The following is a 56093-nucleotide window of genomic DNA, read 5'->3' as shown; positions in this document are numbered from 1 at the left end:
CAACTGTCCTTTTGTCCAATGGGGGTCCTTTTATTTGATTTATATCCGTTGGGGATACCTCCAACTGGATCATAGCCGTTGTAGTACCTGTTGCTTGATTCCCTTTCCTGATGACAGGTACTGAAGCTATTCCTTTGTCTCTATTGGCCTTTATTCTTCCTGACGTGGCATTGTACCATCTCTCCTGTCTTGCTTGCATACTGTACCCTCTACCCCCATAGGTCGGAGATGCCGGTGTCTCCTCCAACTTTAGCTTTTGCAGCTCGCCTACTATAGTAACTATCTGTTTCCCTGTGTAAGCTATGCCATTGAAGAACTTGTTTGCTTTCAACTGACTTGTGAAGAAAGGTTTAATGACTGTTGGAGAACCTCCATATTTTGAGATATTATATATATACTGTGCTCTAATCCGGCAGTTATACTGATCATGCCCAATGATGCCACAGAAATAACAAAAGATATGAAGCTTTTCATATTTGAATCTAACTTCAAAAATATCTCCTGTTTCCAGCTTCACCTTCTGATCCTTGGATAGTCTTTCTTTGATATCCATCTCTATTCTCACTCTAGCTACTGGTTGGTTAAAGTCTGGCGGGCATGATAGATCAACTTCACAAACCGTCCCAAGATCAGCTCCAATCTTCCACACATTGGCTTTATTGATGCGTGCCTTCGGAAGGTCCCATATCTGAACCCAAAACTTAACAAAATCAAAATTATATTCGTCCATCTTGTTATCCCTAATCCATTCTTTGATGGAGAGTATGTTCCCATATACACTCCATGGCCCATTATCCAGGACATGTGTTCGTTCACTCTCCTCTTCAAATGTGATTCGGACATGCTCTCTGTCCACCATTTCCAAACAAACTTCTTTCTTTGTTTGCCATAATCTATGCATTTCCCCACTTAGCTCTTCTAATTGGATGGTATGTCCTCCATATAGTTTGCCCATAAGAGTGAGAGACCCATTGATTTGATCTTGAATGTTAAGACAATCTAGTTCGACCACCCTTTGTTGTTGTTTTTTGAAGAACAGATTAAACATATTTTGTTGTAGCTCCTCTATTTTCCTGTTTCTTTCTGGTATCATATCCATATCTTGTTGCTCCTCCATAAAGAAAAACGGCTGTGATCTAGCAGAGGTTGACACTACTGACCCGATACCTCGACCGGTATCTAAACACTGTTGGACCAAGAGACAAGCTCCCAAGAAAAGAACGGATGAGAAGAGATGACAAAGATAAAAAGAAAACTTCTCTCTAGGAGAAGAAGTCAAGAACTAGGATGCAAAGAGAGATCTCGATTTAGAATAGGGAAACTCTGTTTTCGCCCACAGTAAAAGCCTCCATTCGAGAGGTTGGCCTCGGCTCTTAATCTCTAAAACATTAGTTTATCCAGTTTTACAATGGACTCACCGTCACCCATCCAGATTCCAGACTTGGAGCATTTCCAACATACCCGGCCCACTCTGTAATTCTTTCCCATAGTCTTGGTAAACTATAGTAGGAAAATTAGGTGGAGCCAGACATAGATTCTCAAATCTCACCTGACTGACGTACCGTAGTTGTTGTAAGACATCCTCAAAATTTGACTGATATATATAAAAAAAAAAAAAAGAGTGAAGAGTGAAGAGTGAAGAGCGAGCGAGAGATATTTATGGAAACGTAAAATGAAAATCTTCTAACACCACCAACAACTCTTACTTATTACAAGATAACACCACCACTCCCTTATTTATTTATTTTTTTCTCTCATACATTTTCTCCAACCAACTCAAAGGTACTTCTTATTCTTTCATTTAATTGTTCATATATTCTTGATTCTGCTAAATTTTGAGATTACATGTCGTAAAGGTGATATCTTTGATTACTGTTTTCGTAAACTGATGATTTGGCTGTAAATAGAGAGTATAATATAGGCTATAGAGAGTTGTACATGAAGCAGGGGTAATCTTATTTTCTTTCAAGTTCAATCACATGCATCTGAGGTTTCAGAACTTTTAAGCATTTTTTTTTTATTGCTCTAATTAAAAGCTACTGCTGATTTTTTTTTTTTTTATCAGAAAAAATGTGTGGGCAAGCCTGTTTTTAAAGATATCAGTAACTCAATTGTGTGTAGCGGGGTTCGAACCCCAGACCTCTGGTATCATCACCCAAAGGTTTTACCAACTAAGCTAGAAGGCACTTACCTACTGCTGATTTCAGTAGCTGGGACATTGTTTCGTGTCATAGAAAGCACTAAATATGTTAGCAGTGTTATAGAAAATCAACTCTGGAGATTTTATATCAGCTCACATCTAATCTGATGATATGAGCCTTAAGGAAGTTGAGCTGCAGACTACAGATGATGGACTTACTACTAATGATGGTTTTCCCTCAACCATCAAGACTGAAAGTGTAGTAGCTTATCAGGCAGCACGTGACAGTACGGATAAGGACGGTGGTTTACCAATTTGTCGCGTGTGTCAGTGTTCAGAGTCTGACAGTAAAGGAGAGGCTGCATTAGGATATCTGGATATATTCCCTCCACTGCAGGAACTACCAAAAACTGATGTAGATAGGAGATCTAATTCCAAGGATACCCCGAAGTTTGGCAAAAGGGACACAATTCATGCAAGGACTTCTTTGCAGAAAGCTGGGGTACTTGAGTTTGTGAACACTGAAGGGGAGGTATTCATATGTACTACTGATATAGAGGCGGGCTCTTATACCCATCAAGATACTGTTATTGATCTGGGGTGCTCGTGCAAAAATGATCTTGCTCTTGCACATTATGCTTGCGCATTGAAGTGGTTTATTAACCATGGATCAACTGTTTGTGAAATTTGTGAAAGTGTAGCTAAAAATATAAGGCTATCTGACTTCAAAAAGGTTGTGACTTCTCTTAAGGAGTATGAATCGCTAAGGGAAAGGACTCTCAGTGGGGAGCGTACTCTTGCAAATGTGGAGATTAACTCAGGTGTAGACCCTGTTGCTGTTGCTTCCGTTCGAAGACAAAGACTTCGTGAGGTTTCACTCTGGTTTACTCCACATATTTTCAATAACCACACCTCCTCGACAACCATCTCACAAGGAGGTTTGGGTCATAGCAATAACACCCTCTTTGATTCGGCTCTCCCGTCTGAAAATTGTGCTACAAAATGGGCTGTTGAAGGTACCGGGATCCTAGTCGCTACTGGGCTCCTTACTGTTACTATAGCGTGGCTCCTTGCTCCTCATGTTGGAAAGGCATGTTTCCAATTCCTTGATTTTGATGTAAAAATGTTATCTGGATGACATGTTTTTCATTTCGCTGTCTGTTCTATTTTAAGATGTTAGCTCAAGTGATCCATCTTTTTGTTTTATCCATAGCTCAAGTGATCCATCAAAAATGGTTTCTTATCTTTATTAACTTATTGTAGCTGATATGCTAACACTACAAGTGCTGTCACACCTTCTTTAACTTTTACAGTGTTCTTATTTGTCTTATTAATATACATGTCATTCACATCTGCAGAAAATCACAAAAAATGGTCTACACATTCTTCTTGGAGGCGTATGTGCTTTGACAATTGTTCTTTTCCTTCGCTTCGTAAGTAGAGTGGTTCTTTTATTTATTTATTTATTTATTTTTATGTATAATGATATTGAGTACCTAATGTAGGTTAAGTTTATCGCTTCACTACAATAATTTATATACTAGGTGGACGGATCCATGTGGATATCATATGAAAATGGTTGCTACTTCTGCAAGCAGTGACACCATGTAATGATTGTTATGCACTTGTATAAAGAGATGTATGTGATACTGTGATAGGATCTTCTATCTAATCTTTCTTTACAAATCATATCTTTTCTCATAATCATGTTAATAGTCTAATCTTGGTTAACTGCATCTTAAGGTCACGATGTTCCTGTTTTCTAATATTTAGAAATCAATAAATGTTCTGAGCATGATGCCACTGTTGCGATTCTGTGTAAGTCCATATCACGAACATTCTGGAAATTGGGAAGAAAAAGTTCTAGAGATACTCTGGAGACTTATTTTGAGTTTAGTTTAAAAGCAAGAGGAAAAAAGTGCATTTTGAACATTATGTTAACCTCTAGAGAGAGAGAGAGATATTCACTCTTTGTTTATTGCTGCAAACGACAATATCTTGTATTTAGATATTGTGTTGGTACTTCTTCAATCTTATTTGCTGATAGCATCTCTGGTACAATCTGATATTTGGGCTTGCAGTATTGAGTAGCAAGTGAACTGAGTAAGCATGTATGCTTTTGGAACTTGCAGATTGTTCTTTCAAGAATCAAGTATGGACCTGCACGTTATTGGGCAATCTTGTTTGTCTTCTGGTTTCTTGTTTTCGGAATATGGGCTTCACGTACACATGGTTCACATGCGAGGTGATTGTGTTCTCCTTTCACATTTGGAAATTGATTTGGCTAGGACCCCTCAATGGAGTTCACGCACCTTTTCTATGTTGGTGAATCATTTGCCAGTTGGTACTCTCAGAATGAAAATTGCATCCGACTCAGCAAGTACTTAATACCCTCTCATCCCAATTGCTCTAATCTCTGTCGTTTGATTCTGTACTGCCCATTCATATCTTTCTAAACCATATTATTAATTTTTTCTTGAATTATTGGTTCTGGCATCAATGTCGGAGCGTGTGACCACCTGCCATGGCTCAAGCTACAGGTTTCTAGGATATACAGGATAGATCCATACTCTTGTGCAGGACATGAAGAAATCTCGCACACCTATCTATTTAAATTAGATTTTATCATGTTACTGTGACATATTGTTGCTCAAGCTACTCATTACAGTTCAGGAAAATTTAAGACTCGGATCCTTTCACAAGTCTTTGTTAACTATTTGTGCCCGGATTGCAATTGTTGTATGCAAGTCTTGTGTAGCACCTCTAACATTTTATCTGATAAATAATATAATATTTAAATCTCCCTCCCTCTTTTATTTCGTTAGAGGGGTCACGCCATTCCCTAGGGCTCTTATCTGCATGTCCGGCTTGTCTATAGCTCACCTGCCCTTTGAGTAGTTAGTTGTGTGCATAGTACAAAATATCATGATATATCGCGATATTTGAGGATATCTATCCAGATTTTAGAGAAAGATATATAAATATTACGATATGTTCAGAGATATATACGACCATAGTACAAAATATCAGAATATGGGTATTTATCGATATTTAATTTCTGGATATGTATCGTGGATATATTTCCTTTTTTGGAGATATTTGACATTATTTCACATGCAAATATCGTGGATATATCTAAAATATCGATAAATATCATAGATATTGTGGATATTTATTGATATATCATGATACATTAATTATATTTATTTGAAATATAATGGTAAATATTAAATAAAATTGTTATATATACAAAATATCTCTAAATATTGTAAATATCGTTGAAATATCACCGATATTTGCAGTCGTATATATTTTTGAACATATCGTGATATTTATATATTTTTCTCTAGATATCTCCAAATATCACGATATATCCGGATATTTTGTACTATGTATATGACTGCAAATATCGGTGATATTTCAACGATATTTGTGATATTTGAAGATATTTTGCGATATTTGGATATATTTTGTGTATATAATAATTTTATTTAATATTTACTATTATATTTCAAATAAATATAAATAATGTATCATGATATATCAATAAATATCTACAATATTTATGATATTTTAGATATATCAACGATATTTGCATGTGAAAAAATATCAAATATCTCCAAAGAGAGGGATATATCTACGATACATATCCAGAAATTGAATATCGAGAAATATCCATATCCTGATATTTTGTACTATGGTTGTGTGTATCTCATGGGATGTGGGCGAAGGACGGACTCTATCGCGTGGTGGCCTGCTTACTTCAAACGCTCAATATACTGCTCCATCCCGTCAAGGTTAAGATTATTGGCGTCTACTTTGATCTATGCTAACTAAAATGTATAATTACTGGCTAAATTATACACTGGAAACTGCTCAAGAAAGAAATGAAGATTACGTCATGTATATGGCTTAATAAAGGGAGGGTTTAGGGATATATGTTACAAAACACGTAAACAAACTCATGATTGTTACGACATTTTAAAGTTTTAGATTAGGCTAATTTTTTGTATATATGATCATCCAACTATTTTAAACATTGTCGCAAAAAATTATTAAATTTGAAACTTGTAACCCTATCGAATATAGTCAACAAATTAAAAAATTTGGCTAATTGTGGACTGTTTATTTTCACGATTTTTGCCAAATTTAGAAAATTTTAATTATTTTGATTATTTGTGAGAATGTTTAGAATACCTAGAAGATTATACCTACCCAATATTAGCCCGATCTAAAACTTAAAGCCCTAACTATTTTGAATTTGTTTACGTGTTTTTATAACAAATGTCCTTAAAACCCCTCCCTTATAAAAATAGGTTAAATCTATGGTGCGCGAGATGTATAGTGCGCCATTACATCTCGGCCACTCATACCAAAGAGTGCGTGTGTATTTAATGGCAAAGTACTGATCCAAAGGCCCAATATTACCTACGCACTGAAGACATGCTCATAAAAATATACATTGTTGGAAACTTGCCCTGATTCTTCCAAACTATGAGGTAATTTGTATTGCAAATGTAAGAATCTGGGACATGTGTTCTAGTGTGTGGAGGCCCAACCTTACAAAACTGGACGTACTTCAACATACACTGAACTCAGTAGGCTCGGCCCCTTTTAACGAAATCAAGTATTTTGAAGGAGGCTCAAATAACAAATTATGACTCAACTCACATTCAACACCCAGAATTGAGACCATTCTGGCGTCGCGTTTCTGTCAATCTCAAACTGTACTGGCATATTGCTTCACAGTATGATACTATGATGTTCCGCCTTTAGACCAAGCATTAGACAGCCAGAAATTGTCATTCAAAAGAAGTTTTGCTTGCGAAGGGACTGTCATACAGGAATGTTATCATGGCTGATGGCTCACATTGTTCGTTGGATTATATGCATATCACGGTTCATATGTCGAAATGTCAATTCGAAGAGCTAAAAACCAATATGTTACCAAATTTCAAAATAGTGTACTCGAATACTAGTGTTGAACTTTGAAAAAACCTAATTTTTTTGCACAATGTTCCTAAATGTCAAGGTTAACGCCGACATGCATATTCACATCAGCCATCAAATGAATTATATATTTAGTTTTGCATCTGGATTCAATTCAAAGGTAAAAGTTGAGTGCATCAAGAGGTGCTTATTTGGGAGATTTAAATGGTTTGCAGCGCTTGGGAATGAAAATAGGAGGAGAAAGAACCCAAAAATAACTTTGGTCACAGATCTAACTTTTCTATATGTTGGAAATGACAAAAGTTTATTGATGCCAAAGGTCAATCTTGAATTTGACTTTCTGAGTCTAACTAAGTTAAAACTTTGCAGCCACTTTGGCCCAAAATATTTGGATAACATATCCGTACCTATTCCTAAAAAAAGTGTTTTCACCCAAGTGAATTCACAATTTTCTTGTGCATTTCACTTGCACTGAATATGCTTAAGAATCCAAACACTTAGAACCTAGTGACACCTCTATATCTTCGCATTTCATTTCATATCACTTCCCAGTGCCTTAGACATTTTGGCTCTTGTGTTGTCTCCATTCCATTGTGAAAGTATCTTTACATAAAGAAACTTATTTACAATCAATTTGTTGTTTCATTCTTTCCTTTGGCACTTTGCATGTTTTTCCATCCCATTTGTACCTAACAGGCATTCTGTTTGTCTTCAATAAAGTAATCCATGTGCCTTCAGCATGTCACTCATTAATCATTTACTCACTCTTTGGTTATAATGTTATCTACATCATTAAGCATAGTTTTTTTTTGACAAAAAATAGAACACCATGTCATTTCCAGTAGAAATTTAGTAAATTTTGAGCTCAAACAAAAACTCAAACTAAACTTTCAAATATTTCATATACTTTTCCAGCCCTCTCCAAACAGTGATGGAATCAAAATTTAATGCATTATACAAAAACCAATATCAATAGCTTCACCACCAATCCACGAAACAGTCACACTTGTTTCTTTTCATTTCACAGCAGTTGTTTTTCTTCCTTCTGATTTCTGAACCTACCAACATCTCACATTCATCATCATTAACACATAATTGCCTAAACACCCAACAGTGGTCCCTACACACAGCACCAGTCAGAACCCCACACGTAAACCTAACTAAGTCAGTAACTCCACGTGGACATGTCTCCTTTCAACACTGGGTCCCACACTTTTCACCTCGGAAAGAACCCTTTCATCAAAACCAAGTGGGACCCAGTAGTACCCCCACCACATCATAGCATTAAATTCAAGCACGTGGCAGTGACTGTAAAATCAGTACGATAAATTTCAAATCCCAACCGTTGATCATAAGCATGTTTGAGAAAAACGAGGCAATTTAAGTTGACTCAGTTTTTAGGGTCAGTCTCAGTCAAACAGGTCTGACAAATCGCAGTGAAGAGAGGGTGTGATAAGTCCACGTCTGATTCTCCCGAGTCAAATCGTCCCCTCGTTACTCGGGCTCTCAAATCAAACTCAGTTCCCCCGATCCGGCGGTTGCGCTGACATTGATACTACTGGTCTGGCCTGGTGGGGTCAGCATTAATTTTGACTGTTCAATTATTCGAAATCAATGGCTGAGATTAAAAGTTGGGTCTTAAGTTTTGCCGTTTTATGCTGGGAGAACGTGTTTTACGGAAGACACACACACAACTGTAACAGGAGTGACAGAAAGAAATGAGGCTAGAGCTAAAATGAGTAAAACAGTTGTAAGCAGTCATAAACTACGAAAATTCCACCATTAACAACTCAATTATTGACTGCTATATGTGCAGCTATGCCACTCCCTATGTCCTATGCCTCCTCATAATTCATTTTTTTTTAAGTAGTAAGTAAGCTTTGGTTTATGTGACCACTATATTTGGTTCCCTTTTAAAGTACCATTATAAAGGCTACATTTTTTTTTTTTGTTTGACACTTTCAGCATTTGAACTAGGCTATTGAATAATCCCAATTAAAGTATGATGATAGGAAGGCTTGAGCTATGGAAACTAGGTAATAGTTTATGATAAATTTTACAAAATTTCCACAGCTGCGGGAATGTCTTACTTATGTAATGGCTTATTCATACATTTTTTTCCCTAACCTCGCTAAGTGTTCCCCAATCAATTTAAAGTCTCAGAAAGTAATTGGAATTACTTCAAGTATAACAAGATTGAATAGGAAATTGAGATGATAATAACTATATATGTCTGTGGCGTCAATTGGAAATGTGTATTTAGTACGTTAATTGAGCATGTTCTACTTATTTGATAATTTTCCATGACACTCGAGGAAAAAAAAATGAAAACAAAGAAAATAGCAAGTACAGTGGCGTAATTGGCTTGGTGCCTTGACGTACTCCCCATCCAGTGGGGCATTACATTACATTAATTGGCAATATTAGGAGAGCACCATTCCATGGTTCTTTCTCAGGTATGTAAATTAGACTAGACCTCGTCATATGAACACAATCACACATTGGCAAAAAAAAAAAAGTGCGGGATAATTGGTAGTCAGATTGTACAAGAAGAATTAAAAGTATGGAAAGAGAAAAGTTGGGTCTAAAAATAATAAGGTAATGATGGTGAAGAATCTCATTAAAAGAAAGTGGTGGAAAAAGGCTTCTTAATTTTTTACAGTGTTTTTGTCTTGTTGTTTGTGAGTGTGCGTGAATTTTGTTGTGTTCCAATGTACAGTATGTGGTAAGATAACAGGTTGCAATAGGTAACAGACTAACAGGTGAGATAGTTGACTGGTAGCAACAGGTTTTGACCTTGGAAATGGAAGAATTCAAAGAATGACAAAGAAACATTCTGGGCCAGTTGTTAGTAGTGATGAATTGATGATCAAGTCTTTTAGGACTGTTAACTTAGGTTAGGGTGGATACGGAGCTTCGACTCTTAGTGCCCTTTGGTTCGTTTTCAACCACACCTAAATTGGGAATATCATTTAAAAATGCATCATTAGAGAACTTTTATGCTGTGGAATAGGGACGCGGGGTTGAAGTTTTCATTGGTGATTTTGACCAAATTATCTACTACGCCCAGGAGTCAGGTTGTAGACGTCAATGCCAAAATAGACGCACTTTACTATTTATGCGTGACTTAACCAAATAGCACATGGCATTGAAATTACTCAATGAGTACTCGTACAACCCGACTCCCTAAGGCGTAGTATATATATATGATCTTGAAATCTTATCCTCATCCGTTGACTCGATTTTTCTTCAAATTTGTTCTTGTCGCCCGTCTTGTAAATTGTAATTTTGGATCTACATATAAAATTATGATTAAGACGTATGATGCAAAATAATTTAATCCAACGACTAAATGTCAATGATCAAAATTAAATAGGACCCATGGGGCAAAATAGCGTGAAATGACAATAGGTGACATTTAGGATGTAAGATAAGAATGTGTTTATGTGGTGGAGCAAAGTTCTCCCTCCACAGATGGTAAGATAGGCATTGCATTAAAAATGAGGTCAGAACCCTTCACTCTCTTACAGTCTTTCATTTATTTCACTCTCTATAAAGCTATGTTTTTGTTAGGGTTTCAGAGAGAAACCACAAACAAGTAAAATGAGTGGGTGCCTGCTGGGCGTTTGGTGGTGATTGTTGTTGAGGGGGATGTTGGCTGGCTCGAGGCTTCATGCTGCCTTTGTATCTGTTCTAATAATAAGAGAACAAGACTTGCTCTCTAGCTAAGTGGCTTTCATGAAGGTTTCGGACCAGGCTTCATTCCTCTCAACATAAAGCCTCTCTACATCTCTATCTCTCTTTTTATGAGGTGTGCTTGATCTTTGTTGTTAAGGTTAGGTTGAGGGGGATGTTGTCTGTTTCGAGGTCATGTAGGTTTGATTGAAACTCTAAATGACCTCGGACCAGGCTTCATTCCTCCCAACCAAAACATTAATTTGCTTCTCTCTTTGGATTCTCAAGGTGAGAAACCAGATGAATTGTCTTAGTTTACTTATATATCTTTATGTTCTTGTTTTTGCTTGTCATGGTGATTACTAACGTAAGGACCTCTATTTGACTTTGCAGTTGTACAACTTCAAAAGTAGATCTGATTATGGTTTTGTTGTTTCCTGTATTTTAGCTGCATGCTCTTCTTTCTAACTGTCACTCTCTTCTTTCTCTATATACTTCTTCATATGAAAGTACCCACTTGTGTTTGTTTCTCCATCAGAATTGAGTTTATGATGGTATCAAACTAATTGCAGAATGGTTTACTTAGCTTCTATCATGAGCATGGTGCATGTAATTCATGTCTGTGTGTGTTTGTGTTTTAAATCTAACTAAGGGATCCTTTTCTTCTAGTTTCTCTAACCAGAGAAGCCACGTTTATAGATGGATCTGATTGTGTCTGATATTCATCTCTTTGACATTGGTTCTAGACTGAATGCACATTGATCTCTCTATTGTTCTTCAAACGAAACAATTCATGTTTTTGTCATCGGTCTATCACATGGAAAACTTGATGTTCTGAACTTAATTGCAATAAATTATGCTTCATATATAGTAAATGTAGGTTGAAAATAATGGATATGGTGCATTTGAGTGTCTCAAAATGTTTGTTCAACCAAGGAGTAGTACACGCCTTTGTTCTTCAATTAGATTGGACATTATAGATAAGCTTTTGCTATAAGCAAAAGATTTTCATGGGATGTTTAATTTTCTAAAATGCACATACACATCTTGTCTATTGAAATGACATTTTTGATATTGTGAAAGACTTAACATAAAAGACTTCATCTACAACACATTTTTGAACCATTTCATAGTGATTTTTAAGTAGTGTCTAGTATATTAGATTGTTGAATGGTAGAACTGTAGATCATGTTAGACAGTCTTTCCTTTTAGAGGTATCAGATTTTCAAGTTCACTCTCTCATAATTGCCATGTATTTAAGGAATCAGGAACTCTTTTATCTTCCTTTATGTCATCTACTCATCTTGCATTCATCAATAACCTGTAGACTGTAGTAGTACTACAAACACTATTAGAAAAGCAGATAGTGTTAAAGGCAAATAATAAAAATATTTCACCTAATTCAACTTAATTTTTTTAAATTCTAGTTAACAATTGTCATGTTTTTTTGTGTTTGTTTCCATTCCAAAAGTTTTATCTTTTCAATGTGGTGTTGACATTGTAAATGTAACTGATGAATTAATTTAGTTTTGTTTTCTTGTAGCACGTGTCATTGGTCATTTATTAACTCAATGTAGCTTTGCGTACATGTGCCATAGATAGATGTAAAACAAGCTACATAAGCAAGTTTCTTGGTTACTATATTTTGTCCTTTAGGTGAGCTTTCATTGATGCAAATCTCATGTCATGATTCCTAGGAAAAGTAATGGAGGTTGAGACTTGAGAAACAAAGTTAAAAGAACATACATATGCAGAAAAGGGTGCATTTAAAAGACTTTCAAGATGTTGGAAAGCATAGTTCTATACTTAGAAAAGCTCCTGAACCATATAGCTTTCTTTCACAGTACAGATGTGGCTTTTTGAAAGAAACAACTATACTTCATTCACCACATCAATGAGTTTTAGACTTTTAGTGACTGATGAGGGAGAAATGCATGGGGCTTTGGTTTAAGAATTCAAACATTTTTATTTTATTTTCTTTTTTTCTAAATAAAGAGAAATTAGTGACGAGTATCTGACTTTTCTTGGAAATTGAGTCCGAACTCAGAGACTTTCCACACTTCAGGAGACCATCTACAACCTTTCTCTTGGACTACTAGTACATGCATTTATTATTCCTTTTGGCGAGTGATGTGGGTGAATTTCAGCTCATCTCCTCTAAAATGATAAGGTGAAAAGTAGCTTGGACTTTTAGCATTGCTTTTCTGCTTTGTCTACACTCTACATAGCCTACAAACTTATCATGTAGTATAGACTTCTGATGGAAATGTCCACTTATGCTTATATGGTTACGCACTGTTCATAGAATGACATTCTTTTATCCTAAGAGTAAGCTGCATTTCATACAAAAATGAAGAAATCAATCTCTATAAATTCAATGGGATCTTTCGAATTTTGAGTTCAACTCATAAGAGTAGGTTCAATTCGCAATCCTATGGCTGTATGGGATTAAGGTAAGGATGAAGGACGAGCATGGTGAGGAGGCAAACATATAATTTTAAGAATAGCACCTTCTGCTGAGTTACATGGCTAAAACTTAAAAACAAATAATTATAAGACTATTTACCTTCAGTTGAGTTTTTTCAGCTGATAAAAGTAATTTTTCAATTATAGGTCAATTTGTGCAGTAGTGAATTGAGTTTCATCAAGCGCAGAATCTACGGATAGTGAAATTTTCATTGCATTTTCTGGTTGATCTGCTTACCATAGGCATAGCTAGTAATTTTCCGTTTAATTTATGAATTATTCACGTATTATAAGGATTTCGTACAAGACGACGAATATTTGAAAGACGCGGTTTAATACGCGAATTTCTTGGGCTGGGCTTATTATTGCCGAATTATTGAAATTAAGGGTTTTTATTGTAAAAGTTGGAAACTGGAAATGAAAACTATCGTACTTTAATATTTGGAAAAATTCAACCGACTAAAAAAGTAAAGATTAAAGAACCCCTACATGTTTAGACTAAAAAATAAGAAAAACATGTGTTTAGTTATTGAAGGCATTAAGCCATAGCTAAAAAATAGATTCTACTATTTTTTTTAATTCTTGAAGCCATAGTCTTGAAGATCAAAACTCAAAAGCAATCTTGTTTACCAGTAATGGATGTGTTGGTTGTACGTTTTTAATTTTGTTTGTGTTAATAATAGTAAGTAGAACAAAAAACTTGACATCTGTATTATTTTTTCATGAATAAAATTGTAAAAATAAAAATAAAAACATTATATATTTATATATCAAAGCTTTAAATGTAAAATATATAGTCGAATTTTAAAAGAATGTATTTGTATTATACCCGTTTAAAACAAATATATCGTATTTTTGCCGGTAGCGTTTTATTAGACCGAATATTTAAAAGTATTATTGTTAAACATTTCGAATCTTAGGCGAATAATTTCCGTATCGAACTTTTGCCGTCCACGAATTTACTAGTTATGCCCATAGGGTGTGGGAATAGGCCATTAGTAAGTATATTTGGAGGAAACCATCACCAAATTCTCCAATCTCAACACTACAATCATATGGAAAGTTGGGAACAAGTTTGATGAACATTTCTTGGCTACCTTAGGGTAGGGATTTATTAACCCCAAAGGCCCAGAATGGCTGAAAGATATGCCTTAGGGCATCTCCAGTGGGGGGTGTACGTAAACCGTATAGAGTGGAAATTTTACACTTCAAATATAAAAAAACTCTCTCCAATGGGGGTGCTATACCGTAGGTAATAGTGTATTAGCTAATAGAGAGGGTGGAGAATTCCCCCTCTCGCTATTAGTTAATAAAAAACCCGGGCGACACTCGAACTGACGTCTGAGTGAAATAATTTTCGAACGTCACTTGGAGTAACATCCCTTTCTAATTCTAAAGTAATTTTTCGGCATCCCAGTTTAAATTAAAGAGGGACGTCACTCCAAGTGACGTCCGAGTTTAAAATCTATTTTTTTTTTTTACACTATTCCATTGGAGAGTATAGAGTGTGGATATTTATAAGTTATACAATACTATACAATTAGAGGTGTAAAATCCTAATGGCACCTACGTGGAGCCTAGGTGGAGGTGTAATTTTACACCCCCCATTGGAGATGCCCTTATAAAGATCTTCCACTCCGATACCTCTTGTATGATTGTATCCCTTTTGAGGGGCTCATGCACTCGTTTAGCGATTCGATCCTGAAGGGTTGCTCGCTTAATTGGTTGGTAACACCAATTGGATTGAAAAACATTTGCCTCTTACTTTTTGTCCGCAATAGTTCTTTTTTGTTGTGTGATTTCTTAGTCATTGGACAATTCAGCGAAGTTCATAGTTCGGTTTGGATCGATTTATCGCAAGCTACGCTACTTGAAAGACTGGAAAGCAAATAAACATGAAAAATGAACATGGCAAGCATTGACTCAAAGAAAGTAAAAAGGATTTCATGAGCGCTCAGTATCCAGGATTTCGTTTTTTCTTCGCAAAAGAGAGATATTATCAGAGGCTCAGAGCACATGTATGGCATCGGAGGCTAACGCTAATTCTGTATCACTGACTGAACCTTTTCATTCGTGTATACAAAAAAGGAACCATGTAAACATTTGAATACACAGTATGCGTTTGTGTTACTTTTGCCTCTAGTATAATGATGTTACACCATCGAGCTCTATAAGAAATGAGTACTTAAACACGTAAAACATTATGAAAAAAGAATGTAGGAAAATACCAACTCCTTTCTTCGTCAGAAACAACACTATACCATTTCTTGCAGCTTCTTGTATAAGATTAAGCGTATTCAAGTATTGCGCCTGTGTGATTGAATCCGCAAGACACTTCCAACGCTTTTACATTCTTGCCGAATTCTACCATCATTGGTTCGTAATAGTCGATATCATCTCCATGTCCCTGTATAAAGAAACATATAGATAGAAATTATTGCTTTGTACTTTTGTAGTTTAGAAAGCAAAAAATAATGGAAAACGAGACGTGCTGTCTTCATCATGACAGGATAATCAAACAAAGGAGTTATTTGAACAAAAAAACAAAAATAAATTCGTTCATCTTTTAAACTTTATCACATCACATTAAGTCCAAGCAGCAGTCGAACATCATAAAAACATAAAATCCATCATACAAATCTCCACTGATTTTTTATTTATTTTTATTTTTTTCTGTTTTTATAAGTTGCAATCACTTCCAAGATAGACTGTGAGAGTAGTTTCATTGTATGCGCTTCATTCAGGTTTTTTCGTATTGAACGATGGTTCAGTACCCAGTAAAGCTCATTTAGCCAAGGATGTGGAACTTAGAAAACTAGTATGCCATGAGGCAGTGGCGGAGCCAGGAAATTCATCCAGGTAGGGCACCACAGAATATGACTACTGACGATAAATTCCTAATACATTTATAAGTACATATAGTTTTTTTAATATGAAAACGAACAAAATATATAATAAATACATCATTAGCAAAAAAAACACACACACACACACACAAACAATCGGTCATAAAAAGGGAAACATAACTACTCCAATAACATAATAACTTTCACAATTGCCCTCGTTATTTGTCTCTCCCTTAAAATGCTAGTATCTCTCGATGCAAGCAACTCTATGCCGGCAACTCAAGGCTATTTGCGGCCAAAAGAAAAATAAAAAATTGGCGGTATAATAACAAAAAATAAATAAAATAGTACAGAACTAATCGTTGTTCTCAATTGTAGGGTGTGAAAACAATAATGAAAGAGGCAAAATTGATGGAAGAACTACCTGATGAAATCGTGATCAAGATATTAGAAACCGGAATTAATAATTCCATTCTAACTCGCAAAGATGTCTGCTCATTTTCAACGTGTTGCAAAAATTTCAACAAATTAGGCAATGAAGAGACTTTTTGGTGTTGTCTATTAATCCGAGATTTTCCCTCAAGTGAAAATGATGGTTCACTTCATAAAAATTATAGTAAGAAAGAAATTTACAAGTTCAAAATGGTAAGAGATGTTAGAATGAAACATGCTTTTATTAAGGCCTTTTTACTTTTTCTTTTTAGTACACTACTATTTTTTTTAATCTAGGATTGAGGGGGGGGGCCTAGGCCCTACTCCAACAATAGATCCGCCCCTGCCATGAGGGGAGCACTTCATTCTGATACATAGAACAGTTTATCTAGTGTAATTTCAAAAATTTGCCTAACAATCAGTGTAATCATGGTTTTTTAGTTACGAAGAGCCAATTATACATGGTTCAAAATAGTAAAAACATACCAACTGACCACCAGGGGAATGTCCATCTACAGAAAATGTTCCATGTGATCCTCCCCAACCCCATGTGAAAACCTTACCACCTGGATGTCAATATTTAAAAGCAAGTTATTGCTATAAAAAACAAGTTATTACGATATTATGATTGTAGTTAAAATAGCAGGGAACTAAAAATGTTTTAAATGTTCAATTTAGACGTTCTCCAAAATCCACATGATACTAAGTAACATTGACTAGGTATGTGTGCCAATGCCTAATACGCGAAATGACGGCCTATAACATGTTGTAAAGACTAAAGAGTTGAAATTAATGAAATATAGGGAATATGAGACACAAGTCGAGAAAAGATAAAAATCTAATTGGGGATGATGGAATATTTGTTTACCAGAAACTGCAGCCGTATGCTTCCAACCACAAGATACCTGCACCACACAATTTTTGAACATGTAAGAATTACAGCAATGGAGATTCTGAGTAGATGAAGAATTAGAGACAATGCTGAAACCAAGTGCACTATGTACCTTAAACACAGAAAATTTCAAGAATGGACCTTCAACTCGTTCTGGTTCATAGATGGCCTCCGTGCAACTGAGATCATATTTCTAAACTAGTGAGGATACAATTGTAATTCAAAGATTTAACATTTGACCATACTGGGAAAACATAACAAATCTCCAAGCCTAAGTTCTTGCAATAAATTTATGCAGGTTGTAAATACCCGACTCCAAGGCATCCATTCTCATTTGATCCCCATGTATATAGTTCTCCTCCACCTGTATGCATAAAAAACATAAAAACACAATGAACTGAAGTTCCAACCTCAAATTAATCATCAAACGAGTTATTTTTTTCTCAGATCATCACATGAATTTTACACAAGGAATGCAAAATTGAACTGAATACATCCATGACATCATACTGTTAGGTAACGTAAAGCCACAAATGAAATAGATCCTGTCTAATAGGCTTAAGTGCTCTTGAATGCCCAAGAACTGGTCAGGACTCATCAGTAGGTAAGAAGAATGGCAATCTGATGTAATATATATGCAGTAGTAACTAAACTATGGTAGTACGTTTTATCTTACTGATACAATTCCACTATTGCTTATTAGAGAAAATATGAATAAAAGAAAGGCAAAGAAAGAGGACAGCAGAATTAGATAATTACTTGTCACAACACACGTGTGATAGCCACCGCATACAACTTCTTGACAATTTGGTAGTTTGCTGAGCATAGACGGTGATGTTGCATCATTTGATTTTCGAAAAACCTGTTTTACATTATATGTTATGAGATACTCTGAAGATACAAGAATTGATCAAACAGAAGCATTAAGTTCATGCTTAGGAGTAGAAGTTCTTTGCACTTACCGGCTTATCTATAGTTCTTTCACCAAATATATAAACAGATCCGTTTTCTGCAAGTTCATGAAAGTAAAACATAATAAAATGAAATCACAGAAATTCCATAAACTACTCGGCAAAAAGTGAGGAGAAAATGTCAGCTACAGAAGAGGGTTATTGGATTACCATCGATGCATGCCGAATGCAAGAATCCAGTAGACACATGTTCAACCTGAGGTTGCATAGGAAGTGAATAAAGCGGGACAAATCAGACAAATTTATCCTCTTCTAGAATGATTAAAGTATGAGAATGATACGTCCATTGCTGGTACTAATGCAAAACAGAACAACCGTGTGATGTTTTCTAAGAATATGTACCTTGTGCCCCTCTAGACTTTTGATAAGCCTTGGTGTAAATTCACTGCAAAAACATATCAACTTAGTATGGACCAAGTAAAGATTAACTTTTGACTCAGGAATGAAACAACACAAATGCCAGATTAAACTCAGAAAAGGTTATTAAGTGATATTGGCAGAATTATTGTGTATGTCATTTTATCTAAAACTAAATATGTTCACAACTTGCAGAAAATCGCAGGACCTTTTCCAACCTTGAACTTCGTAGAAATCCCAAAATGCTCGACTGGTGACCATGACCAAGTCTCCCAGAACCTCCTGCTCCCCAGCTCAATGCCTCACCTTCATCTATGTAAGCCAAGAAGAAACAATTTTTCATATACTATTTTTGTTTTTTTTTAAAAGCAAATAAGTATACATAAAGTTATTACTTAAAAGTTAAAACTGTCATTTTATTCTTTTGACAGAATAGTAAAATGCTATTTGTGGAGTGTTAATTCGTCATACCTGTGATAGCAATCGAGTGCTCAGAACCCAAAGCAATCATTTTGATTTGGACACCGTTCAAGCAATCAACTATACTTGGTGAGGGAACTATCTTTGCAGCGCCTGAAAATATTACAGAACTCATCAAGTAGAAACAAATCAAAATAAATGGAAGGGAAAATACAATTTAAATATTGTTTAAATTAATAGAGGATAGGAAGTTAATTACTACTTTTTCCAAGACCAAGCTGCCCGCTTGAGTTATTACCCCACACGTAGAGTTCTCCGTCCACTATCAAAAAATACACTATCACTTGTCAACAATAATCAATTATCATAATGATTAAAAATAAACGAACAAGAGGCAAAATGACCAACATTTTGTACGGGTTTTTCAAAAAATAAAATAGATAAATAAATAAAATTAAAGGAGAGCGGCAACATTTAGCACTTTTTTATTCATAATTGTAAAACACACAAATGCATGATTTTTTTTTTTAAAATTATGTATTTGATGGTTTTATAAATCGCAGCAGCACACCCGTGATAGCAGAGGAATGATGATAGCCAGCTGAAATACGGACAATTTCCTTGGGAAGTCCAGAAACTTCAAGTGGCTCCTACAACCATTCAGAGAAATTTATTGAAGATCTAGAAAAGGTTCCAGGTGCTATTTGAAACATACCGCTGCTAAGCTAAAATCTTCAAGTTTTGCTCATATTCTATCAATCTTTCTTGTTTTTCCAAAACAAAGATAGCCCTGAAATAATTATAAAAAGGCCAGGATTACATACAAGTGTGTATCTTGTCTCATTTGATGTCCCAAGTTGTCCAAAGTCATTGAGACCAGTAGCATAAACACGCCCAGCTTCTGTACAATAAAGGCTTAATTTGTAATCTATGAAAGCCACACTTGAACTAAATCAATAAAGGAAAAAAAAAAATGTAAAATTGAGGAAACACCTGTTAAGAAAAGAGTATGAGCACCACCACAAGAAATGGATTGAACATTTTGATTCTCCAAAGAAGTACAGATTGAAGGAGCCCATGAAGAATCTAACTTTCCTAATCCTAATCTTCCATAATCACCATTCCCCCATAATGCTGCTACTCTCTTTCCACTTGTTGACATCCATCTACTACTTGACTTAAACCCCAAGTTTCTAACTTTCCTTGTCCACATTTTTGAATGAGTGAAAAAAATTTGATCATCAAGAATTTGAGGCTATGGAAATAAATTTAGAGAGGGAAAGTGAATGGTTCGCGGGAGTCCAACGTCTTCATTTCCATTATGGGCTTTTAAAGGGCTCGGCCCAACACAAATCCCGTTTCAATAAGACCAAAACATAAAATGCGATATGCTTGTACATAGGGCTTGCAGTTTTGTACACGACCCGCTAACTCGACGTGAATCCGACGGATTCGGGTTGAAAAAAAAAGTTTTTGGGTCATTTAAGAGTTGACTCCCGTCGAACCCGTCAAATATGAGTTAGGTTAGGGTCACATATGTTAACTCGAGTAACCCGTTAGTAGACCCGATTAGTTATCGGGTCTAATGGGTTGGGTTATCAACCCATGACCTGTATAACCTATTTGAAGATAATTTTCATTATTTTTTAAAATCTCATTATCCCAACAACCTAAAATAAACAACTAAAAGGAGAAGGGTTAGTCGTCAATTTATTATATTCATTCGATAAATATATATTTTGTTATTCAATTTTCATTAATATGTAATTGAATTTTGGATGTTTTTTAGAATTAATACATATATTTTTTGTTTATACTAGCATCATGCACGTGTGATGCATGTGATAATAAGATTTATAGAATAGGGTAGCGAAATGCATAAGAATAGGATCTTTAAAAGGTTCTTATTTCAGTTTAACTCAGTTTACAACTAGTTTTTTACACATAAAGGTGTTATATCAAATCATGCATAACAAAATTCGAACGTAAGTGCGACATGGATAAGACACAAACATCTTAACAACTTAAAATGTTTGAAGTCCTGAAATTGACTTTACTATGTGCTCTCAGAGTAAACTACCGGCTTCAGTCATTGTGTTCATGACCAAAGTGTACACACAGTGCATCTGTATTGAAGGTAAATGAGCATAAAAATATAAATATAACAAAACCATAATTAAAGATCAAAGTTGAAGCAATGACAAAAAATCGATTGATTATAAATATTAAAAGGTGCTTTAAAACCAAAATCATCTTCTATTTCTGTACATGTTAAAATTAGTTGAGATGTTGGAAATGAACAAAAGATCAATATGAACAGAAGTTAGTTAGGTGGAGTCAAGTGGATTTATCTGTCATGCAGTCAAGTTCTATTCTTGGTGGTGCTTGAGAAGGCTCTGGCAACAAAAGTTTAATTTGTGCTGGTACTGGACTGTAGAGAAACAAAATAGTCAGAAATCACATAATATTATTACATAAATGAATCATCAGACATTGCAACTACAATTTAGTCATATGATCAGCGGCTCTAGTTAATCTGATAGCAAGAGTAGCTATGTAACATATTGCAACATTCTCACTAAATAGTCAGAAATCACAGAATATTATTACAGAAATGAATCATCAGACATTGCAACTACAATTTAGTTATATGATCTGCGGCTCTAGTTAATCTGATAGCAGGAGTAGCTAGGTAACAGATTGCAACATTCTCACTAACACCATTTAAATTGAGTTAACAAAACAAAAATTACAGCGATTATATATATATATATATATATCACAATATATGATTGATTAGTTATATTGGTTAATAAAAAAACAGTTCAAACAAAGCAAAGTTTTAGCGTTGAGAAAAACATATAATAAGCTTTGCGCGTTAGTCTTGGGATGATTTTTGCTTGCTGCATGGAATTACATGGGTTATTTTATCGATTCCAATATATTCCAATATAGTTAAATTTGTATTAAATGAAAGTCTTTAAATATCTAAGGTCATGCAATAGAATATTAGGCGATTAAACACAATCTCCTAATTTTAGCACTCCCAAAGAAACACCATATGTCATTCCTTATGGTTGCTATACTTCTCTAAATTCAATGTGGCCTCTTTACATGTGAATATTAGTTAGATCAGAGATTAATTTGAAAGTAAGAGATGCGATCTCAAGCTGCAACTTAAGATGGTTAGTAAATGGAGCTCCTATTTGATCTCTCAATGTCACTAACTCATATGTGGATACTTAAGACTATTGAGTATTTCATGTGTCGGAGAGCAAAAAAGCTAGCCTATGTGTGACACAAACTAACAACAGCTCACAATATATTGCTAGATTATGCTTTTTAAAAGCTTATCTCCATCTCGATCTTGAGAGAGGTGTTATTAAGAAAAGATGAAATACACAAAAATATCCATCACTGTACAAACACTTTCTATATTCTCTTTGAAAAAATAAAAAAACAATTAGTGCATTACATGCAGAAGAGAATTAGTAAATAATAAAGTGTTGAAACCTTACAGAAGCTTGCACATAAGCAAAGCAAAATTGTCAGAAATTGAGGTGTATATCATTCTGCATGTAGGATGTGGATATGGTATAATCTCAAAACCAACCGATATTGCATTAGTACACTCGCAGCAACAAATGATTATCAGAGGCAATATATAAATTGTTCGTCATAGTTATGAACAAAGTGCTTGATGAAATGTGAACAAACTCTAAAGAGAGCCAAAACTGTCAATCTAAATGTGGCACATGGACATGGTTCATTGGCACAGAAGAAACAAATACGCAGTGAGAACATTATATAAAGTAGGAGATTACTAAGACACATGTAGGCAATACATACCAGGATAGATGCATGCTACAGGCTTCGGTCATGATCATATGGGCATTTGCAATAGGATCAAAGACAGTAGGAATTTTAAATATACATTTAACTAACCAATATTGATTTGGATTCACATATGAGGCCATGTGTATTTCAAAGTATTCCAATTCTATTCGGATTGGATGTCTAGTTGAGGAGAATAATAATAATCTTAGTAATATCTAACAAATGGAAGTATTTGAATGCTGGGAAACTTGATTACTATCTGGCACAGTCTCCATGGAACTCAAATTGGCCTGCTTCCTCAACATTGTCGTGCTCTATATGCTGTGAATGCATTTTCTCATGTTTGGAAGATCAACATTGTTTCGACCAAATATGGTCAAAACATTAAGTAGTGACGAAAGAGATGAAGAACATAGAAAAGTAGTGAAAAGGCGATGGTGATTGAGTGAATAATGAGACTGTACCTTTCAAGTAATACGTTCGACATAGGAATATCATCAATAAGAAAATCAGCCATTAGCAAAACCAAAGTTTGTCTCATTTTAATTGTATGAGTGTCATAGACAATGTTGTAAGCGTTAAGATAACTTTTTCATTCTGCGACTCAATCCGTAGACATTGCGAAAAAACTTGCGCAACGGATATTCGATAAGTTTAAGACGTCTGACAGCATGAAACAAGATCAATGCAATTTTCTCAAAGCAAGAATGCCTCCATTAGATACGCTTTGCTGAGATTCGTGAAAAGTAACCATTGCGAAGTCCATATTTATTGTCTTGAACTCGTGGGTAACCATTGCGAATAACGAGAATCTAATCATCACCACTTAAACAAACCCACACGCAACTATGTTGTTGGCGTGTTTGACGTTGTGGTGTGACAGATACAACATCATCTGTGAGAGAAATGGTTCGTTTTAGACGACGGTTGTAGTAGTTGTTATGTTTGTTGTACACTTGTGCACTTTTGAATAAGTGTTTCTCGAGAGATATGACTGACATTATCCGCAACAGATGACGAAGAATTGTCAGAGGCAATAACTTCGTGCCGAATAATTTGGTGCATCGGTGGAACGGTAGCTGGGTCGTATGCAATCGGGTGTTGAAAAAGAATAGGAGGGAGTAGTCCGATACCGCCAAGGTGACCTTGAACCTCACATTCGCAATGATCGTTAGTAAGTGCATCGAGAACTTAGGCTCGTCGAGTATTCGTCATAACTTTTGTAGAACGTGATCGTCGGTTCTAAATAAGAACCGCAGACGACGCCAATTATATTTTGACCAAATATGATCAAAACATTAAGTAGTGATGAAAAAGATGAAGAACATAGAAAAGTAGTGAAAAGGCGATAGTGATTGAGTGAATGATGAGACTGTACCTTTCGGTTGCCTACGTACCCAAATTATCGATGGGATCAAGTCTCAAGAACGTAGTTCTGTATGAAAAATAGTTTGGTATTTATATTTGTAGAGTAGAGACTCCTTATAGCTCAAGTATTCTTGTAGCTTAATTAATTGTAATTGAATATAACTCTCAACTGATAATTATCTCTTTGATAAGATATGAATATGGACATAAACTAATGTACATTAGTGGCAAGCTATGTGGCTAAAGTTCAGCCGTAGACACATGATTTAATGGGCCTGTACATTGATCCATAGTATTGCAAATTGGGCTTTAGCCCTGTCGATTAAACGAATAAAATAGAGACCCCTACTAATGGACGTTTGCCACGTAAGTGGGGGTCGAAACAAGCATCAATATTTCTTCGACGCCGATAGTAAGCATGTCTTCATTCGAGATTTCATTCTCATTCGAGGGCTTGTTGTTCATCAATCATTTGTCATCGTCGAGTTTGTTGACGAAGATGGTCGCGTTCTCTACGCAAGGAAAGTTGTTCCTCACTCATGTGATGGCGGTGATTTCTTTGTCTCTATCGTTGTTGTTCTCGTTTCCGAGTGCCAACACAGTAGTTTGAATGGGAAGAGTTATCCATCTTGAACAACGTCAAATAACATAAATAACATGGCTGGTCAAGAGAACATCTTAAAAAATCATATAATTGTGTTACAAAAAATTATAAATAAATAAATAAAAAAAGAGCGTGCTCTAGAAAGCTACTAAAAGGCAACAAAGAAAGCTAAATGATTCAAACCTTAAGTCTTAATAACTTCCAATTTAGATCAGAAAGTAAAGTGTATACATATGAATAATGAACAAAGTGTAAATTGTTAACACCTACATTTCAAGTTGCATTGATTGATGTTAAGGAAAACATAACAACTCCAAACTATTAGTAATTAAACAATACACTATCATATTGATTAGAACAATAAATATATAGAAAACCATGGCTTAGTACGACCCACAATAATGTAAAAAATTAACTACAAAGAAATGAAAGAGGGTGATCTAGAAAGCTACAAAAAGGCATGAAAGAAAGTAAAATGATGCCAACCTTAAAATCCTTGCACCAACAAAAGGAACAACTTGCGATAACACCAATTATTTCAGCAAGATAGCACGCAAGATGCTGCCAAACTTAAAACCTTGCACCAAAAAAAAGGAATAGCTTGCGATAGCACTAATTTTTCAGCAATATAGCATTGGAAAAGTCAAGAACTGCTCAAAAATTTATCAATTGATCCCCAAACCGACTCAATTTACAAAATTGCCTCCATTTTTGAGACACAATTTATAGAAATGCCACCGTGAGAGATGGATACATCACTATTGCTCGACCTCACATTTTTTCTTGTAATCGGTCTGTTCTTCTACATAGGCTATCAAGGTCTTGATAAGGTTGCATCATCATTCTGATCGTGTCGTACCTATAAAATTAAACTTGGTAATATTGTTGTTATTGTATAATTACAAAATGAAATGTTTCCATGAACTAACCAAGGAAAAAAACTTGTCACCAGAATCATAATAATAGAAAGAGTAGAGGGAAAAAAAGTTTGAAAATAAATATAGAGAGAGCAACTCATCCAAGTACTATTTAAACTGGGTACAAATGCAATGATATGTTGTTTGTAGAAAAGCCATTTCCAAAAGCGACATCTACTGGAGACTAACCTATTGAAACCCAGTTGTCCTCATCTTATGTATTCATACATATCAAACAGTGAAATATACATCAAACATCACTTGCTGATCAAACATAAGGGTCGAAAAAGACTTTAATGCTATTGCATTCCACATAAAAAGGTTAATGTTACCATGATAGTAGGAGACATCAAAGAGAACACCACATTAGCCCAACTTTATAAATATTGAATCATAAACACTGATAAATATAGGGAGAAACTTTTGTGCACTGAATCCCCATCCTATATACTACACAAAACATCATATCCTTGCACATCATACAATGAACTATATAGCAAGCACCACTTGTTGACCATATATAAGGACCGCAGAAACCTTTTGAGCTATTGCATCATCAAAAAAGGTTAATATTATCACGACAGTAAGTGATATCAAACAAAAGACAACGTTTAATTAGGCCTAAAAAAAAACTTATTCAAAAGCACTAAGCTAGAATATAGGGAAAAGCAAAAGATGTGTGCATTACACCGTAATATAAGAAAGAACAACATATTGTCAAATAAAGTTAGCAACCTATCACACTCACCTGAAAATTGGAGGTTAGAGTGTAGCTACATCAACTGCAACAAATTGCCCAACATGTTTAGCAGTTAAAAATAGGGTCATCACCAGAGACAAAAAACATATTGAGACAAAAAATGACAATTCAATGTCATGGAAAAAGAAATGGACAAATTAAGAAGCAGAACATGAGATGTAATGTTGGTATAGCCCAAAAGGGTATAACTTATTCCGACGTTCGAACTCCAAAGAGAGCTAGAATGCCCAGTCATCCATCGGGCCATAATTTATGTGTCTTTGTTCTAATATCTAAATGCAATTATTGTAACATAACAAATTAAGATTGACTTGAGTATATCATCTTCTCATATATTTTTCCATAGGTTAGGAGTGAAACAGACCGATAATAACCAATGTAATTAATGAAACTTGGAAGTGCCTTCGTCAAACACAAAACTTCAAGATCAAAGAATAGGCCAATAGGCCATCAACAAGCCAATAGAACCAATAATACACATTAAAATGCAAGAGCCTCTGTAAAATGTGATAAAGAAAAATTAGTGAAATTGGTATTTACACTTCTAAAGCACCATTTGATAGAGAAGATTCGAAGCTACTTGCAACAAAAAGAAGACATAAAGCAGAAAGAAGTACTATTTGACGCAGATGTTCGCATTCTCTATGCTTGGAAAATTGTTCTCCACTCATGTTTTGGCATCCATTTCTCTATCGTTGCCGCTCTTGATGATTATGAATTGCATTGTCATCAAGTACTAATGAGCTTTTTTGGGTAAAGTTCTCCATTTTGAGTGCAACCAAATTATATGCTGGTCAAAAGAACACACACAACTCAATCACTAAATACAAACACCACTAAAATTATAACCAAATTAACTATAAAAAAAAAAGAAAAAAAGAAAGTAAATATAAGCAAAACTAAAATCGTAAATCATACAATTTCCTCAAATATATAATAGAAGGTTAATACTCGCAAACATAGTTAAGATGTTTTTCTCAAATGTCTACTGCTTTATTTAGTCTTTGCGCGCAACTTCTTCTTCAAAGACATAATTCAACTTATAATATTAGCATAAATTATTCAGTTTTGTCTTCAAATCCAACTTTTCCCACTCGTTATATATATGACTATAGTACAAAATATCCCGATATATCACGATATTTGGGGATATCTATTCAGATTTCAGAGAAAGATATATAAATATCACGATATGTTTAGAGATATATACGACTACAAATATCGGTGATATTTTTACGATATTTGTGATATTTGGTGATATTTGGCGATATTTTGTGTATATAACAATTTTATTTAATATTTACCATTATATTTCAAATAAATATAAATAATGTATCATGATATATTAAGAAATATCCACAATATCCACGATATTTTAGATATTTTAGATATATCCACAATATTTGCATGTGAACCAATGTCAAATATCCCCAAAGAAGAAGATATATCCACGATACATATCAAGAAATTGAATATCGATAAATACCCATATTCTGATGTACTATGTATATGACATTTCTCCCTATAAATTCATAATTTATAAACAAAAGAATTGAAAATCAACTATCACCTTTCAAAGTGGTAATCTAGTACTTGTGGAGCACTTCATATTTGATAAAATTTTAGACAAAAGTTCAAAGTAGTAATTATCTAAAGCTACATAGAATATACTATTGGGGATATTGAAACCATTAACATAGTTTGTTTTGTAGTAAAATCCTGACAATGCTGAAAATGAATCCATTAAAGAGTTTCGGATATCTATAGGGATTTGTTTCATTTGTTAAAACCCATGATGATGATTAAGCTAAGGAACACACCTTATCACTGTTCAATAAAGAAACGTGATATAGCGGAGGCCAACCCTCTTTCTCAACCAACAAATGAACAACATTTTCAAAATGTTTCAAGGCGTGAATCTCATCAAACATACATCAATTTCAAAAGATCCAATAACCTGAACATGTAATATTTTCGTTTTCTTCAAAGCAAGTTCTCACAACAACAATACAACAATTCCTATTTTTCATTTTTTTCAAATTCACTTCTCACAACAACAATAAAACAAATCCGAAAGAACCCACAACCCAAACGAAAGAGAGAATGGGGAGACGAAGTGAGAGACCGAGAGTAGAGAGAGGAATATTCGAGAGTTTTAGAGATAATATATGAAAAGACAAGAATGCACCCCGTCAGAGAGCGAAAATACTAAAATGCCCCTGTGACGGGTGACACCAAATCACTGTTCCTTATAACCCTCGTTTTCTTTTTTCCGAGATATGTTTTTTTGATAAATAAAATCGTGAAATACTAAATATTTTTTTATATAGGTTGTCTGTGAATCCGATCCAAAACTGATCTAAAATCTCATCTATCATCCCAACTACCTAACATAAACGACTAAAAAGAGAATGATTAACTGTCATATTGATTCATTCGATAAATATATGTTTTATTATTCAATTTTCATTAATATGTAATTAAATTATGGATGGTTTTTGAGAATTAATACATTTTTTTTTTATAAATGTTAAGATATAAAACTCTCACCTATAACCTGAGATCGCGTTTGATAGAGAAATGGCTGCACTCTCCTTTTAGAGAAGAGTTGCCTATGTATCGAGTCTTTCTACCGTACTCGAATCAAGCCAATCGTAGTTCCATAGGATTGACAATTGAGAATGTGACATGGAGAAGATGGAGCCCCCTTTGCAGCATAGAATTCTCCCTCTCTTATAAGTGTGACCTTGTCCTTTCCTTTTCTGCGTGAAGCCATTACAAAATAATGACTTGTTGAGCTCCTGCTCTCCCCTCCATTAATGACGTGTTAATTAACTTAGCTCTTGGATAGATGTCTGTTACAATATGCTTGACTCCTTATGTTGTTAATGAATGCTTTAATTGTGCTGAGATCATATGTATGTCTTGGTATGTCAGGTCGTGTGCTTGACCTATCGCTCTTGTAGTAGACTTGGGTTATAGATCGTATGTTAGATCCATGATCAAACTTTGGAAGTTGGACACGTGAACCGCAGTGATTGATTGAGAGCGTATGGTACTAACGCAGCCCCCTTTCTTTAGATCACTCTTTTAGGAATAGTGGTGTAAAGAAAGATAATAAATGAGACCACATAAAGAACTAGTGTAAGGTCTTTAGACTTACTTGATTTGTAGTAGAGATTATTACGAACTATCCCGTTTTGTAAGTTGGATGTTGTTGTTGCTTGGAGCTTTGTTGCGAGCTAATATGTTAGTTTGTGCTCCTAGATCGTAGTGCGTAGATTGGATTTGACTGATAATTAGTCTTTGAGTGGTAATTAGAGTTGAATCAAACTTAGTCATTGTATAGGCACTAAGTTGATTTGTGGTCCTTTTAGGAGACCTTTGATTGGATTTAACTGATAATTAGCCTTTGAGTGGTAATTACAGTTGAATCAAACTTACCCTGGCATATGCGTTAAGTTGATTTGTGGTCCTTTTGGGTGACCTTTGATTGTGTTTGACTGATAATTAGTCTTTGAGTGGTAATTACAGTTGAATTGAACTTACCCTGGCATAGGCATTAAGTCGATTTGTACGCCTTTTGGGAGCGTCACTATGGTTGATTGAGCTTCCTTGATTGCAAGCTGACATCGTAGTTCGTAGATCAAACTTGATCCTTAGCAAGGGATCAAGTTGATTGGTTGATATTGAGCTTTAGATGTGCATCAACATGGTTAATTAATTTTGAGATTTGTGAGCGCATCAATATGATTGACATGGAAAACTTGGAGATCGTCTTTGCCATTTTGTATGATATGGTGAACTACTATGCTTAAGTAGTACCGAATTTGTAGACACCTTCGTGGCCTTCAGTTGGAGTGTTGTTGATTTGCACTAACTCACAGCTACCAACAAAGAATTAGTACAAATCAAATGTAATAATTCTGGAGGTGTATAGAGTATATATTGAGCCCAAATTATAACTTGACTAGATGTGGGAAGACGACTTTAGTTAGCCCCAACTCAGAGATGTTGTAGCTAACCCCAGTTTGGAGTGTAATTGACTTGCAATAGGTCGAGCTTAGTATAAGAGTTGGTTATCCCTCCTGAAATTGACTTGGAGTAACAATGTCCATTCAAGCTCTAGTGAACTGATCACCTGTTAAAAATTGACCTACAACTGAGAAGGAATTCCAGAAAACAATTTTAGTATTTGAGGCATTGTACTCAAATCATAGCTGGACAATTGTTGTAGCCCCCAGCTTGGATTGTAATTTGAGTAACCCGTATAGGCGCTTGATGGCCATAATTTTCGATCAATCAAGTTTGACTACTGTAATAAATTACGCAGGTCGATCACGCGGAATTGTAAAAGCAACCTACAATGGGTAGAGAACTGAACGACCTGTGAAAGATTTAGTTGTAAACTTAGTGGCCACATGAATTGATCAGCTGGTACAACGGTAGCAGTCACGAACTTGCATGCTCATTCCTGCACAAAAAATCATAGGCTCTCAACTGGTGTGAGTCATTTGTTGATGCCATACAAGATTGGTAATTGGTAATGGTATACATGTGGATCTCTAAAAGGAAGAACAAATGTAAATAAGAGAAAATAAGCTTTAGTTCGCCATGGTTGCCAATATGTCTAGATCAGTTACAAATTGGTCTGCCTTGACTCTCAGTTGCTATGCTTCAGTTCGCCATGGTTTTAGGCATGCAATTGAAAAAGGTTGCAGGTTGATCCATAGCCTGATAGATCTACAAATTTAAAATTTTTAACAGCATTGATGACGTGAGGCAATGAACGTAGCCGAAGCCCCAAGGCGGAATTTGAGCGGCAATTTTGGTGATCAATCCTCGAAAAGATCATTAGTAAAAGGCTATATATAGCACCACTAACACAATAGTACTGGTTCAATATGAATTGAATGAATCAAGGAAGTCTATCGAAATTATTAGAATGGAAGTTTTAGAACATAGGCAGCAAGTACGTTTGTAACACATATGCACTTGCGAGTCATATGTAACGGAAACCAAAAACTAAATATAAAGAGACTGAGACTTGATGGCAACTAACGTATAGTTTAAATCAAGCTTAAGTACGTGAGAGATCACAAATACAACATTGTAACGGCTAATGTTTATGCTAAATGGATTTATCATTGGTACTAGCTATTAGATCGTTGAGTGGTAATAAAATAAGAGTATGTATGTGCACATGCTCATCTACGACCTGGAAAATTTGACATAGCAAGAGCTCTACTAACAAGGGCAACTAGCTATAATCAGGTCGGTCCCCATGTGATAGCAATATGAAATTAATAACACTTCAAAAGTCATGAAAAATTTGTGAGTTTTTCCTTCAAACCAAGACAAGAGCATGTGAAGGTTGTACTTTTATTGATCTTAGAAAAATACAAGTGATGTTCTAAGCAATTGGGCCTTTGTACGTCAGTCGTGAAATTCATATAAAAAATAAACAAGCCTAAAGACTTATCTGATGACAGAGTTGATCAAGCGACTTTTTGTTAGTGCCTTCTCGTACTCCTAATTTTTGTTTGAACCATGTTTAGTTCAGTCATCGCCTAACGCCACGCTTCGAGGGATTGGAAATCAAATGTTTTCTTGAATGATATTGTTGGAAAAATAAATATGTGGATTTCCAAAAAAAAAAAAAAATCAATCCCCACAGACGGCGCCAATGTTAATTAAGGTATAAAACTCTCACCTATAACCTAAGATCGGGTTTGATAGAGAAATGGCTACACTCTCCTTTTTGAGAAGAGTTGCCTACGTATCGAGTCTTTCAGCCAGACCCGAATCAAGCTAATCATAGTTCCATAGGAATGAAGATTGAGAATGTGGCATGGAGAAGATGGAGGCCTTGAAGCATAGAATTCTCCCCCTCTTATAAGTGTGACCTTGTCCTTTCCTTTTCTGCGTGAAGTCGTTACAAAGTAATAACTTGTTGAGCTCTTGCTCTCCCCTCCATTAATGATGTGTTAATTAACTTGGCTCTTGGATAGATGTCTGTTACAATATGCTTGACTCCTTATGTTGTTAATGAATGCTTTAATTGTGCTGAGATCGTATGTATGTCGTGTGCTTGACCTATCACTCTTGGAGTATACTTGGGTTATAGATCGTATGTTAGATCCATGATCTAACTTTGGACGTTGGACACATGAACCTTAGTGATTGGTTGAGAGTGTAGGGTACTAACAATAAATAAAATCGTAAAATACTAAATATTTTGCATATATGTTGTCTGTGAATCCAATCCGAAACTGATATGAAATTGACCCACTGGCTTAGCGGGTCACCCGTTGGGTAATCCCTTATATAGGCGGGTTGGATTTGGGTTTGACAAACTCGACACGATTAGTAATTAGGTCGGCGTAGTGGCGGCCGGGGGACCCAAAGATACACCTGGCGTCCCTTCACTTCAAAAAAAAAAAAAAAACTAGTTATGGCTACTAACTAAGCGCTAAGTAAGTAGTAAGTACCCTCACGACCCAAACAAAAAAAAAAAAACTAGTTATAGCGCTAACCGCTAAGTGGTAACAGGTAAAAGACAAAACAGAAAAAGAAAAGTCGCATGTGCTCATGAGCCATGAGAGAGGAAACAAAAGAGATGTGCTGATGTCATGTGATGTACTTGATGTACAAATTTGATTCGGTTAAAGCAAATAGTACCAAAAAGCAAATAGAAAATCCAATACTACTTGTGTTCCTCTTTATCTCGTATTTATCCACCCATATATAAACCCAAACAGAAACCATCATGTATCTATTAAAAAAAAATAGAAAGAAAAAATCCTTCTCACCTACTCTACTTCTTTTCTCCTCCATTCTCTATTACTCTATATTAAAATTTAAGTCTTCTACTTTTCTACCCAAACAAACAACTTTACACCTACCGGTTTTGTGGAGCCAACTAGGTAACCCTTATATTATTTAATTTTTTGTCGTCTTTTTGTACTGATTCCTAAACCATATTATTTATTATTTTTATATGTTTGTGATTATTATTTTATTTTGTGAATATTATTGGTAGTTTATTTTAATTCGTGCAATTTCAATTAAATTGATTGGTGGTGTTTGGGTAAGAACTCACCAAAATTGACTTGTTTGTCGCCTCGGCTTCCCCGTTCGTTTGAGGGTGATAGGATTTTGAAAAATTGTGTTGAATATGGAGACTAACACAGAACTTGTGTATTTCTTTTGCATCAAACTGTTTTCCATTGTCTGATATTAACTCGGCAGGGACACCAAAATATCACACTATATCCTTCTATAGGAACCGCTTCACGTCGAAAGCTTGTATGTGCACTGAGGGTTATACCTCTGCCCACTTGGTAAAGTAATCAGTGCACTGAAGCTCTAGGGAAAGGCCCAATGATGTCTAAACCCCATTTTGCGAACTGCCAAGGTGAGAAAACTAGACGCAGTTCATTTGCTGGAACTCGCCCAAACATAGATAGCTTTCTTTACTGAATCCGCTAAGTCCAAAGTTGTGCGCATGGCATAAAGGACGGCTTCATATTCTGCTACATTGTCAGAGGCCTTAGAACGAACTGAGCTCTCAATAGTCGACTTATCTGGCTTGATAAAAAACACATCCTAATCCAAAGCCAAATTTGTTATGTGAGTCATCTGTGTAAACAATCCATGAATCGAATGAAGAGTCAGTATGCTTTGGCGGGGATTCCTCGCCCCCAACTATGGCCGATTCAATAGAGATACCTTCGTCTTAGTTGATTTCGGGGATGAAATCGTTGATAGGGAAATCTGTCATTAGGGATGCAAGTGCATGACCCTTTTTTGAAATGTGAGGTTCGAAGGTAATGTTAAAAGTACTCAAGTAGATGTCCCGTTCCGTGAGTTTGCTTGATTCCTGAGCACTTCGGAAAACTTTGCGAAGAGGATACTCCATATATACTTTAACCAGTCTTCCATGGAAGTATGGCTTAAGGCGCCTGGCAGCATGAACTGATGCTAGAGTGATTTATTATTTTTATTTTTATTTTTCCTCAAATATCTGGTTTCCGCCCCCGTTAGTGTCTTACTAATGAAGAAGATCGAACGACCGTCTTCTCCATCGACGAACAGTATTACATTTACTGTAGTATCTGTAGCGACGAAGTAAGCTCCAATAGGTTGCCTTGTAGCTGGGCTGGCCAAGATTGGTGGTGAGACCAGGTATTTCTTGAGTATCTGGTTTGAATCTTTCTTGATGTTCTGCATTTTGTATCTTCAGAGAAAATCATCCAATGACATCTTCATTTACTGCAAGGTCTTTCCATCGTGTTTCAGCCACACCCGCATTGTTCATTGCTTTCTTGATAATGTCTTTGATTTGCTATTTTGTGAATGGTGCACCTGCGACTTCTTAATTTTCGATTTTAGGGGTAACTTCGCTATGCTGCATCTCATGGTGTGGTCGCCCCCAGTTGTTGGGTACTTCCAAATTTTGCTGGTTTCTTGGACTGCGAGACCTGTGCCGATAATACAGGCTAAACTGTCGAATTGGGGAGTAGTTTCTTCAGTGTGGCCGCATTCTGGGGTGATCTTTGTTAAACCTTCTATAACGGGTTGCTGTATTTAAACCATGTCTTAGGTCGTGTTGCAATTCATGCCTGAGGTCATGACCTTGTCGTCCGGCATCGCCTCTCATAGTTGATGTTGCCCATCTTTCTAATCTTCTTGACATGTTGCGATTAACGTGTGATGATTTTGGAATCTCGTGGGAGGTATGATGTCTTCCTGACAACGTGTTTTGTTATTTTTTATGCCTTGTGATATATGCTTGGAGAACACTACTTAGAGTTTTGAACTCTCTAAATTGGTGAAAAAGCAATCAAGGTTCCTTACTCACGATCTTCGTTTCGTAGAGTTGGAATAAAGATTCGAACTAAACTAAAGCTTAGAACAACTACAATTTGGAATTTACAATAAGGGAACTAAAGAGTAAGGAGTAATTATTAATGCTAGATTTTTCCTTCCTATTAATAAAAACATTAAAATGAAAACATGTACTTAATACCGAAATGGAAATTTGAAAGAGAAATTGGAGAGTTAATCCTCCTCATGTGAACTACCATTAGTGTTAATTTGAAATAGGTTTTGATTCTTCCTAAACTCATAGACAAGTCCCTAACGGAAAAATAGATTTGATCCCTAGCATGCATGGCTCACTAAAGAGCTCATACATGCTAGCAAGTGAAACCAAACAATGACTTATCTCTAAGCTCATTGCTTGATTTCTAACTAAACTCTACACCAACTACCATTTTGGGGTAGGATGTAGAGTTAGTTGTTCTTCCTAAACCTACCAAACCAACAATTGGTTGACCCTCACATGAGTTAGACTAACTCCCCAAAAGGGAAGTTAGCTCATGATCCTTGGGACAAGGATTTATGAACTAAGAAAAACACAAAAGAGAAAGAGAAAGAGAAAGAAGAAAATCCACAACCAAACTCACTTCTATTATTTCTTAGAAGAACAAGTGTTCCTCCATTAAAACTATTACAAGCTTTTTTAATAAAAATAAAAAATTTCTTCTTCTTTTCCTAAGGAACTAAAATAATGTCATGTGAGGAAAATAAGTCAAGGGAGTAATTGGAGTGTCCCCACATTTGTCTAATTTCTTCTCCATTTGAGAGAAATCTCATTTCCTCCCACGTGAATTATCAAACCACATTGATTCATTTTTATCTACCACATTAAAACAAAGTGACACCTTGCCTTTTTTTCACTATTAACACCTAATCTAATTTATTACATGCAAGGTGTCAACTTTGCACCAATAATTTGTTATCTTTGTCTTGACATGCTCCATGATTGATGACTCATCCAATCTTGTGGCCCCGTAGTGGGTCCATGTGCGATCGATGGCGGTCCGGTATTTTTAGGCGGTTTACAACTTCCCCTATCGTAGAGTTCATACATACGATTGTCCGAGCAGCTCTCTTGTCGCATTAGTCCCGGTTCGAGTGGTAGGAGCTTTGGAAGTTTGATGCTTCTACGTGGATTTGGGAGAATTCATATATCTGTTTCTCGTGCTTTATTGCGGTTTAACCAATATTTCCATGTTTCTTTGCAAATACTTGCAAAAGTATGAAAACATATTTATTTCATGATTATTAAACACATAATGAACCAAATTTATATGTCTCAATGGGGTTTCATAATACACTTTTGGGTGCTTATCACACTACCCCCAAACACAAGACTTTGCTTGTCCTCGAGCAAAAAGAGAGACACTAAAATAGATAAGTGGCCAAAAATGTGTAGTCCTAAACTAATTCTCGTTTAGCAGAGTGCGATTGCATTGACCATATGCAACAAGGCCTTAAACCACTAGGAATTCCCTAGTGGGCCGAGTTATAGCCTCGTGAGAGTTTTCCGAGAAAAGATACTCACAAACTTTATTTATACTTCTGGCGACTCGATGATGAAACTTGTCTCCTAAATTAATCTCGGATATCTATACATCTCCTTAGCGGGAACGAGGATTTATTTCTTTGAAACTCAAGTTAATATGTATTCAATAATTAAAACATCTACATATGATTATTCATGCGGTGAACTTTTCATTGAAATATACTAGCGGGGGTTGTTTCGGATCCTTGGAGAGCATACCTAAATGGGTTCTCACAGGTATGTGTTGAAACACATATTCACTCAAAATTTTCCCACTCAGGTTTTGTTAACTCCAGTGTGCAGTGGGCACACGTTTCCTTACATCTCAATGACAGTCAGAGGAGCCGATGTCGATCAATCATGTCTACTACTTATTATCACACCACCCTACTCCTAATTGAGCTAGAGGTCTTTATTAGGTATTGTGGGGATTAGGTGATAGTGTACAAGAAAATGGAAATGGATATTCAAAATTTACGAGTATGAGAGAATAGGGTCTTCATATATTTATACTAGAGAAATCCTTTTTTCCTTTCCTTCTTCTAACTGAGTTTTTCCAACCTTGTTCTTAAGCCTCTGGATATTAAGGATTTTTTTTTTTATTTTTTATTATTTTTTATTTTTTTTTATAAGGCTTAAGAACATGATTCTATTTTCCTTTTCTGAAGCAAGTAACTGACTTATATTTGGGACAAGTCTTTCTCTTTATTCTTTCCACATTTCATCCTATTTCTCATACTCATCACTTAGGTAGGTTCTTTTATTTGGTTTAATAGATGGGTAAGGAATTTTTGTGGTGAAAGTGAAAGGTTTGATGAAAGGTTCGATTAGGAGTGACTAGCGGTAATATTTGTAACATTAAGAATTTTTAGCTATGTCGATCCAAAGAAGGCCTAAATTCTCGCCTAGGTTTGGTGGTGATCAAGTAAGTAGATGCATAATTTCCTCTAATCGGAAAAACTACTCCTCGTGTCATCACACACAAATCACTCATATCAAGGCTTTTGGTTAGATTCTCACAGATTTATAGTTTAAGTAACTAACCGTTGGTTCCGAAACTTCTTGCTATGTACAATCAATGATACTCGGTACATGAATATTCATGAAAAGATGTATAAACTATTATGTCACGTATTATCTAAAGTTTCTTAAAACAAATCCTAATTCGGATACTAATGTGAGATTTCTAGACAATTTTCATCATTGAAAAGGAAACAAGACTTTGTCACTAAGTACAATTATTAATATGAAAATAAAAACTATATATAGGCTACAAGATGCCTAATTTTTGCTATAGGTTTAAAAGCACCCCAAAACGAATGATGCTTAGTCCTCGAAGGATCAATAATTAAAGAGAGAAAGTACACGAGAACCGTGAGCAAAATTAGGGCTAGATTGTTGGAACAGAGGTTGGAGATCATAATATATTATTCGAAAAGAACAAGAAAATGTTCAATAGCACACTAAACATAGCACCGATATAATAAACCAAAGATATCTGAAACATGAAAAACAATAGCACACCAAACAAAAGGTTTAGCTAGATATATGTACAATGGCAAACTCAAGTTTACCATCCAAAGAGGGGCGTGAAGGTCCGGCGTCCTCTTTAAGGAAATGCATTTCCTTAGCATCACGCCAATAGATAATAGTCCGCCAAATTTCTGCCCATTCTTTGTCTCCGGATTCCCTCAAATTGGTCTTCATCTTTTAGTCCTTTGGGTAACATTGAACATGCCTCGGTGTATCGAAATGGGCGCTTCCATTAATGAAAACCTTAATGAGCGAATGATTACGTTTCTTTGGGCACATGGAATCCACCTTGACCCAGTCATGAAAAGTAGTCGCAAAACTGTGGGAAATGTGTCTTCATGATTAAATGGTGGTAGTAAAAGTATATACTTATCCTGAAAAGTCGCGAGCTCGTTTCAAGCCGGAGACAACACAACCTAAAATGTTAAATAAAGCATGACCACGAGCTAGTGCACTTTGAATACGACGCTAAGCGGCCTCATTGGCGGTAAAAATGCCAATCTCCCATAATGTTCGAGGAGTACAAATAACATTGCGGTCCCCCATGTTCATGGTCATGCTTGCTAATGGAATGGTGATGTTGCGCCATGGTACATGGCCATCTCCTTCTCATTTGATCTCAAGACCATCACCATAAGAGTCGCGAAATGCTTGCCACTTTGAAAAGAACGGTAAAATTATGATAGATGTAATGCCAAGATGCAAAGAGGTTAAGTGATATGGAAGGTCCAAAGTTAGAGCAAGTTGTTGTTGAAAAAGATATGAGGTGTGTCACCAACTTCGGATTGTGAATCCGTCTAAGTAGAAACCATGCGCATGGTTGAATCTTTGGTGTGTCATCCATATTAGCATAAAAGTATGCAGCCAAAACTAGGAGAATAAGTTTGGTCGGGTTGAAGAATTAGGGAAGACCACCCAATGTTTGTGATGTAATCATGGAAGAGATGGCCATAGGCATTGGAATCCATCATAGATTGAAAGGATTGCTTTCGAGGATTTAGTTTGGGAGGTACCATGGATGATGAAGATGCAATGTTTGATGAAGATGCCATGGTGGATGAAGTAAAGAAATGGGTAACGATATCGGGCGGCGAATGGAAAAATGAGTATGTAAGAAAATAGACCTCCCAGTAGCACATGTTAAAATTATATTAGTCACAACGGAAATGATGACAATCCTACTAAGCATTTCATACAAAATAAAACAAAAAGATAAGATAAAATACATAGTACGACGGAAAAACGTAATAACATATATGATTATATACTTATTGACTTAGTAATATCATGGATTCTCGATATTGATCTAGGAGATGCATATTTTGCACCGGTTGTTTAGGTCATCTATTTGTTGGTCGAAATGCATCCGAATGTCCCCTTTGGCTGGCAGAGAGTACAGTTTGATTTTCCATTAGGAGAGCATGATTTTTCAAGAATTGAGAATGATTTTCCAAGATCTCTTCCTGTTCAACATCATGCGTTGCTTGACGATCTTGGAAATCCTGAAGGGTTGTGATGATGATATTCTGACGAGCGTGTAGTTCCCTCAAACCCTGATGAAGAAGTTTAATGCCTTCCATGGGATTAATAATATTCAGCATGGCATTTTCATCAAATAAATGGTCAGAATTTGAGCTTGAGGTGTTCTGCTCATCTATCAGAGTATCAGGGGTCCAAAAACCAACGGAGTAGTCTGTTTGAAGTACCTTTATATATGCTCTTTGAAGGGGTGTCTCTGGAGATATTATTGGATAACCCCAACGCATCATAATCTAACGTAAACCAAAGTGGGTAGAACTGGCGACCTTCTTGTTTTCTTGGTGATTACGTTCGGAAGGTGTTGGATCGGACAAAAGTCATCTCTTTGAGTTTGCAAAATCCAAAGTAGGTGAAGTTGAGGCTTTGTGACTTCAGATTGGTGTGATGTACCTACCACATTATGTCCCACCCGATTGGAGCACAACACGTTGATTCTGTTTCAAAGAGCGTTGAAGAACCATGTGATGTGTATGTTCGACGTCGCCATGAGATCTGGTAGCTCGCATAAAAGTTTTTCTGCGAATCGAATGATGACTCCTGAACAAGGGACTCCTGGGTTTTTAGTGGGATTTGAAGTATGTCGGAGATCATTTCCTTATTCAATTCCAATCGTTGTCCATAGACATTGAAGTAGAATTTTCCATCTTCATAACCGCTAAATTGGTAGAACATCAAAACCAATTCTCGGGAATAACTAGCTGCTGAATGATATAGAAGAGGCGTCCATTCTCGACGTATGATTTCAGTGTCAAAATAAGGAGAAAACCGGCCTTCTTCGAAAGTTTTTAGGTAGTCTTTCTCTGCCGTTATTTTTCTTGGTTGAGCCATTACTGAAGGAAGGATAGTGAAAATTGTATGAATAAGAATGGCTTAAAAAGAAGAGATTTATAGGCAATCTATGAGGCTATACCAATCTGGAGTCCAAGTGTATTTAATGACCCATGTGATTATGTACAGCATCATAGGGGATCCACAGTAAGTCTTTGTCATGTCAGATATCCAAATACAATTAATGAGATGGTTTAATGTTTAGAAAATATGGAGGAAAGTTTCACAGGGTAGTTAAACTTACACGTAATTTCAGAAATGATGATCATAACTCAGTAATAGAATATGGATAGAATAATCGAGCTGCATGTGTGACAAGTGTTATGTGTACCTTGCTTTCGATTTTGATTTTCTCGAACACGATGTGTATCCATTAATTATTTCGGTGAGTTTTGGATGGCCTTTCTTTGTTACTTATTATTATTATTATTATTATTATTTTTTTATTTATTATTTTATTTTTTTTTATTAGAGAGGAAAAGACGACTAATATACACAACTAATTAATACGGAACTTCTCCATTTAATACGTAACCCGTACAAATGTGTGAGAATTATTTAACACACCATACTAATATACAAAATGAAAATCAGAAAAAGAGACGGTTACATAGATCTAGATGTTCTGGATCATGTTATGCATGAGTGACAAGAGAATAATGATAAACACTGTTATCACGACTAATGTGATAGCCCATTCGCGTTGCTCCTTTTCCCATCGCTCTAGTTTATTCATTATTGGCAAGAAATTGAAAATTTGTGAAGAAGAATTTGTGAAGATTGAGAGAAGGGAATGAGTGAAAGAGGAAAGGAGAGTTGTATTTATAACTTGGTTTCTGACCGTTGGGCATGTGACCGTTTGGATCAGTCCGTTGGGTTCTGACCGTTGGGCTTTGAGAGTAGGCCCAATGAATCAAGGAGCAAACTCATATTTTTGAAAGTACTATATTAAGCATAACATAAATAATTTCTCATTTAAACCGTGCGGAGATACAAAATTATGAGAAATCAACCGATATATAATAATTTAGCACTAAAAATAAAATGCAATGCATTAGGGAAAAAAATGACATAGTCATTTTAAACCAAAGAAAATAAACAAACTCTTGGGAATCCTCGGGTTAGCGAAGATGAACCACGGTTTCTACGTCTTGACCCACGACGAACTTCAGCCGTTAGTTGGCGGGAATGTGGCCTATAGGCTGTAACAGCCGATCTTGGAATTGTTCTGATTAGCCATCATCATTCTCTGAATTGGCCTTGGCGATTTCTCATTTCTTCTTTGGAATTCATTACGGGAAGTAATCATCTCTTCTGGCGAAGAAACATCCTGCGCATACTAGAATTCATGTTCCTCAAGGCATCCATAGGAGTATTGATTTGGCGATGGTATCTTCATTAAAACAGATCCGGTGGTGAAGGCGGAGGAGGAGGTATGCGTTATCATGCTCAATGTCATCTCTAGCTACCGGGTCCCAATGGTCTAAAACACAAGTCTCAAAAATTCCAAAATTCTCGAAAGACCTTGTTTCAATGAAAGGAGTAGCGATTTGGAACCCTAAGTTAAGCATAAGGCGAGTAACAAGTCTGACAAGAGGAGTGACCTATTTGACGCGGGTCGTAAGAATATGGCCCGAAGTGGACCATACAGAAAGTGTGCTTCCTCTCTGTAGGATCCACAGCAGGTGCAAGAAAGTCTTGTTCACGTCGGGCGTCTTTGAAGTTCCAATGGCGTTGTCGCCAACCATTGAGTGGCGGCTAATTGGTTTTAAATGCGAGGGAATCTTTGGTACCGCGCAGTTCGAGCCGTGTTGTACTCCCCCCCTCGAGAAGCGTGTCAAACATCAAATCCCTCGTGGTCGGATACTCGACAATAACAGGGGTCGGGCTATCGAGTTAATCGAATCTGCGGTATTCAAATCAACTCCGGCGTGAGTTCACGTTCCATCCCATCCGCCCGTAATCCAAAATTAGTCACCCCCGGAAACCTCCATTATTATAAAATTTCAACACCAATTCTTGAATATTGAGCTGGGATTCGATGCAATAGATATTCCCACTCTCTACTTTCAATTTCCTCATCAAAAATGGGTGAAACATCCCTAATTATAGAGATTTGTGAAATTTCTCTCGACCGTAATTCGTCTTCGTGCTTTGCCATAAGCGGAGATAATTTAAATTTTGATGGTGCAAATAGCAAGAGGAGGTGGAGGAGGTGGTCTTTGGAGGAAGGGGTTGAGGTTGGTGGAGTTTGGCCAGCGTCTTGTGTCGTCGAATCAATTCATCGGTATGGTATGTCGCTAGCGAGAGTGGATTGTGAGGGACCAAGATCCGTTTTTTGTGGAAGAAGAAGTGAGGGGGGCCGGCGTGGGTGCCCCGCGTGGGCTTTGTACCCGGATCTTGGGTTTTTGGGTCGGGTCAAAATTTTTGGCCCAAGTACAAATGAATTACAGAAATTCCTCTTATGTCCCGAAAGTTCGAAATTTCAAGCGTGGAAATTGATTCGTTTCAACTCGAATTTAACGGATGAGATATCGAAACGATCAGTATTAAAAATGCCATCCACTAGAATATGAAAAATCACATTCAAACATCAATTTTTTTTTTTTTTTTTTTTTTTTTAACAATCTTTGGTTTTTATTTATTTATCCTTTATATACAAATGTACAAGTCAAGAAGAACGCGTGTCAACAACACCGAAATCCAAATAAAACAACACATCACAAATAGCTTAACTTCGGGCAACTTTCATGTCGGCTCAGGTGAACCCAATCCAGCCCGGTGGGCTTATCCTTTATGTTTTGGGGGCCTAGGGTTTAGGACGGTACCATCCTTGACCAATGTGCAATGGTCTAATAATAATATTACCCTTAGTACATATGGTATAGCCTCAAACCGCCCCGAAACAGTCACATAGAAAACTGAACGGGGTTGGCCTGGGGGAATCCATTGCCCGTACGAACTATGAAATGTCCGATGGTGCATATCACGATTCTCTTTGGGCACCATGCTGGGTGCTAACAAAACGTGTATATACATATTGAGTCTTTTAACGTCAGATCCTCAAGACGAATGTGAGTCTTTTAACGTCAGATCCTCAAGACGAATCCCAACCTGTGGGAGCAACGGGACGACGACGAAGTTTATCCTATTGAGCTGGTGTCAGACAATAATATACCTTATACCGGCTCATCTCGGATAAAAGATCAAGACACAGACGAAAAGAGTTTGACAGTTCATACACCACCCCATCCTTTTTAAACCGTCGCTTTTCGAGCAAAAGTACTACGACCATTACCAATTCGAGATGGGTGAGATTTGGACCAAATGATGAGTTGGAGTTAGCGAGGAAGAGAATAGAAAAGGGAGGAGAAAGAAGGAGTTGAAAATTTTGGTACCCATTGTTTTCACGAGGCACGCGTTTGCTCGATTATCGAAGACATTTATACTTCGGTTCAAGTAGAGTTTTCGTGGACTAAGGTTCCGGCGCTTGCAACCACACTCTAGGGATTTTTAGAAAAGAAAATAGAAGAGGGCCCGGCTACCCTAATGGCATACTTTTCCTGTTTAAATACATGGAAAGAAGTACACCAGCGAATCTATTAGTCTGTGTAGACTGGATCATTGAGAAGAGTCTTTTCGACATCTGGAGAGCGCAACTCATGATAATGTTTAAGGCGCTGGCCATTTACTTGGAATTCGTTACCATCATTTTCGTTTTTCACAGAGATAGCCCCATAAGGGGTGACAGCAGAGACAGTGAAAGGACCAGACCATCGAGTTTTTAATTTTCCTGGAAAAATGTGTAATCTTGAGTTGTACATCAAAACTTTTTGACCGACTTTGAACTCTTTTCGCAATATGTGCTTGTCATGCACTCTTTTCATGTTGGCTTTATAGGATTTGAGAGATCATAGGCATCACTCGAATTTCCTCAAGCTCATTTAATCGCAATTTTCTTTTTAAGCTGCCATGTTAGTGTTATAATTGAGGCTTTTGATGGCCCATAGAGCACGGTGCTCAAGTTCAACCGGCAGATGACAAGGTTTTCCAAAAGCGAGGCGATACGGAGACATCCCTATAGGTGTCTTAAAAGTCGCTCAGATGCCCACAAGGCATCGATAATCGTAGAGACCGATCTTTTTCTAGATGGATTGACGTTTTTTCAAAATGGATTTTATTTCTCGATTAGAGACTTCTACTTGACCAACTGGTTTGAGGATGATACGGAGTTGCCACTTTGTCGTGACTCCATATTTCTTTACTAATGATTCAAAAATTTATTACGAAATGTTTTCCCCGTCACTAATTATAGCTTTTGGAACACCAAATCGAGAAAAATATTTTCTTTTACAAACAAAAGCGACGTTTTATGATCGTTAACCACGACATGCCAATGCCTCAATCCATTTTGACACATAGTCAACTGCTACAAGTATGTATAGGAAGCCATGAGAATTTGGAAATGGACCCATGAAGTCGATGCCCCATACATTAAAGATTTCCACAATTAGAATGGGATTTAAGGGCATCATATTACGTTGAGTAATGCGACCTAATTGGCGGCGGCGATTGCATGCTTTGCAATGCTCATGTGCATCTCTAAACGGTGTTGGCCAATAAAACCACATTGTAGAACCTTGGCCGCAGTTTTCTTACCACTAAAATGACCACCACAAGATTGTTCATGGCGAAGGATAACACATCGTTGTGTTCCCGGTCGGGGAATGCAACGGCGGATTAGTTGGTCCGAACAATACTTGAAGAGGTAGGGATCATCCCAAAAATAGAATTTCACGATGGATAAAAACTTTTTCCGGTCATTCTGAGACCGAGATAAAGGAACTTCCTCGGTAACTAAGTAATTTACTATGTGTCGGTACCAAGGGACGAAAAAATAGAGAGTACAAGTGTTCATCCGGAAAGGAATCACGATAGGTTCGATGATCGATATCAACATCAATCGACAAGTCTTGATAAATGGTCTCGCAACCACATTTTAAGCTACCTTTTTATCTCTAATTTCGAGAGTAAACTCTTGCAAAGGAGAATCCATCGGATCAACTTTTGTTTTGCATCTTTTTTCTAATAGATAGCGAAGTGCGCGCATGGTCGATTGTAGACAATAGTTGGAGAACCCACTAGGGTAAGGATGAAACTTATCTAACGATATACAACGGCGAAACTCTTTCTCGGTGGTGGTATAGTTACGCGTTGAGCTTCATTAAGGGTTACTCGCGATAGTAAATGACAACCGGTTTATCTTCTCGGCGTTGCCCTAGTACGACTCTATAGCATATTAAACAAAGCGTCACATTAATTCAAAAGGTTTAGACCAATCGGTGGTTGAATTATGGGAGCGGTAGTTAATCGCGGTTTTAATACCTCAAAGGCTTGTTTGCAACTGAAATAAATAAAAAGCGGCATCTTTAAGCGGGAGATTGGTTAAAGGTCTAGCAACCTTTGAGAAATCTTGAATAAATCTCCTATAGAAACCTGCGTGTCCTAAGAATCTTGCGAATGTCTCGAATCGTTTTTGGTATAGGAAGTGAAGCAATTTTTTCTATCTTAGCTTTGTCGACTTCGATTCCGTCCTTTGAAACGATATGTCCTAAAACTATTCCTTTAGTAACCATGAAATGACATTTTTCCCAATTAAGAACAAGGTTTTTCTCTTCACAACGTGTAAAGACCTTTTCAAGATTTGATAGACAGCTATCGAAAGAATCTCCATAAATTGAGAAGTCGTCCATGAATACTTCCATAAACCGTTCAACCATATCACTGAAAATATGAAGCATGCAGCGTTGAAAAGTACCAGGTGCATTGCAAAGGCCAAAAGACATTCGTCTATATGCAAATGTACCAAATGGACAGGTGAACGTTGTCTTTTCTTGATCAGCAGGGTCTATGACTATCTGAAAATAACCGGAATAACCATCAAGAAAGCAGTAATAGGCATGACCGGCTAAACGTTCGAGCATCTGATCGATGAATGGAAGTGGAAAATGATCCTTACGAGTGACGGCATTAAGTTTGCGATAGTCAATGCATATTCGCCATTTTACTGGGATACGAGCGGAAATGCATTCATCTTTATCATTTCGCACAACCGTAAATGCCGATTTCTTTGGAACTACGTTATGCAGGACTCACCCAAACACTATCGAGATAGGGTAAATAATACCCGCATCTAGTAATTTTAACACCTCCTCTCCGGACCACATCTTTCATGGTAGGGTTTAAGGCGACGTGGTTCACGCGACGTCCTAGCATTTTCTTCGGTGTATCGCGATGGGTGCACACATTAGGTTCAATGCCTTTAATGTCATCGAGGGACCATCCAATAGCGAAACGATGTTGTTGAATGACATTAATTAAACGAGCTTCCCGATCGTCGGTCAATTGTGAAGAAATAATAACGGGTGGCGACCATCGGCATCAAAGTCATGCGTATTTTAATTCGAAGGAAGAGGTTTTAATTCGGGGTGGGCGGAGTGGGTATTAAAGATTCTTGAGGAAGGTCATCATCCATGTAGTAAAAGCAGATTGATGATCATCCAAGTTACTAGACATCACCGTTTGTAGGGTCAAATAATGGTATGGTGCGACTCTAAGAACTCATTTACTTCTTGTGTATAATCATCGTCCTCAAACTTCGAGTCGCTAAAGGAAAGAAATTGGTACACTTCATCTTCGGGAAAAGAGTTTGTAAAATACTCTTTGCGGAATCTTTGTCAACCCCGCTTGACCTCACCATCAATGTCGCTCTCGGAAGTTGTTTCATCAACTTGAACACATTCACCTCGACCGAAAAGATTTCGAAGGACATGGTCATGGAACCATCTCGACAGTTAATAAGAGCATTAGCGTGGCGAGAACGGACGTCCTAAGATGATTGGAATGGAATCACATGCAACTTCGTATCCAAAATAACAAAGTCTACGGGATAGAAGAAATCTTGGACTTTTACAAGGGCGTTTTCCACAATTCCTTTTGGATACTTTATGGAACGATCCGCTAATTGTAGAGTCATGGTGGTAGGTTTAAGTTCATGAAGACCTAGTTGTTTAAATAAATAATATGGAAGTAAGTTCACACTAGCTCCTAGGTCTAGTAGAGCGAAAGAGTCGTGTTTTGTCACCTAAGGTGCATGGAACCGTTGGTCTACCGGGTCCTTGTATTTTACTATACCATTGTGTTCGTGAATGGGAAACCGCTTCAGAGGAGAACGCTTGTTGAGGAACGTTAGTTCTTCTTTTGTGGTGCACATATCTTTCGAAATTTTGCATGTTTTGGTAATAATTTTAAGGCATCGAGAAAAGGTAAGTTTATTGTTAAATTTTGAAAAGTCTCTCAAATTTCAAAGAAATTGTCATCGGGTTTATTCTTTGCCAAAGCGTCAGAAAAGCGGTGCCTTAGGGCTGAATTTGGCAAAAGGGTCTACTTGCTTGTTTCCTACATTCCGAGGTGTTGACTCTGTTGAATCTGGGGAATCTTCCGTAGGTTCATTCTTAGAAATAGATTCCTTGGAACCCTCCCCGTTCTTTTGGTTGATCATCCGCATAATGATCGATTGTCGGCCAGTTTTTCCGGATCGTAGAGTCGTGATTGCATGGACCTCACCTTGGGTGGGGGTGCTTATGTACCGAGGGCATTAGTCAGTTCAAAGGTCGCTTTGGTTTAGGGTTTGGAACCTGCTTGCAGCAGAAACACGCCTTCGACTCTTTTCTTGCCAATTCTTTGAAGTGATTGTTGTATAGGCGTTAAAATTTGAGACTGTTGGTTCATGTAAGCCGGGGAAAGTCTCATTTGTCCTATCCATAATGGTTGGCGCGGTTGTTACAGGCAAATTAGTAGTTCTCGATTATTGCTTAGAAGTTGTTGATTATAGTTGAGATTTGGATTAAAATTTGGAACAAGGCTGCGGTTGGTCTGATAATTAGAATTATTTTGAAATTGACCTTGTTGGTATTGTTGATTATTTCCTTGGCGGTATGGAATAAAATTATTGGTAGGTCGAACAGGTTGATTAGCGAAACCAGGAGGAGCCCCCATTTGTTGGTTATTTTGGCCAAAGAAATTCGATGTTGTCTCCACGGTGCATTGGGAATGTTGAATGCACATGCCTCCTCCGCTTGTTGAGTAGGGGAAGCATATAACAAGGGACAATATGCATCAGGATGATCAGGACTAAGACAAAGGACACAAGGAGCGGTGTCAACGTTCATGACTGGTTTTGGTAGTTGATCGTTTACTTGAACTGCAAGGGCATCTACTTTTTTAGTTAGGGATTCTATCAAATTTTTATTTCGGGATCGGGTTTTACCTCAAAATAGATGTGGCTTTTGTAACAGTATTCCCTTTGAGGATCTAGGCGGCTCGGTGTTACCCCCATGTGTACCTTTTTTCGCTTGTTTTCAAGAAAAATATAAGCTTCCGTAGCTCCTTTGTCCATGAAGCAACCTCCGCTCATTATATCAAGAGTTTCTTTTTGATGATCGAGAGACCATTAAAGAATGAACGAACAAGGACACTTTTCTAGTTGGTGGTGAGGGCATTCTAACGAAGATCGATAAAAGCGACTCCATGCTTACGTAAAAGGATTCATGAGGATTTTGACGAAAGAATTGAATTTTTACGAGAAGCATTTGGTTGTTTTCTTCGAGTGTAAAATTGAAGCATAAAAGCTTGAACTAGTTTATTCCATGTGTCTATGGATTGTGATTGTTGTCCCGCTAGCCGATTGACGCTTTTCGCTAAAAGTGAATGGAAACAATCGAAGCAAGAGTTGTTCCTTAGAGACCTGCTTGGATGATGAAATGTTGTTGCCACTTGTTGAAGCCTTCGAAGATGATTATGCGGTTTTAGTGCTCCAAACCATGATATATTGGTAACAAACCGAAGGCGTTTGGTGGGATCTGAAAATCACCGACAATGTCCTCAAAATTTGATCACGGGGAAGAAGGTCCTTCCCATAATGCGAAGATAGAAGTCCGAGGGGCTTCTCTGGTGTGTAGGATCGTCGGCCATAATGACAGAAGTTGATGGCGACGAAGGATTGTGATGAAGGTAATTAGCAGAAGAAGAACAATTTTTATGTGAGAACTTACGCAATTGCTTATCGTATTTTTTTCGACGATAGGTTTGTTCAATTTCTTTAGTGGAACCAGACCTTAATCTCATGCAAGCATAAAATTAGATCTAACTTACAGAAGGAATTATGAGGACTCGAATTTTATTATTATCTTAAGCATTATGGTTGAACAACATATGCCTAAGCTGCTGCTAACGTAGCAGTGAAGCTAGGAATACGTGTGCATAAACCAACAGCCAGGTCACAAGATAGATATGAGGGAGGATTTCCGTGCAAGCACGGTTCTAATTAAGTAACCTCAATCTTTCAAGTTTCCTAGACACCATTGGAATATGATTAAGATTTATGGAATTAAAATTTATGCAAAGGTGGTATTAAATTAATTTTAATTTAATTTAATTTTTATTTTTTATTTTTTAATTTTTATTTTTTAATTTTTTTTTTAAAGATTTATGCAAGGGTTAAAATACAAACATACAAATACGATCTACTCATACAATACTAGGTGCAGTAGCATGTAAAGGTACTCTACTCATAATGTTATAGCTATCTGAATAGGCAAGCTTGTGTCATCGATAAATATTTCCATACGTCTGAGGCAAATAAACATCGAATAATCATTATATGCGCTAATTTGTAAATCGATATTACGTAAACGATATCAACGATAGAATGGCTTAATTTGAATCACTCATACGTTATCTAAATACCTTAGCATCTGAATCACGATATACATAATGAGAATAGATGACAAAACTAAACATGCAAAGTATTATACCTAAACTAAAATACGACTCTTGTATTGCATAATAAATCGATTTCGACAATACTCATTAAGATTGCGAATGTCCCATATAGAAGCGACTTTACCCGTAGGGTTTAGAAACAACTTACCCAACTCAGATTTTAACCCTCGTTGGAATGTTCTCCTCTTTCTTGACAAAATCGATTTATTAGACAAGACCGTGTACGTATACGTAGAGAAATATCAAACATGTAACAAGAAATATTTATACGTAGAAAGACATATACCCATGCAATATAGTACCATTAATATGTAAATATACATTCATATGCAATTCATGTCCGTGTAATCGTATATAAATATTTACCGGTATACGAACTTGATTCATGCATAATTCTAGGCTAAAACTTAAATAATAATCCATAAATTTTTCCTAATACTATATACATGGCATACATGCAGAAAAACATAATAATAAAAATAAAAATAAATTACAATAATACTGAAAATTGGAACCTGTAGCTTCCCGCGTTTTCGCCCTTGAACTGAAACAAACGTTTCAATTTGTCGACGCGATTAATCCCAAAGGATTATTGATATTTTCAGGTACAAGGTATGATATTTAGGCCTGGAAATGGATCAAGGTAGATCTGGAGATGCTGGTGGTTGAACAGGAGCAAAAACTGAAGAAATTCACCCGCGGACGCGGGTCCCACTCACGCACGCGTGTCCAGTATTTCAGAATACTTTCAAATTTTCTCAGAAGTCTTATAATCGTCTGTAGTTATCTCTCCCAGTCCTAACTTTTGGTACCTGAAAGTAGAACGAAAATTTTTTTGGCTTACAGGTCAATCGCGAGGAAAAAATACCAAAAAAATACCAAAAAAAAACATAAACAACGAAAATGAAAGGAATGAAGAGAATGGGGGTTCCCCCTTGATGCAACTTCCGATCTTTAGCACACGTTCTATGGCTTTAGAACAGCAGCGGCGCCATTTGATATATGCTTGGAGAACACTACTTAGAGTTTTGAACTCTCTAAATTGGTGAAAAAGCAATCAAGGTTTCTTACTCACGATCTTCGTTTCGTAGAGTTGGAATAAAGATTCGAACTAAACTAAAGCTTAGAACAACTACAATTTGGAATTTACAATAAGGGAACTAAAGAGTAAGGAGTAATTATTAATGCTAGATTTTTCCTTCCTATTAATAAAAACATTAAAATGAAAACATGTACTTAATACCGAAATGGAAATTTGAAAGAGAAATTGGAGAGTTAATCCTCCTCATGTGAACTACCATTAGTGTTGATTTGAAATAGGTTTTGATTCTTCCTAAACTCATAGACAAGTCCCTAACGGAAAAATAGATTTGATCCCTAGCATGCGTGGCTCACTAAAGAGCTCATACATGCTAGCAAGTGAAACCAAACAATGACTTATCTCTAAGCTCATTGCTTGATTTCTAACTAAACTCTACACCAACTACCATTTTGGGGTAGGATGTAGAGTTAGTTGTTCTTCCTAAACCTACCAAACCAACAATTGGTTGACCACACATGAGTTAGACTAACTCCCCAAAGGGAAGTTAGCTCATGATCCTTGGGACAAGGATTTATGAACTAAGAAAAACACAAAAGAAAAGAGAAAGAGAAAGAAGAAAATCCACAACCAAACTCACTTCTATTATTTCTTAGAAGAACAAGTGTTCCTCCATTAAAACTATTACAAGCTTTTTTAATAAAAATAAAAACTTTCTTCTCCTTTTCCTAAGGAACTAAAATAATGTCATGTGAGGAAAATAAGTCAAGGGAGTAATTGGAGTGTCCCCACATTTGTCTAATTTCTTCTCCATTTGAGAGAAATCTCATTTCCTCCCACGTGAATTATCAAACCACATTGATTCATTTTTATCTACCACATTAAAACAAAGTGACACCTTGCCTTTTTTTCACTATTAACACCTAATCTAATTTATTACATGCAAGGTGTCAACTTTGCACCAATAATTTGTTATCTTTGTCTTGACATGCTCTATGATTGATGACTCATCCAATCTTGTGGCCCCGCATAGTGGGTCCATGTGCAGTCCAATGGCGAACCGGTATTTTGGGCGGTTTTTTAACTTTCCACCTATCGTAGAGTTCATCGCATACGATTATGCGAGCAGCTCTTTGTCGATTCGAGTCCCCCCGGTTCGAGAGGTAGGAGCTTTGGAAGTTTGATGCTTCTACGTGGATTTGGGAGAATTCATATATCGCCGTTCCTCGTGCTTTATTGCGAGTTTTAACCAATATTTCCATGTTTACTTGCAAATACCTGCAAAAGTATGAAAACATATTTATTTCATGATTATTAAACACATAATGAACCAAATTTATATGTCTCAATGGGGTTTCATAATACACTTTTGGGTGCTTATCACCTTGTGTTATGACCCTTGCTACACCCATCGTCCTTGTTATTTCAAGATCTAGATTGCCTCCTCGAATGGGATGAACGTATGCTTAACCTTGAGTGATTTGGATGATTTTCAGGGATAAGTTCTAATAGACAGAATCTGCCATTATTATCCTGTATTCGGTTGAATACATTTCGATTTTCACTCTATTTGGGGGCTCTTGCCGTTGTGGATAAAGTAGCATCAGTGTCATCCATTTGTATTTGCTTCCCTTTGTCTAGTTGCTTCTGCAAGTAGTTGTTGACTTGTTGTGTTCATTTTCTCTTACGAGCCTTTGGACGATCATTTCTAATGTAACGTCTTCATCTTACTCGTCTCCATATTTTCTGATCTACTTAGTTTGCATTTGTAGCATCTAGATCTTGAAGATGAGCTGTTGGAGCCTTCGGGTCGATATCGTCTAGATCCGGGTTGTCGTGGTACTTGGAGATGTGAAGGTCGAGCTTGCGGATCTAGTCGCGCTAGTTGATCCATCGGGGCCCCGATTAATCGGAACTTCGGATTTGGTAAGTTGTTTTCTTCTTCTTGTCGCTAGTCTTTGCCCGAAGTGTTACTCATTAGTCTTTGCCCACTTTTGGTGCCCAAAAGTGTTGCTCACTAGTGATGCCCAGAAGTGTTGCTCATTAGTGTTGCCCACTTTTGGTGCCCAGAAGTATTGTTCACTAGTGCTTCCCAGAAGTGTTGCTCATTAGTGTTGCCCAGAAGTATTGCTCACTAGTGCTTCCCACTTTTAGTTAGAACCAGAAATGTTGCTCGTTGGTGCTGCCCACTTTTAGTGCCTACGAAATGGTGTCGTCTTCCTCCGTTCTTGTTATTTATTGTCTTGTATTCAATCCATACGTTATAGTTTACATTAAATCTGATTGTGTTGTACAAGTGGCAGTGTTATTGTCATTTTCTATCTTGTGGTTGTTTCCTTTTGCTTTACGCTGACAATATTGTAGCGTCTCCTCTGTAACGATGGTATTGTCTTGTGTGCAGTTATGTTTTCCATTGCTGAAGCATTGTGGTGGCCTTTGATGAAGGCGATAGAGGATGCAAATTAATATTGAGCCTTTTGGCTTATAGAGTCTCTTGATCCAGCGAGTTGTTGTGTTAGACTGATGAACTCTTATTTGCTTGCTTGTCTGATATCGAGTAACAAACGTTGATGGAACTTGAAAGTAGTAGATCTATTTTGGCTGATAGTTGAAATTTGAATGTTTGTTTAACTTCTTCATTCCGCTTTTCGCCATGGTTGACTTCGGCATTCTTCTTTGTAAGGGTGTGAGATATGATAACATCTTGGAGCACTTGTGGAAATTCTCTTGCGTTTTTGCCATTGTTGATAGTTGTACTGGCCTCCTTTTGTTTAGTTGCTTCTACAAGTTGTCGTTAAGTTTCTTTGTTTTTCTGAACCTTTGATGCAGCACTTCCAGGGTCAGGCTTTTATCATCTGTCTCCATATTTTTTAAATCTGCATCTCGTGAAATTGTGCCATTATGAGGAGAAGATACTGGCTAGTGAGACCGTAGAAGTTTAGATTTGGGCTTTTGTGGTATTTGAAGCTGCAAAGGTGAAGCCTTTGGTATGGTGAAACTTGATTGACTGGATCTTCAAGATTTGCTCAGTTGTTTCCATTGGACTGTTGTGTTCTTGCTTGATTGTTTACATGAGATCTTGTAGTTGTCGCCATTAATGGAGCTTGAAGAAAAAATGTGGAAGAGGGCCCGTTGATAAGAACCGCAGACGGCACCAATTATGTTTGGGTAAGAACTCACCCGAACACACTAACGATCTTGTTAGGGAGATTGTTGTAGAATTGTTGAGACTGTACCTTCAATGGCTGCCTACGTATCCAAATCGTTCTCTGGAATCAAGTCTCTCAAATGAACGTAGTTCTTTGTTTGAAATGATTGTTGGGTATTTATAGGAATCTTATTGCTTAAAATACCCTTTCCTTATTTGATGAGATATTTCCCTCTTTGTATGAAATCTTTCCCAAAGCTTCATATGGAAAAAATCCCTTGACATATCTCCGGACCTGCTATATATAACTTGGGTGTCATATTAGTGGGCAGTGTCATTGCTCCAATAAGGGGAATGCCTGAATGCCACACTAGTAGGCAAGCGGGACTGCCACAGTAGCGGGCAAGCAAGCACGCCTCATTAGCGGGCGGCTCTTATAGTAGTACCCAATGATAGTCGTTCGTAGGGGTACGAGTACACTGGTACATACAGGTGGTTTATTTTAATTGTTTAAATAGCTATGCTAAAGTATTTGATCAAAGAAAAGTCGTTGCCCGCTCAACCAACTAGTAACACAGATCATGTTGTTAGTGTTGAAGTAGGATCCTCTTCAAAGCGAAGTCACCAAGAAACTGAGGATGGTGGTGTTGAACAACCTACGTCAAAGCGGGTTCAACATGGAAATCGTGAAGAACTTAACTTGTCTAGTTTTCCAGGAGACCCTGGATTGAGGAACAAGATTTCAGATTATCATCCTAATGATCGTGACTCAGTGAGAAGAACATATTTGCTTAGGGGTCTTTGCCAGCCTAATCATACTTTTCCTCCAAGGACAATAGGCAAGAGAAACCGTCGCTTTCGAAAAGAGTGGTATGGAGAGTTTAGTTGGTTGGAATATAGTATTCATAAAGATGCCGCGTTTTGTCACTATTGTTATCTCTTTAAATCTGATCAGGAGGCATAAGGAGGCGGAGATGTTTTTTCTTACAAGGGGTTTACTAATTGGGAAAGGAAAACCAAATTAAAAGAGCATGTTGGAGGACCAAATAGTGCTCATAATATTGCTTGCAGGGCAGCACGGGCATTGCTAAATCAAGAGCATCATATCGAAACATTT

General features: G+C 36.7%; 3 protein-coding genes and 1 long non-coding RNA gene across 6 annotated transcripts in view; 3 read left to right on the top strand and 1 right to left on the bottom strand.

Moving 5' to 3' along the window:
* Positions 1 to 1503: 1503 nt before the first annotated feature.
* On the top strand, positions 1504 to 4941 carry LOC147490813 (uncharacterized). Its single transcript, XM_086566651.1, has 4 exons — positions 1504 to 1782; positions 2066 to 3230; positions 3499 to 3573; positions 4273 to 4941. Exons 2-4 carry the CDS (start codon positions 2313 to 2315, stop codon positions 4387 to 4389), a joined length of 1110 nt encoding a protein of 369 aa, XP_086422777.1. The 5' UTR covers positions 1504 to 1782; positions 2066 to 2312; the 3' UTR covers positions 4390 to 4941.
* A 5663-nt stretch (positions 4942 to 10604) lies between these two features.
* LOC147490812 (uncharacterized) lies at positions 10605 to 11350 on the top strand. The gene is made up of 2 exons (XR_015198570.1): positions 10605 to 11053; positions 11159 to 11350. It is a non-coding gene; the product is annotated as an uncharacterized LOC147490812 (long non-coding RNA).
* A 3935-nt stretch (positions 11351 to 15285) lies between these two features.
* RUG1 (Regulator of chromosome condensation (RCC1) family protein) lies at positions 15286 to 20458 on the bottom strand. 3 transcript variants are annotated; one of them, XM_086565935.1, is made up of 15 exons: positions 20143 to 20458; positions 19974 to 20050; positions 19721 to 19799; positions 19409 to 19471; positions 19201 to 19302; positions 18948 to 19041; positions 18715 to 18757; positions 18523 to 18568; positions 18364 to 18410; positions 18161 to 18263; positions 17711 to 17765; positions 17514 to 17580; positions 17378 to 17414; positions 16996 to 17075; positions 15286 to 15638 (listed from the first exon to the last, which is right to left on the bottom strand). In XM_086565935.1, the coding sequence occupies exons 1-15, from the start codon at positions 20360 to 20362 to the stop codon at positions 15519 to 15521; spliced, it is 1233 nt and encodes a 410-aa protein (XP_086422061.1). In that variant the 5' UTR covers positions 20363 to 20458; the 3' UTR covers positions 15286 to 15518. The 3 variants fall into 3 exon arrangements, with proteins under 3 accessions (XP_086422061.1, XP_086422062.1, XP_086422063.1); XM_086565936.1 differs by having other exon boundaries at positions 19412 to 19471; positions 20143 to 20457; XM_086565937.1 differs by lacking the exon at positions 17514 to 17580.
* A 35038-nt stretch (positions 20459 to 55496) lies between these two features.
* The window catches only part of LOC147490810 (uncharacterized), a 3929-nt gene continuing 3332 nt past the window's right edge, over positions 55497 to 56093 (top strand). Inside the window, exon 1 of the mRNA XM_086567117.1 lies at positions 55497 to 55846. Within this exon, the coding sequence (XP_086423243.1) occupies positions 55497 to 55846 (350 nt within the window). The remainder of the gene's footprint in view (positions 55847 to 56093) is intronic.

Source organism: Coptis chinensis, chromosome 6 (assembly GCF_015680905.1).
Source record: "Coptis chinensis isolate HL-2020 chromosome 6, ASM1568090v1, whole genome shotgun sequence".
NCBI classification, from domain to species: Eukaryota; Viridiplantae; Streptophyta; class Magnoliopsida; order Ranunculales; family Ranunculaceae; genus Coptis; species Coptis chinensis.
This window is presented reverse-complemented; position numbering and strand designations above follow the sequence as displayed.

Coding starts and splice junctions, on each gene's coding strand:
- LOC147490813 (XM_086566651.1), top strand. CDS start 2,313: ATGAGCCTTAAGGAAGTTGAGCTGCAGACTACAGATGATGGACTTACT. Junction 3,231..3,498: donor TTGCTCCTCATGTTGGAAAG/GCATGTTTCCAA, acceptor TCACATCTGCAG/AAAATCACAAAAAATGGTCT. Junction 3,574..4,272: donor TTGTTCTTTTCCTTCGCTTC/GTAAGTAGAGTG, acceptor TGGAACTTGCAG/ATTGTTCTTTCAAGAATCAA.
- RUG1 (XM_086565935.1), bottom strand. CDS start 20,362: ATGTGGACAAGGAAAGTTAGAAACTTGGGGTTTAAGTCAAGTAGTAGA. Junction 18,758..18,947: donor GGATTTCTACGAAGTTCAAG/GTTGGAAAAGGT, acceptor ATGTTTTTGCAG/TGAATTTACACCAAGGCTTA. Junction 15,639..16,995: donor ATTCCCCTGGTGGTCAGTTG/GTATGTTTTTAC, acceptor TTCTTTATACAG/GGACATGGAGATGATATCGA.